This window comes from Streptopelia decaocto (assembly GCF_964273445.1).
Source record: "Streptopelia decaocto genome assembly, chromosome: 7".
NCBI classification, from domain to species: domain Eukaryota; kingdom Metazoa; phylum Chordata; class Aves; order Columbiformes; family Columbidae; genus Streptopelia; species Streptopelia decaocto.
In genome coordinates, this window is record NC_138661.1 from 3,515,202 (window position 1) to 3,587,290 (window position 72,089).

General features: G+C 46.3%; 1 protein-coding gene across 2 annotated transcripts; it reads left to right on the forward strand.

Annotated features, from left to right (window-relative positions):
- Positions 1-23,020: 23,020 nt before the first annotated feature.
- OTX2 (orthodenticle homeobox 2) lies at positions 23,021-25,651 on the forward strand (the record flags this gene model as incomplete). Of its 2 annotated transcripts, none has more annotated exons than XM_082058576.1 (3): positions 23,021-23,117; positions 23,522-23,694; positions 25,031-25,651. In XM_082058576.1, 3 exons carry the CDS (start codon positions 23,021-23,023, stop codon positions 25,649-25,651), a joined length of 891 nt encoding a protein of 296 aa, XP_081914702.1. The 2 variants fall into 2 exon arrangements, with proteins under 2 accessions (XP_081914702.1, XP_081914703.1); XM_082058577.1 differs by having other exon boundaries at positions 23,543-23,694.
- Between the last annotated feature and the right edge of the window lie 46,438 nt (positions 25,652-72,089).

A 72,089-nucleotide genomic window follows, 5' to 3' on the forward strand; every position in this document is an offset into this window, starting at 1 on the left:
TAAGTCATGGATAACATGGGAATCAACTGTTCCCCGTTGTCTTGATAACGTGCAGCTATGTTAATCCTAGGTGTGGGTACCCATGGGGGTACCTGAGCCCAGGTCTAAAGGATTTGCTCAGGACTCAGAGTCCAGGGTAGACCCAGGAACAGAATCCAGGAGCCTCAACTCTGAAGTAGAAGGTAAATGTGCAAGTTAGACACGTCAACATCTCTCTCAAAGCCTGTGTGGGATGGAAATCCTCACAGGAAGCAAGGAGGTCCCTGCACGGTGTCCTAGAAGAGGTGAGAGTTTGTAAATTTATAAGCTGAGCACAAACTGAAGAACAGTCAGTAGAAACATGGTTTTCTCTTTTCTAGTCTCTTATGACTCCTTTTACATTGGTTGCAAACCTCCTTGCCATTATTCTGGTTTTCTGATTTCCATAAATCTCCCTTTGTGGGCCCAAGACACAAAGGTTGCGATGGGGGAAAGCTTTAGGTGGGGAAGCTACTGCAGCTCCAGTGCTTTCAGTGGAAGAGTTTGCATACAGCCTCTGAAGTTTGTCTATGCAAACTTTAGGGGTTCAAAATAAACATAAGCGGGCAGTCCTATGGCATGGCCATACACTCATAGAACTGCAGGCTTTGCTGCAAGTTCTTAGATGTATTCTACCCACCACAATGATATGTTTTCTTCTCATCCAAAAGTCCCCTGTATCTCCTGAAAACAACAAAAGATGAACGAGAAGGAAGCCAGCACAGCAAAATAATGACCTGCCTTCAGGGTGCCAACAAGGTTCCTTCCTAGCACTGGCATAAGCACACCCAGTACAATACCATAGAGTTAAGATTCACCCCAATATTAACTTCCTCACATTTCCTCCTGAGCATTCCTGCATCTGAAGCCTGTAAAATGTCACTGTTCTGAGAGGTAAAGCAAAGAATTATGACTTATCGTGAACACTGCGTGCAGAACATTGCTCTCTTTTTTTCCCTTTTGTTCCTACCTAATTCTATTTTTTAGAAAAATTATTAAAACTAATTGCATTATTTAATCCCATCACATAAAATCCTCCAGTGTTTCATTAATCAATGTAATCAAGCCAATCAAAATAGATAAAGGAGATCTTTTAGCAGGCTTTGATGAGATTTTATCAGAATCTCAGTGCATATTGTAAAGCCTTAGCATCCTCAGAAGCAAACTAACTGTAGGATGTGGAAGCTTTATCAAGCAGGCACTAATAAAGCAGATGATGCTTGGACCATTTTAAGAGGCTCTCCATATTAAACTAATAACAGCAATGTTTTTTTTATTATATGTGAAAAATATAAAAGCTAATGGAAATAGCATTCATTTTGTATACATAGATCACTATAAAGCAATCACTTTTTTTTAAGTAATGAAGAAGATACATGTCTGTGAGTCAGCAGACCATAAAGCCAGAATATTGTAAGGAAAATGCAGTGCGTAAAGCAAAGGTTATATCAGAACAGCTGTAAGTGAAGAGCCTTATTAAAAGCACAAACCATTTTCTTTTAAATGTAACACTCTTACCCCACATCTGAGTCATAAATAAATATGAACAAACAAGCTGTGCCTTGTGCAACATCAGTGTTTGCATCCCTCCTTCCCCCTTCAGGTCATATCTCACATTCTTCACACTTTTGCGCTGATTAATCAGGAGTATGAGCTATTGAAATACTACCACAAGAATGGAAATTAAAGGGGTCTTGATGAAATACAGCACCATAAAACCAAGAAATGTGTATAGTCGGTAGATGCTACACTAGACACACAGACTGGTATCAGCTTGTATGAACAACTTACCAAATACTTTGGCCAGAAGAGATATACCCACCTAACAGACTTTATGAACATAGTATAAAATGCCATTAGTATTTCCCTTTAGCTTCTGTCCCTTCCAATTAGTTTGGCTTCTCAGATATGACAATTGCAGAATTACTAATCCACAAATGCAAAGAGTTGCCAACACAGAAAGTCCTAAACTCTTGGATTAAACAGTCACTGTCTGATCTAGATCTATGAACTGATGCAAGGCCACTGCCCCTAAAGGGAGGTCTAGCAGTAGCAGCAGAGATTATGTTAACAGACTGTCTTGGGCATCTTGTGAGCAGAAATAGCTTTTACTTGTCCAGAGTCCTCCAACTTACTACAGGTCATCCATGAAATCCACTGACCACATGGTACACTACAAATAACATGCCAATCCCCAGCCATTGTCCTGCCTTCTTCATTTTCATGTGCATCTGGAGCAGCTGTGGGGTCACCAGCACAGCTGGGATGAGGAAACACTGTGCAACACCCAGTAGTTGGGTGCAATACTCCTTAGGATTTAATATCTCAGGGAACCTCAGGCAGTAACTCCATTGGCTCAGCCCAGCCTGGCTTAGGAGACCCCCCCCAAAAAAAAAAAAAATCACATCCCAGTAAACAGACCTTGAAGCACCAAAGAAATCAGCTTGACAATTAGCACTCATTGCCTACAAAGCAGAGAGAGTTGAATAATGAACACTCTTAGAGCTACCTCTACTTTTTCCAGCTAAAAACAATGGAAGTTTCACCACTTTCTTTCATTTAAAGAGTCTTTGGGCCAAATCCTCTTACCCCAGCTGGAGCTGTATTGTCCCCCCTTTTTTCTCTTAGGCTACAACATGGAGATAGGCAACAGGTAGAGCTCAACGTTGGCCATTTTCACAATGACTTCAGCACTTCAAAAGGCACTGCTAGAGCTGAACAATGACAGGGAGAAAATCCAGCGGAAATAATGAAGGAGGAGGATCTTGGTTTTTATTTAACATCAAGCAACATGGCACCACTTGATTGCTTAGAAAGCTGCTGGACTGAGTGTGTAGGTAGCAGCCCAACAACAGCAAAATCTAATGAATGCTGTAATTTTGCCTTATGCTGTGCTTTCGTTTCAATGCTGTGTTGCAAATGGTTTAAAATGGAATTAAGCTGGTCTCCCTCACTAGCAGACTTTGCTTTCTTTCCTTCTGTTCCTTTATCCAAGCACCCAACAAATACAGCTCAATTTAAAAGTAAAACCAGAACTGAGCAAAAGAGAATGTGTTAGTCACAGGAGTAGCTGAGCTCTCCGTAGTCTGTAAAAACAGCGTGAGGGCCCATAGATGAGCAATTGTGGGCATCTTGAGCCTGATCCACCTGTCTGGGCTGGGTTTCAAAGGTGCATCCCTGCTCTACATGTGCTGCAAAATCGGACCCGATATGCCTAATGCAATCCCTTCAAAACGGAATGAGAGTTTTGCTTTGAAAGAGTCGTTATACTTACTCTCAAATTCAACTTTGTGTTACCAGACCTCATCCATAATCCCTGCGGTGCCAAAAAGTCACTTCACATTAGCTGAAATCAGAGCTTTCTAGTTACGGACACACAAGGTCAAACTAGTCTCAAAACGTTTACCAGCAAGTTAAAACACTGAAAATATTCTCTGGAAAAATCAGTACAGTTCCATTGAAGGGAGTGGAGTGTAATCAGCAGAGGCTATCGCTCATTCGCTATAGCCATTACAATCAAAAGGTGAGTTTATTACAGTAACTGGTTAATTAACCAATAGAGTTAGTCACGTCCTAACTACTGTCATCAGAAGGAAAAGAGTTGCTTCATCTCAATATTCAGCCATTAGAGGAATAAAACCAGAGATCTGGGGCGTGGGAAGGTGTTCCCACTGTCGTAATCTTGTAATAATTTTCCGTTCCGTTGGAATATCTTTCACTGTTCTTCTAAGATGTTTTATTACAGCAAGGGGAAGTATAATTTTATTATCATCATTATTATTATTTTAACATCTTTAATTTTAAATAACATTATCAAAAGGCAGAGGGGAGAAATTGCAGTGGGATGCTGGGATCCCAGTCATCCCAGCACGCCACATTGCTGCTCTTTGGCCAGCAACCACGGGAGCCCGGCAGCAAGCTGTGAATGAGGTTCTTCCAAGCAGCAGCATCTGGGTCCCTGGCAAGGGGAACAGGCAGCCACACCAGCCATGATGGAGTTGCCCTTGGGTGGGGAAGCTGCTTATGGACTGTGTGGGTTGCCCCGTCCTTGTCTCAATTGAGTTTGCTTTGGACGCACAGCTCGGAGGATGCATAAATCTCAACATCAAACCCCACTGCTGGTTGTCTCCGCTTGCTCATGCTCCTCAATGTGTTATGGACAAACAAGCATATTCTGCTGTGCCCACCCTCAAAGTGTCCCATGACCCACAGCTCACACCCATGCGGAAGGATGATCAAAAATCACTTTCCTATGAGTTTAAGGCTGTCTGTATTAGCAAAAACCTGCCTGATGCTTAACATAGTCGCATTTTTATGAATCGCTGGTCAACTGAGAGATTTTTCGGATTATTTTTCATTTTGCAAAAGCTTTACCTGTTCACACCGGGGAAGGTAAATGGGTCCCTTCTTGCACTGTCAGCAACACAACTGCAGGTGGTGGTGATTTCTAAAGCCAGACACCAGCATCAAAACTACACTCTGGGCAGGGGATACGGGGTTCTGCACACACCTGTTCCCTCCCTTCTTCACCCACCTCCCACTAGTGAAACAATGACAGCAGACTCATACAACAACGCAACCCAAACCTGCTCATATGCAAGCAATTAAGGAATTAAAGGATGTCACAGCATGTGGGGAGAACCAAACTATTATTTTATTTCTTGATAGACAGCAAGTTCACTGAAAATTTGAGTATCGTGCCATCCAAAATTATTTGTGAATGTGGGCGAAATTTGTAAAGTAAAAAAGTCTTAATTAATTTGGGTGTTCTTTTAAGGCTTTATTCTTAAAATGCCAGTGTTCTTTTTCTTTTTTTCCCTTTTTCTAAATTAAACTTTCATTTTGCTTTTAAAATAGCATTTTTCTATCAAAAAATAGTCTACGGAAAGGAATTAAACACCCTAAAAATAAAATCTTTTATGTCAGTTAAGCACAATGTCTGTAATTGATTCAAAAGCACATTTCCAAGGGTTTCTAAATTATCTGTAAAATCTGAATAAAATCTGTTTTCAGTTGCAGATAGTCCACTTTTATCCTGTTTTGTGCTTCAGTCACAAAAAAAAAAATAAGAAAAAAGCATTATTCACCCAGATCCATACATAAGGTGCTCAAAATACTACTGAATGATATAAGATTAATGCACCAACCTTTCCATCAGCCCTTCCGCTCCTTTCTGTGACAGCTCCAGAGAAGAAAAAGTTGGAAGCTCCAGTCCAGAGCAGATGAATGTCTTGGTACCAGGTGAGTTTTCTAAGAAATATCCTAACAAGAGTCAGTTTGGGATGAAAGTTCAGGCTCAGGCTTGTCTGTGGTGTTGCAGAAAAAGGGGAAATCTCAGCTGTGGACCAGGTGATCACTTAGGGAAATCACAGGAGGAGGATCTGGGGAGGGAGAACCATTCCCAGGTGGTTTAAGGCCTTTTAATGATTCAGCATGAAGGGCTTAAAGGGGAAAAAAAGGAAAAGAGAGATAAGTGAGTTTGAAGACTAGAAACTATAGGAAATCAAGTGTAAAACCTGATTTTACCAAAACAGTGAGGAAACACAGAATAATTGATGTACAACCTGGCTTTTGATGGATTTATAAATATTTCTTCGGGACAAGCCCTTGAAAGTATTTGATCCATGCTGCAATATTTCTGTTGATTTTAATAAATCTAGTTTCTCCTTTCCCCTCCCAAGCCACACATACAGGCAAAAAATGGATTTAAGAGGAGAGCACGTCCAGTGCCATTTCCACATCCTCAGCTGCCATATTCCCTGAGATACCATGGCCTGGCTCTTTTTCCATTTCAACATAAAGATGCTGGTAATGTTAGTGCATAAAGAGAAGAAGAAAATATTTCAGTGAAAGGAGGAAACTCCTAAGGCTATTCATAGAATTATTTTGGTTGGAAAAGACCTTTAAGGTCATTGATTCCAACCGTTCACTGCCCAGTCCAGCTCCAAACCATGTCCCTAAGAACCTCATCTACGCATCTTTTCAACACCTCCAGGGATGGTGACTCCACCGCTTCTCCATGCAGCCTGTTCAATTAATTCTTATATTAATCCTTATATTTTTAATTAATTATATTAATAATATTAATTATTATATTAATTCTGTTAATTCTGATATCCTATGTACTGGGGATGAGAACTTTCCAGAGTATAAATTTGCAATTCTTTGGCTCCCAGCAAGGGAACTGGCTCATCTAAATACAGCTGGTTCTAATTAAGACAAGAAGCCAAATTAAGCTGGATGGTCTTGTGTAATACTTGCAACAGAGCTCCCTGGAAGTCCAGCACCATGAGGAGAGCAGAGAGTAAGAGCAACTCTTTGCAAATGTTGGTGATGCTCACTATTGCAATGAGCACCTTGCACTCTTGCTCTGCCTCAGATGTGTAGCCACATGAGTTTTTACACATCCTTTAGTTCAACCTGAGCAAAATTTAACACTCTGGGACATCATGTGGAGTTGTCCATTTGCCCATTTCTCCATGGGTCTCTAAACCATGTAAACGGTGCTTCATCAAGGACTGCGGAAGTGTCATTTAAAATTCCTTCTCTAGAAGACACTGTGAGTGTTATTTCCTTGGATTTTTGAAGACAGCAATAAGAAGCCTGAAAAAAAGGGATGTCAGTGCGTGTGTGAAAAGCAGTTGAGGCACCAGACCACAAGATTTTTGCTTGACCTTCATTTATCGGACAGTTTCTCCCATGCAAACTGGAGATAAAACATCCCTATATCATCAGGTGTGGTGTGAATTAATTCATTAGCACTGCCAAGGTAGTCAAATGATAGACAATTTCATAACTAATGAAAATTGGAGCATTTAGTAATATCCAGAGTAATAACTAGAGTTTAATTCTGCATGAAGTTCTTTTACCAGCTCACCCATAAATACCTGATTACAGAATCCCAGAATCCCAGAATGTCAGGGATTGGAAGGGACCTGGAAAGCTCATCCAGTGCAATCCCCCCATGGAGCAGGAACACCCAGATGAGGTTACACAGGAAGGTGTCCAGGCGGGTTGGAATGTCTGCACAGAAGGAGACTCCACAACCTCCCTGGGCAGCCTGGGCCAGGCTCTGCCACCCTCACCGGGAACAAGTTTCTGCTCAGATTTAAGTGGAACCTCCTGTGTTCCAGTTTGTACCCATTGCCCCTTGTCCTACCATTGGTTGTCACCGAGAAGAGCCTGGCTCCATCCTCCTGACACTCACCCTTTATATATCTGTAAACATTAATGAGGTCACCCCTCAGTCTCCTCTTCTCCAAGCTAAAGAGACCCAGCTCCCTCAGCCTTTCCTCATAAGGAAGATTATTGATCAGACTTTTTTTTTTACAATCCATAAAATCCTTGTCCACATTTTTTTATCCTCCCCGATTGCATTTCCCAAAACTATTTTGTCATTTCCATTCCAGGTTGATTTTTTCCTTCAAGTTTTTGAGTTATGCATAAGTTTGACAAAATGGTCACCTTCGAAGCAAAAATGTACAAACTTCCCAGGCTCAGGGCTGCAATGTGAAAACCATCTTTATGGAAACACAGAGAGACCTATTTCTGTCAGGAATATGTTTCCTTGAAACAAAGGCCCACTTGGGCTGCAAAATCAGCTCATCCACCTGAGAAACTGCCTGTACACCTATTTACTTTAGTAAATGGACTTGGATTTGTGATTTCAGTACATGCAAAAAAGCTGGATTGTTAAAAGTCTTGTGTTTCATCAATAATAATTTGTACATCTCACACTAGAAAGCTTTTCTGAATGACTAGCACAGGGTAAAATACAGCCAGTGGTGTTTATATTAGTTCTTTATTTTTTATCTAATAGGCTTTAGACAATAACTCCTGTAACAATTAATCCAAGCACAGAGGCTGAAACTACCTACAGTACAAGAGGATAGCATGGAAATAAAGTATTTTATATTAAATGTGCTCTGGTTTAAAAATTCTTAGTTATGTGAAAGGATTGACTTTCCTCTTTTTGTAGTGTTTCTTTAATAAAGAAATGCAGTAAGTTGAGTTGAGCAATTATGATATTATACTATAATTTGCATTTCTTGGTAATGCTTACATCAAAAATGTTGAAAAGTTGCATTTCAGTAAAATAAATTGTGGATGTACCCTGTGACTCTACTACATAGGACAAGAAGAAACAGCCTCAGGTTGCATCAGGGGAGGTTGAGGTTGGATCTGGGGAACAATTTCTTCCCCAAAGGGCTGTTGGGCATTGGAACAGGCTGCCCAGCGCAGTGCTGGAGTCACCATCCCTGGAAGGGTTTGAAAGTCATGTAGATGGGATTCTTAGGGACATGGTTTATTGGTGGGCTTTGCAGTGTTAGGTTGGCAGTTGGACTCAATGATTTTAAAGGTCTTTTCCAACCTAAAATATTCTGTGATTCTACAGACTAAAGAAAAGATTGCAACTCATTCTGATACATGAACTGTATAGACTAAATCACAGCAAATGCCATAAATATGGAGCTATAGAAACCTACTCCCAGCTCCAAGCTCAGGTGGGAATCTGACACCTGTGAATAGCCCAAAATCAAAGCACAACACAAGAAAAATATGCTGCGGCTAAAAGTAAAATATTACCAGGGGCAAAATGGGGCTGAAGTTACTGCTTTCCTAGATGTTTCACTGAAGATAAGAGCATGAGCTGATGTGAAAATATGTACTCTGCTTTTCCTCAAAAGCATTGCAAGGAAGAGACTTGTGGCTTAGCAAGTCCCAGCTGGATGCTGCTCCAGCCAACTCCACCTTCCTGCACACACAGGCACCAGCCCCAAGGATTCTCCTCACATGCAGAACTCATGAGTGCCGTGTTGATCACCATCTCTGCTCCATCCTTCTCCTCCCAGCCACAGGCAGAGCTGCTTTCTGCCCTGTCACCACTGCCTTTGCACCAGCCCTTGTCCCAGCACTGCCCAGAGAACCAGAGCAGAAGCACAAGCCAAAGCACTGGCCACAGCTCTCCTCAAATGAACTCCTGCAGCCAGCCCCACTCGCACCTGTTCTTCAAATAACTACCAAAATATTGTATCTATGATCTCACCTATACCTCCTCCTGAATAGTTCTGCGTCTACATGTAGGAAGAGAAGAACTTTAAGGCTTGGAGAATATTCTCCAACCACAGACTCTGCACAAAATACTCTCCGAGACAGACACCAACAAGCAAGATCGGTGGCCAAACCAAAACACCTGAGAAGGATTCTGCTCTCACTAACTGGGTTATCCGCACGTCCTGAACTCAACCCCCTCTTGGTGTTCAATGTTGACGTGCCAAACAAGATGCTGCATTGTGGCAGCCGTGTCACTGGTCCATCTAAACGAAGCACCAAGAAATGCTCACAGTGAGTGGGAAAATATGTGGGCAGAGTCGTGTTGTTTACAGGCTCCTGCATTTCAGCTGTGGATGAAAAAAGCTCTAATGAAGGCACCATTATGTACCAGGAAGCAGCTGAAGAACTGACTGTCACAGGTTAGAGCAGCTCAGACTGCAAATGTGGCTTTGTTGCCTAAATACAAGTGTCCAGTGTCACCTGAGATGTCCCCTGGTGTCCCAACTGGCCTCCAGCTGCTGAGCCCGGGGGACACAGATCTCCTGCAAGTCCTCTGCCAGACCCACCAAGGCTGCATGGGTGTCTCAGGGACTCGAGGGCATCTCAGATGGTCCTGATAACCACATTCAGGCAGCTGATTTGAACCCTGTGCCACAGCATCATGTGGGGACAGGACACGGCTAAGAAATGACAAGAAATCCACCCAGAAGGCATTTCTTTTTCCAGGTAAACCTCTTGCCAAAGGGTCTCATTGCAGTGTTTATCAGTGAGTACACACAAAAAGGAGGGGTTTTTTTCCTATTCAACAACCTGTTGATGTCAGATTTACCTACACCATCAGCATGAAAATAAACACAGAAGGCAGGCACACTTCCACGGAAAATCCTGATGAGTCTGGTTCGAGCTCTGCTTCTTAGACACAGGCAATCAGCGTGTCATCAACGTTCCCGGCACAGGGACAGACTTCAGAGAAATAAGGAGACAGCTCCTAGCACGGCTGTCTCCGGACAGGTAAATAAAAGCTCCAGAAACTCCTCTCCTCCCATCAAAAATCCCTTTGCCATCTGAGTAGGCGCAGGAGAGAGGGGAAGAGCAGTGCTCCGGCGAGCCAAGATGAGAAAGAGGAGGTGGGCACAGACCATCCCAGGGGACTCGCATCCTCCTGTCCCATTAAGCCCGCGGGCAGATCAGCCGGGGCTCTGGGAACAGGCAGGGGAGGGAGATGAAAGGCTCCTGGAAGGAATCAGGTGCAGAGGGTGGACAGATGCTGCTAAAGAGCAAAGAGACCCGGCCAGGCTCATTTGTCTGGAAGGGAACCAGCAGGAACTTCCTTTTATCTGTGACTGCGAATGTTAGGGTAGTTCCTAAAGGCCACAGCCGGCTTGGACCCCAGCGCTTTGCCTCTCCCTGCCTGCACAGGGAAGGAAATTGGAACGTGTTTGGGTTTTTTTCCGCAGGTAAGAAAATCCCCCACTGTGATGGCCACAGACCCATTAACTCCTCTTTTCCTGTGAGACCCGGTCAGGCTCTGCCTCTCCCAGCAGAATCCCAGCAGGGTGATGTTTGGTCTGTTTGTCCAACAACCAGCTGAACGTGACCGGGTGTTCCTGGTCCAACCCGCGGCTCTGTGAAAGCCAGCCCTGCCTGCCTGCACCAGCCGCTGCCCGTCTCTGCCTAAGGATTAGCCATGCTCCACCTGGTCTGCCTGGGATTTAGGAGGGCACCCCCTTGCCAGGTGGAGTGAGCAGGGCATGGCCCCGTCTGTCTGTCTGTCTGGGGATTAGCCTGGCCCCACTTGCTCTTGTCCCCAGCCCTGCTCACCAGGGTGGACTCAACCCAAGCAGCTCTCATCTGCGTGGGCTGGTGGGCCACAGCTGTCTGTCCGTCTGTCTGTCTGGAAGAGATGGATGGACACTGCTCTGCCCATCCTAACATCATGTAGGGAGAGCTCGTCATGGTCTAGTTTTCTCACAAGGGGAGGAGGAATGGTAGGCACTGATCTCTCCGGCGACCAGTGACAGAACCTGAGGGAATGGCAGGAAGATGTTCCAGGGGAGGGTCAGCTGGACACGAGGAAAAGGTTCTTCACCCAGGGGGTGCTGGACACTGGAACGGGCTCCCCAGGGAGGTGTCACGGCCCCAAGCCTGACAGCGTTCAAGAAGAGACTGGACAACATCCTCAGACACACGGTGTGAACTGTGGGGTGTCCTGTGCAGGGACAGGAGTTGGACTCGATGATCCTTATGGGTTCCTTCCAGCTCAGGATGTTCTATGATTCTATGATGTCTGTCTGTCTGAGAGGGGAGACTCAACGTCTGTCTGTCGGGGAAGGCAGCCACGCTCTACCACGTCTGCCTGTCCATGAGGGGATGCTGGGCACAGCCTTGTCCATCTGTCCGTCCGTGAGAGTGGCCGGGCACTACTCAACCATCCACCCCCCGTATCCCGCACGGGGCCGCCCGACACCCCCACCTCTCCCGTCCCCGGGGGGCGGCGGGGGCGGCAGCTGCGGGGGCGGGCGGGGCGGGGAGGGGCGGCCGCCCGGCGGGGCCGAGCCCGGGGCGGGCAGCCTGCGCCGCTGGGCACCGGCACCGGGGCTGCCACCCCCCTGCTCCTTCCTCTCCTCCCCCCGGCGGAGATTAAAAGCGGCTGGAGGGGGAATAGCCGGGATTAGGCCCGGGGGCCACTGGGGTGGGGGGCGCGGGAGCCGGGCAGCGAGCGGCCGCATTGTCTCCCGGTGCCAGCACCGGGCGGGACCGCGGGCAGGGCAGGCACAAAACACCAACAAAACCAACAAAACCCCCTCAAAAAAAGCCTATTTTCCTCCATTGGAGGCAGCTGAGCGGGACTCACCCCCCTGCACTGGCCCGGCGGGGCGGGGATGAGGAACCTCGGCTGGCAATCATGCCCTCCACACCCCCCTCCCCCCCAAAAAATAAAACCAAGCGGGAAAGCCCCCCGGGTTACCGGCTCTGCTTTTCCAGGCTTGGGGGTGGCCCCCTCTCGGTGCAGGACAAAGATCTGCAGAAAGTTGCCCACGGTGGGGGAAAACGGTTTGCCGCGGGGGGGGTGGGGATCGATTATCGGTTGTAGGTTTTTAATTTAGGGTTTTTTTTTTTTTTTTTTCGGGAGAAATCGCGCTGCTCTGATTTAATTATTTTATTTGTAATTATCAAATCAACTTCGCTTCCCAGGGAGGGGGTTTGAGCGGGACTTTGTTTAAGTCGGTGAAGGACGCGCAGCGCCCAGCACCGCTCCGCGCCTCCCACCCCGGCTCGCTCCGCAGCCGCGGAAACACCGCCCGGCTCCGGGTGAACGGGGCTTGACCGAGCGGTCCCTCCTAGGGAAAGAAAATACAGGAAAAATACAAAGCAGACCCTCCACCGCCAACTCTCGGCATAAATGCACCTTATCAGCAAATCGAGCAAATGAAAGTTTATTTATTCTTTTTTTTTAAGCCCAAAGAAATGCCTTAAGCGAAGGCGTCGCTCAGGCGAACGCTGGCGCTTGGCAGCGCTGGAAAGGAGCAGGGGGAGAAAGGACTTTTCCCTTGGCTGTGGGGCACGGATTCGTTTGCAAACTGCAGCTTAAGCGCTACCACCACTCCGCATTGTCACGCTTTTAAACAGCCTGAATTAGACAGCTCTTAAAAAATCCCTTTAAAGCAGGCGGCGGGGGCGAACCTTATTCGCACAACTTCTTGGGGTTGTGCTGCCACGAGAAAAAATAAAATTAAATATATATATATATACACACCTATATCTACATATATATGTATATAATGGGGGGGTGGGGGAAACCATGGGGATGATTCTGCTGGGCTTATCGGTGGGAAAAGCGGCGGTGCCGGGTGTTGCTGGAGCCCGAGCGGGGCTGAGCTGTGGCCGGGCGGGGCGGAGGGGCCGCGGGGCGCAGCCCCTTCCCCGTTCAGGTACGAACAACTTCCATTGACATTGATGTAACTGCATTAGAGTTAATGGCAGCAGCCTGGTCCTCATTATTAATTGTCTTTGTGTTTGGATAAAGTATGTAATCTTCTCCTCAACCACACCATTAAAATAGGTTGCCTTTTCAATTAAGGACTGTCTTGAGCACAGCAGTCAATTTTCCTAATGAAGATGCATTATATTTTCACTTTTTTTTTTTTTTTTAATAATGGGAAAATCCCACGTTTTCATTAGGCGTGATTACGGAGAAAGTACAAGAGGGGGTTTGTCTAAACTAAATATGGCCCGTGTAGTGTATTAAATACCAGGCTTTTAAATAAATTGAAATTTCATACAGATAAGACGCGAGGTTGGGTACAAATACGGCCAGATTCCCTTCCTTCAGATTAAAAAAATGCAGAGTCCATTCTTTAAAACGCACTTATCAGATAGAAAATAATGATTAAAACAACTACGGTCGACTCTTAGCTGCAATTACTACGGTAAACTTTTCACTCAGCCGAGTTTGCTTACATTAAACCTGAGGATGATGCTTTAAAATAGACTTGCACTTTCTGCTAATGTGCAGCTTTGGGGAACAAATAGCGCAGTTTAATCATGCAGAAACACACAGGAGCCAGAATAGTCTCACAATTAATTTACCAAAATAAACCCGAAGCTGCTTGCATTGTTTCATATTTAGCTTCCACTCCCCTCCTTCCCCTGGAGAAAAACAGCCCTAGTTCTTTAGAAAGGAGGAAGGTTGGGGGAGCACTGGGGGAGTTGGGATTTTTCCTCCTTTCTTTTTACATTGAAAAAGAAATATGCCATCGCGTGAAAGCAAAGAGTTAAATTTTACATAATGTAAAACACTTAAAAAAAAGGGGAGGGGGGGGAAGAAAGAAAGAACAAAAAAAGAACGAGAAAGCGAGAGGAAAAAAAAATGTGCGATATTTGTGAGCCTGAGAAGCTGCGAGAGGACGGTGTCTGGATTTCAGCGCAGTGTTGCACTTGTGGGATCTTTGTTACCGGACAGACAGACAGACAAACACTCGCGGGCGCACAGACCGGACCCTTCCCGCACGGAAAATACCATTCCCATATACAAATGAAGAAAGGAAATAAAAATAGCTGTAATATTGGGTGCTAGTTTTAAAGTTTCCAATGTGAAAATTAACTGCCTGCAAGGGAGAATGAAGTTAAGCATAGGAGTAATTTCTTATCTGACATAGTAACAACAGTTGGTTTCTGAGCTTTTGCAAGCTTCCTGCATTGTGGGTTTGTTTGCTTGGGGGGGCTGCTTTGGAGGTTTCGGGGGGTATTTTTTTAATGAACATTTGTTTCTCCACCAGCCAGCGGCTAAAGAAGATCTGCAAAGAACGGCAAAGAAGATTTTCGATTAAAACCTTAGCCCATCTCCACGGATTACTTTATATCGATTCCTATATATATGGCTGCAATTGATGGGCTCTAATTAAAAATCCAAGTGGGGGGGGGGGTAAAAAAAAAAAGTTCTTTATGGGTCTCAATAAAAGGAGCTTTTCATATACGGGAAATAAAGGTTGTAAAAGGTTACAAACGAAAGACTAGTTTAAAGCTTCTCTGCGGTTTTCTTTTCTTCTTTCTTACAAAACCCTTTTTCTGGTTCTTTCTCTCCCTCCCCCTTCATCCCCCGACCCCTTCATTTCTCCCAAGTTTGCCAACACGCAAGATATGGGACTGTAACCGTTATTTTAATATCTGGGTTGGGAGCTATAATCTGATTGCTGTAGAAAGCTGCTCATCAAGGTAACTTCACGGCCTGGAGAGAAAAATTATGTAAACTGGCAGTATTAGCGCCTTTCATCAGCACGGACACACACACACACACGGACACAGGGACACACGGACACACAGACACACGCCCCTTCCCCAGCCTCCCGCACCGGCCCCCGGGGGACGCCCCGCACCGGCCCCCACGCGTGGATCCCCCCACGCACCCCCCTCGCACCGCATTCCCAAGGACCTTTTTTTAATTATTCTTTAATGCTGTTTGATTTAATGCTCGGGGGGGGGGTTGTTTGCTTTTTGTTGTTGTTGTTTTTGTTGGGTTTTTGGGTTTGTTTTGTTTTGTTTATTACGATTCCCGCCCCGGTGCACATGAGACCTTCCCTCAGGTACAAGCCTTGACCTCACTTTGTCTGCTCTCGGGGGCATCATTTTTAGGACTTGTCCAGCCCCGAAATGAGCTGGGCACATCCCCCCTAAATGCTTCCACCATCCTCTCCTCCCCCGAGACCCTCTTACCCCAATTATGAAACTTGATTTCATATAGGCGAAGATGCTGTCTTTATATATATGTATATATATTTCAAAACAAACAAACCAAAACACCCCCCTTCCCCAAAGGAGGTGACGGCTCTGCCAAACCTCTCCCAGACGCTTGGAAAAAAGACGTTTTGGCTTCCCCCCCCCCACTATTTAATCATTCCAGCATTTTAAAACGAATCCGACCCTTTCTCGAAGTGCCACAGCTTTGCCAATCCCTCTGGGTTTGCACCCCGAAAAGGGACATTGCGAGGGTGGGGGGAGAGATTGTGTCAAACTCAGGAAAAATAAAATAAGAAGTAAAGAAACACCAAACCGCAATTGACTTGCAGATAAACTTCAAGGAAAGTCTGGAATATTTTAACTAGACACAAATCCGATGAGGGAAAAGCTTAAAAGTGCGTAGCATGCATCGCTTTCCGGAGCCGATCAGAGATACAAAGGTGACAAATAATAAAACGGTTCGTTTTGGGGGGAGGTGTTGCTTCCTTCCTTAACTTCCACCCGACCTTAATAAATAATCTTTTCATTTTGTTTTTACTTGGTCATAACACACAAGGGCAGCAGCTCAGCGCGATCAGCCTGGCGAGCGACACACACGGCGACAAAACCACTCGCGAAACGGTTGCGTTAGTAAAGTAGAGTCGGAAATTAAAATCAAAGGAAAAGAGAAGTAAAGAAGGAGAAAGAGAAGAAACACAGCTATGCAGAGAGAGAAAATGGCTCTGTAACACGATTGGCATCGGAAAGTTGGAGAACTTACTGAGAAGCAGAAGTTACAGTTTCTTTTCATCCCAGAAGCAGATTTTGGTTCTCTGAGCACAAAGTTCTTAGAGAGAGGCAAAAAAATCACACATCTCCACTCACTCCCCGTTATCCCCAGCTAGTCTGGCACTGTACCTGCTCTGAAACGTTTTCCAAATGGACCAGAAGAGATTGGGAAGTTTAAAAAAAAAAAATCATTTAAAAAAAAATAAATAAAGCCCCAAGTTCCTGCAGCTGCAACAATTATTAATATTGTTTTTGGCAACTTTTCCCTGAGCTGCAGAAGTCTGAAGGCAGAGGCAGCTGCACAGTGTGTGCAGGATTGCTCCAGGAAAGAAGGTTCCCCCTTTTCCCCCCTCTCAGATCCAATCTTTGCAAGAGCCATTCCGACACATTGCTAAGCTAAAGGGAAATTCTCTTTGATAAAGCGGTGTTCCCAGCTTCTGGGTTTTAAAACCTAAATCTATATTCAAATCTGGCTGAAGGTGTGTTCTGGGATTTATGAAAGCCTCTTAAAGGGGTAAATTTACCAAACCGTGACAAAATCATCACAATCTTACTTTAGACATCTGAAGTGGATGGGAATTTTAAAGAGACCCTTGTTTATTTAAGTAACACTGTCCAGCTCTGCCACTTGTTTTATTGGCCGCGTGAATTATTCCCAACTTCTCAGGCTGGGGAGCGGAGGGCGGTGGGGGGGGACAGAGGGAAAGGCTGGGATGGCAGCAGCTCTGCTCACCGCCCCACGGCCGGGCTGCAGGCAGGGATGTCAGCCCGGCTTCCAAACCTGCTCTCCCAGCCACTTTCTGCAAGCACTGAATTTTATTTCAGCCCTCCTCTGCCATAACCCGGCTGCCTCCAGCCCTCAAACAACCCCCCCTTTTTTTTTTTTTTTCTTCTTTTTATTTTTTCTTTTTCCTCCCCCTTTTATTTTTAATCGATTTCGAAAATATCCTCCTGGTCAGGATACACGGGAACGAATTATCTCTCTCATTCTTCCAAGGTGGATTAAGGTTATTAAATAATATGTGGGGGCGGGAGACGATGGCAAAAGGCGGAGGAGGAGGGGGGCGAGGGGGGGAAAGGGTTCAATCGGGATATTTATTCCTGGTGCTCTGCTAAAGGAGAGGCTGAGGGGTGGCGTGGCCGTGCCGACATGCGGGGAGGTGAGAGGGAAGGATTTGCCCGACGCGGATCTCTGTGCAAGGGTTGCGGAGGGGGGGAGATGCTGCAAAGGGACTCGGGGGGGGGAGTCTGCAGCCACCTCTCGCTACCCACGAAAACAAAACAAAACCCAAACAAACAAAACCACAAAAAGTCGCCCCCCAAAAAGTCTCACAGGTATAAGGAGGGAACTAAAAAAAAATAAAGCCAAAACAAACCACAACTCCAAGGAAGGCAAAGGCCGGGGGTTCCGGGGGGGAGAGGGGGAAACCAACCGGGGGTACCCCGGCTACCAACTTTCCGCGAAGACGCCTCGCAAAAAAAGGATAAAAAACAACAACAAAAGTGGGAGCGGCTCCGGCGGGCAGGGCTGCGGCTGCTTTTGTGCTGATTTTGTTTGTTTGTTTGTTTATTTGTTTAATTTTCCCTCCTGTCCCCTCCCTCCTTCTTTTCTCCCCCCTTCTTCCTCCTCCGCTCGGGGAGGAAAGACAACAAAAACAAAAAAACAAACCCCACAACCCCCAGCCCCCGCCCCTCCAGCGCAACCCCGAGCATCCCAAACCTGCTCCTGAAAACCGGCTGCACCGACAGCGCTCGGGATTGCGCTAAAGTCCAAGGACAACCACGCTGGATTGCACGCAGCCAGGCTCAGAGAGAGCCACAAAGAGGCGAATTAATTGCTATAACTTCATTAACATAGGTCACCCCATTAAAATGATCGAGCCGCTGCATTTCTCCCCCCCCCCCGCTATTGTTAGAAGTGAGGAAAGTGTGTGAGCGCTCCCTCCCTCCGACCTGAGCTACCTCCGTCCTCCTGCCTTTCGCCAAAGCTTTTATTTTCGGGTTTCTTGGAGCCGGGAGAAGTTGAGGGGGACGGGAGGTGCGAGAGGCGCGTCCCGATGCCTGTCCCGGGTGCTCTGTGGCGGGGACCCCCCCCGCGGCCCTCCTCACTCCCCCCTCCTTTGCCGCACAGAGTTTCTTCCGATTAAAATACGTGCACGTCCGTATTCGCAAATTCAACGCAGCGCCGCTGCCTGTGTCCCATTCTACACCATCATCGGTATATATCTTTAGAAAAATTAAAATGGGTTTATATCCCCCTCCAGGTGACTCGATTCCCCTCGTCCCGGGGACATTTGGCCCCTGAACCCCCTGAACGGGGGGTGCGGGCCGTTCCGCGGGTGCGGTAGGGGGGAGCCGGGGCTGAGGGAAGCCTGGAACCCCACTCTCCTCTGTCCCGGGGGGGTGTCTCCCCTTTGCTCCCGCGGGTTTCCTCTCTCCCAGCTCCGCGCTGGTTAGCCAAGGGCCCCTGGCAGGCTCCATGTCCCCCCTTCCCAAATATTTACTTATTTATTTTAATATCTTTTGATGTTATTATCATTATACTTCCCCCAGCTTTTTACTGTCCCTCCCTTCCTCTCCTTCCCCGGGCAACACGCTAACGCCATCGCTGCTGTCCATCCCATTAATTCGTACAATGACTTCACACGCTCCGCTCCATAATGTATATTTTTAAACCGAGCAGGTTCTTTTAATGTATATTCTCGTGTCATTTCGGTGGCTGTTATTTCTCGCTTGATTGTCCCCCCGGTACAGCAGCGGCCTGTTTTTTCCTCCCCCTGTTGTGTGTTTTTATTATTTTCCCCCTGGCTTAGATGTGTCAATCACTCTCTCCCTGCCATTGGTTGGAGAGTTTGCGTCAAAAAGTTGCCAGAGAGGCGCTTTCTCAGCAAAGCTCCCCGAGAGAGGTAGAGACCTCAGCTCCAACGCACCCTGCCACTATTATTAAAAATAAAATCATTTGACCAGCTCCGGCACCGGCTAGATCTGTATGTACCGAGCCCAGACCCCGAGCATCCCTGCATCCCTCTCCTGCACCGTCCCCTCCCCTTTCTTCCCCATTTATTCTTCTTTTTCAAACATTTTTTTCCTTTCCCCCCCGGCCCCCCCCAAACCCGATGTCGTGGGCATGTGCATGCGGCGAGCTCTCTAACCTCCTGCTTTGTGCTTTCTTTCCCAGCTCAACCCGACCCCTGAATTTGGCGAGGATCCGGGCGGCAGGTTTCACCCCTCGCCCCCCAGCCCTGCCCGAGGTTCGCAGGTAAGTCCGACCCTTCCTCGGGGCTATTTCTCGGCGGGCAGAAACATAGACGAAGGAAAATTTAAAATTATTATTATTATTTGTAAAAGATTATGTGTACGGTGGGGGGGTCAGTGTGTCGGTAGCGGTGAGCAGGCGGCTCCCCGGAGGAGATGCGGGGCTGCCCGGGGGAGGCCGGGCCAGGCCGGGCGGAGGAGGGAAGCGGCTCCGGGTCGGGGCAACCGGAGGCGGCGGCGACCGCTCGGCCCTCGGCGAGGACCAGGAGCTGCTGGATGAAAAGGAGAAAGGCCAAATCCGAGAAGCGGGGAGGCGATGCCCACCGCCTCCCCGTCCCCCCGACGCCTCGGCCGGGCAGAGGTCGGGCGCGGAGCCGCTCGCTCCTCCGCGGGCAGGCGCGGTTCTTCACCGCGAGTTCCTTAGTTAGGTACATATTGGTTTTATTTTTTTTTTTCCCCCAGTCTTATCCTTTCGACTTTGGTTCTTGTCTAGCCCCAAAATGGACTTTTAAGTTTAAAATTAGAAATAACCGGGGAGGAATTTATCCCCTCTCTCAGCTCCTGCCTGAGACACCCCCTTCCCCCCCCCCCCCTCTTTCTTGCGATGCGGACGCTCAGCAAAGTAATTTTGAGAAGGTGTCTTTGAGCACTCGCGGCGGTCGGAGAATCGGGCTGCAAATAGCAGGGAGAAAAATCTTCAAGGCTTTTGAGGACGGAGCTTCATGGCTCGGTGTTGGCGAAAAGGATGGAGAGAATGGCATCCGGGTGGGAGGGGGATGGAGATGTTTTCCACCTCCCTTATTTTGATTTTATTACATTTTTTAAGCCGTGGGAAAGCGCTTCGCAAAGACACTGATCGGGTATAACGCGCGCTGCTCCCGACCCGGCCTCTCTCCTCCGAATTAGACCGCGTTGACAAAGAGAAAGTCGGGAAAGTCCTTGTGCACCGGCACAAGTTTCTTTAGAGCTGGAAAAGCTCGTTCGCTGTAGAGATTTCTTTAGATTTCAGGTCCTCCGAGAAGTTGAATTTTATTATTTGTTTCTTTCGAAAAGATGTAACTCCAGTTAAAAACAACAACAACAACAACAAAACAAACAGATAAACCCCAAAGCAATAACAAAAACAGGGCAGTTAAAAAATGCGAACGAGTGGCGGTTGGGGAGGCAGAGATGGGTCAAACGGCTCCGCGGCGGAGGTCGCTGCCCGCCGAGCCCGGTTCCATCGCTCCCGACCGGCCCTTTCGTTTGCGCGGCCCAGAAAGGACTCGGCGGCCGCGGGGCTGCGCGCAGGTCCTGGGGGGGCGAAACGCGGGGAGCTGCGCAGCAGAGTCAATAGCGGGTCCATCCCCGCCGCCTTCGCACCGGGGGAAAATCCCCGTGTTAAGAAATATCAAACCAAACCTTCCCACCGGATTAGGGGTGTGGGGGGGGGAAGAATAAAAAATATTTAAGAAATGCGGTGGAGCGCCGTACGGGCAGGGAACCGAGCTCCCGTTTGCGAAACAAACCAAAACAAATTCCCTTTTCTCTCTCGCACCTCCGTGGGAGCCTCTCCGCGCTGCTCCGCGGCCCGGCGAACCCCCCCGGACCGTCCACGTCCCCCCGCAGCGCGGCCAAGGGCAGAGGCGCAGCCTGCGCGCCCGGCCGCGGATCGCTGCCTTGCATTAATCAACCCGGGCGATCAGCGGAGCTGGGGCCGGTGGCCCGTAATTAGGGAGCGTGTGCCGCCCGGATTATCTCGTTAGTTTATCAAGAAAACATTTATTATAATTAATTCTCGGACGGGGTAATTATTATTGAGCGAGGGCAGAGCAACTGGTAGCCGGGCTCTTTGCGGAGCGGGGAGGCGGGGGAGGAGGGGGAAAGGTGACAGATTGCGGAGCGGAGCCGTTGCTCCGCGGGCTGCGGGGCGGCCCCGGGATGCGCGGCCGAGCGGCTCCGCGGGCGGCCGCGCTGGGCTGGTGCCTCGGCGTGATGTCGCCGAGTTCAACAGAATGGAGGTTTAGGGTTCGTTTTGGTGTTTGCTTCTTTTTTTTTAATTTTATTTTATTTGTGGCTTTGTTGTCTTTTTTTTCCGGGGTTTTTGTTTGTTTTTTTTTTTATTCGTTTTTAGGCTGGTAGCAAAACCAATTTCGCTCTCCCGCGTATTCTGCGCCGGCGAAAACGAATTGGCGGCCGAAGCCGCCCGGACACCGGCGCGGTGCGCGGGGTTCCCTCCTCGGCAAAGCTGCTTCTCTTCAGCCTCCCCCGCGGGGGGCTGTTAAAAAAAGGGCCCGACCCTGCGCTTTATGCGCGCCCACTCCGCCGCTCAGCGCATCTGAGGGCGGCAGAGCCCGCGGGGAGAAGGGCAAACTCCGAACCGCGGATAACCGGCACTAACGGGGCTGGTGGGGCCGGGCGGGGGGGCATCGGAGCCCGAGGATCTTACAGGAGCCCCCCCAGCAGCTCGCAGTCCTCTCGGGTAGGCGGCTTTGCTCCCTTGTGTTCTTGCTAGCTGAAAACACGGAGTTTGGGGTGTTTGAGGAAGAAAGTTGTGCGGGAGTTCGTTTTTCCGACGGCCACCGGCAATGGAGGGGAGGGCGAGACTTCACCCAAAAAGACAAAACAAAAAAGATTTTTTCTCCACGGGAAAACAATCTTAACCCTTTCAAGAACGCTGGGCTGGCCCTTGTCGGCCATTTTTTGGCGGAGTGTGTGTTTGTGTCCCCCCAGTCTTCGCTGCAGAGCGCCCGGCCCCGCCGGGGCAGCGAGCGGGGACCCGGAGGAGCCGGAGCCGGGGGGAGCCGCTCGCTCTCCCGCCCGCCGGGGCCGTCCCGGGGCCGGTCACCACCGAGGTGTTTGTTTAGCTTCAGCTCCGTCATCAAGAGTTTCTTGAAAGCCTAATAAATCTGTTACTTGCCTCCAAATCTAATTACCCGGAGTACTAATTAGGTGCAAATGGCCGGTGGAAATTACTGCAGACGTGGACTGATGGTGGTAGAGCAGAAAAGTTTGTCTCTTCCCGAGCGGGATGCCCGAGCGGGCATTCGAGCTCTGAAATGCAGCAACGTCGAGGGGAAGGGAAAGGGGGGGAGGAGGTTTGAATGTTGCCCAAACCTGGGGTAATTAAAGTCCTTGCAAGAGACTAGGGGAGAGATAGGTTTCTTGAATTGTTTCTTTGTTTCTCACCCTTGGGCTTTGTTATCTGCATTATTTATTTAGCCGAGGGGTTCTTTGTGTCTGCCAATGGCCCCAATCAAGTTTTGCTTGAGACAATTAGCCGGTGCCCGGCCGGGAATCCTATGCAAATGCCCCGGGCTGCTGTACAATGCGGGCAGTTGAAGGCATGGGGGGGTTTTGTTCGGACAGTAATTACTGGCTGGGATGTGCCCCCCCGCCCCCTTTCCTCCTCGACCTTTTTTTTTTTTTTGGGAGGGGGGAGAGATGCGTTTATCTAGTCAGTCTTTCCCAGCTTCCAAATCCGGCTGGGGTCCGGCTTTACGAGCTGGAGGATTGACGGGGAAAGGCAGCGGGGATAAAAGCTGGGGGGGCAGCGAGCTGGCCTGACCTCCCCCTCTCTCCTCTCTGGCCTCCGCAGGCACCTGGCGGCCCCCCCCGCCCGACGGCACCCCCCGGGGCAGGCAGGGCTCTCGGGCGGCTCCCCCTCGCCCGGATTTCGGCCAACTCTCCACCCCGCCACAACTTTAGCATGATGTCTTATCTTAAGCAACCACCTTATGCAGTCAATGGCCTGAGTCTCACAACCTCGGGCATGGATTTGCTGCATCCGTCCGTCGGTTATCCCGGTAAGCCACGTTTTTCTTTCTCCGAACTCCCCCTTTTTTTTTTCCCCCACGGAGTAGAAGCCGCCGGGCTTTTGGAAGCACAACAAGCCCGAGGATCGTGATGGCTGGAGCGGGTGGGAGGTGTGGGGGGTCCCCACCTTTGTTCCTTCTTCCTCAACCTCAACTTTTTATCCGGGGAAGGGTCTGCAAAGAGGGGACACCCTCCTGTTGGAGTTGGGGGGTCAGAACCTCCGGATCCTTCCAGGGAAGATGGGGAGGGGGCAACGGAGGTGGGATTGTTGCACGGTGGCGCCTGAGAACTGGGGTGCGAGTCGTTTAGGAGAAGGGGGGAAAATAGGGGTGTCCCCCTGGGGAGCGGGCTGGAGCGGACACAGGGGGGTGAGAAGCTGCTGACTGACAGCCAGGGCCTCTGGCTCCTTTCGCAGCCACCCCCCGAAAGCAGCGGCGGGAGCGCACGACCTTCACCCGGGCGCAGCTGGACGTGCTGGAGGCCCTTTTTGCCAAGACCCGCTACCCTGACATCTTCATGCGGGAGGAGGTGGCGTTGAAAATCAACCTGCCCGAGTCCAGAGTGCAGGTAGGAAGCGGGGTGGCCCCAGAAACCTGTCCCCCACCTCCATCCTGGCGTGTGGGGTTTGGGCTGGTCCGTGGCTGGAAGGGAGGAGAGGGGGGTGGTTTCGAGGATGGGGTCAGTCGTGGAGCCAAATCAAGCCCCTGTGGAGTGAAAGAGGCTCATAGGTGGGTGAGGGTGCAGGGGGGATGGAGTGGCAATTTGCCTCCCCAGGGCCTCCCTTCCTCCCTGTGCAATGGCGGGGGTTGTGCAGTTCTCAGGTCCCAGCTCTTGAGCCTTCCGCATCCCTCCCCAGACTCCTCAGCCTCTCTGATCCCGAGGGGGGCTCCCTAGCACCCCCAGGCTCTGCACCCTGCCTTGCCCTGGCTACTGAATCCCAGAAGATCCTTCAGGTGTTTGGTCCTCTTGCGGCACCCACAAAGGATCCCCCCTTCTCCAGGGATCCCTGCATCCTTGGAGCAGGGCCAGACTGGGATCCCATTTCACACCAGTACACACTGGGGGCTGCTTCTCCCTTTGAAGGGACTTTGATGAGAGAGGGGATGCCTTGGTGGAGGAGCCCCCTCTCCTGGGGCTGGGCTGTGTCTCCTCTGTGGGCAGAGCGTTTGGAGGTGCTGCTGGCAGCGCAGGAGGATCCTGCACCCAGCACGGATCCAGGACATTCCTGCAGCTGGGCCAGGGCAGCTCCAAAGCCATCCCTCCCCCTCTCCTCCATGCGAGGCTTCCCGAGGCGGCGTGATGTCGTGTCCCAGGGAAGCTGGGGACAGGGATCCCCTACGCTGCACCCCAGCGTTCTCCCCACAAAACTCCCCAGCAGTTGGTCCCTGCTGAAAAAAAGATGAGAGGGGTTGGAAGGGCTGGTCCTGGCTGGGGGTGAGAGCAGAGAGTCTATTTAGAGGGTAAATGAGGCATCTTTACCCCCTACCCCCCAAATCCTGCCTCTGTTTCCCTAATTGTTCCCTCCTTTTCTGATGCTCTATTGTTTCTAATTAAGGGCTTGACTTCAATAGGCCTTAAACGGTGATTCCTGGGGGTCCCCGGCTGGCAAACAGTAAAGAGGCAGCACTTCCCCCACCCCTTCCCCCCCAAAAGTGACCTTATTAAGCAGTTTGATTTGCCTATTTCCACTTGTTATTACTGCTAATGATCTCAGGGAGGGGGAGCCCCGGAGCTTTTCTTTGCAGCAACCTGCAACCCTCTGCTCGCTGGGGAGTGCTTTTAGTGTCCCCTCCCCCCTCCCCGGGGAATTCTCCCCATCACCATCTCTTTCCCCCCTTGGTTTTGCCTGTGCATCCCTAACACCAGGTTTTTTCTCTCTCCTTCCCCATCTCTCCATCTCCAGGTGTGGTTTAAAAACCGCCGGGCCAAGTGCCGGCAGCAACAGCAGCAGCAGCAGAACGGGGGCCAGAACAAGGTACGGCCAGCTAAAAAGAAGAATTCACCGGCTCGGGAAGTGAGTTCGGAAAGCGGGACCAGTGGGCAGTTCACTCCCCCCTCCAGCACCTCAGTCCCCACCATTTCCAGCAGCAGTGCCCCCGTATCCATCTGGAGCCCAGCGTCCATCTCCCCGCTCTCAGACCCCTTGTCCACCTCGTCCTCCTGCATGCAGAGGTCCTACCCCATGACCTACACCCAGGCATCAGGCTACAGCCAAGGATACGCTGGCTCGACCTCTTATTTTGGAGGGATGGACTGTGGATCTTACTTGACCCCTATGCACCACCAGCTTCCAGGACCGGGGGCCACCCTGAGTCCCATGGGTGCCAACGCGGTCACCAGCCACCTCAACCAGTCTCCAGCCTCCCTCTCCACCCAGGGCTATGGAGCCTCCAGTTTGGGCTTTAACTCCACCACCGATTGCTTGGATTATAAAGACCAAACCACCTCCTGGAAGTTAAACTTCAATGCTGACTGCTTGGATTATAAGGACCAGACATCGTCATGGAAGTTCCAGGTTTTGTGAAGAACCTTTGTGATAACGAGAAAAAATAAAATCGTGATGAGAACGAACAGGCTGGGCTGAACGCTCCAGTTTTAGTCAGGTCTTGGTTAAATTAAAGAGAAAAATAACTCAACGGACAAACAAATGAACAAAAAACACAACAGCAACAAGAGGGGGACAGTGTTGTGATCCCGTTCAGACTCATCTCCTGCTCAGATGCTCTGGAAAAGGAATAATAAAGAGGAAAAACAGAGGAGGAAGGCCTTAAACGGACAGATCATTTAGTGAGCAGAAAGCAGACAGACCCATCTGTGTTCTTTCTAGTTTTAGGCAATTGTTGGGTTTCTTTGTTTGGAAGAGGTGGGAGATTCCCACCTATGGGCCAGTTTAAAAAAAAAAAAAAGAAAAAAAAAGTAAAAAAAAAAAAAAAGTCTAGGTTTTTATTTCTTTTTTTGTGTGTGCGTGGAAAGATCCTTCACCCAGAGGTTTCCAATGTGTTAGCCAACCCTCGGTTAAAATATTCGCAATGGACAACATTTCTCTTTATCTCCCTCTTTTTCTCCCTCCCTCTTTCTTTTTCTCTCGAGCTCATCCAACTGTTTGACGCCCAACTTGCTCAAGTTGGCACCCGGAGAACTTGGTTCAGGGCTGTGTGGGTTGTGTGACTGATTGTCCTAGCTGCACTACTTTATTTAAAGATTAAAAACAAAAAAAAAGATAATGTTCATAAGGAGTCAATATGTAGTTTTTAAGAGACAATCAGTGTGTGTCTTATATAAATGGTACATCTGTGGTTTTTAATCTGTGCTAGACTTCAAAACTGTGATCTCCTGTATTGTATGCAACTATGAACTCCGCACCAGCGGGAGTTCTGCTGTGATTTAAATAGGTTATAATTATAAGTGAAATTCAGAGCAACTGAGTTACCTATTATCATATTTTAAAAAATAATAAAAAATATATATTAAAAGAAAAAAAAAAAAGAAATACACAAAAACACAATCGCCTTTCACCCGAGGTGAACTGCACTGAAACTTTTTACCACAAACTCTCAATGAAAGAGAAAAGACCGAAAAAAAACCCCACCCGAGGACATTAAACTCCTCTGGGGCTCACTTACTGCCGGCCACGCCGGCGGTAACTGTCAAATCCAACAGGACTTTGGGCAGTTGCTCTGACCAGGATGAATTTAAACCGAGAAATTCATTGTCGTTTATGCTTGCAGATGTTAACTGAAAAAAAAAAATATATATATATGCATAAACCTTTTTTTTTTCTTTTTTTTTTCTTTTTTTTTTTTTTTTCCTGTGTATAATTATATTAAAATGGTTCTAGCACACTTGATGGTTGTCTTCCATTTTAATCGCATCCGGCGAGTGACGGCGAGGGGCGATGCCGGCTGCCGCAGGGATTTGTCGGTCGCAGGCTGGCACGGGGGACCAGGAGGGTCCGGCTGCTTCTGCGGGGCCGAGACAAAGGGGGTTTGCCGGTGGCTCCCTGAGGTGCAGGAAGCAAAACGAAGGGAGGATTTTTTAATTATTATTTATTTTTGAAAGCAAAAAAACATTTGTTACAATCAGACCTTGGATAATATGATCTCCCCACAAGCTTTTCCAAATCTCAACGTGGGGAGGGACGTGTTTGCTCTGTGCCCTCCTGGGAGGTGCGAGGTTCCCCGGTTGCGTTTGGGGAGAACCCTAAACTTTCCAGGCTGATGCAGGGAGTGGAAGGGGGAATCTGGGAGCGATCAGGCAGGATCATCTGAGCAGAAGTGTTGGGGAAGTGGGGGGATCAGTTTTTAAGCTGCAATTCCATGGGCTGAAGCCACAACGCCCTGTGATGCAGGATCAGGCTCTTCCTGAGCATCCCCATTCTTGGTGGCTTTTTCTCTGTCCTTCTCCCCCTGACCCCTTCCCATGGGCATCGCCGGGGTTGCCTGAGCCCTGAACTCAGTTTGGATTAAACGCAGCAAATAAATGAACCTCTGGAAAGAAAAAGAGAGGCTGAAAAAAGCACCCGCCACCATCCTGCTCCCTGTCACTGGCTGCCCCCCATGGCTTGTCACCAGCACCCTCCTGCCTGCGTCTCACCTGGGGCCACCGTCACCCCACTGCGGTGCCCAGGACCAGGGAGCACCGATGCCACCGCTGCCGGCCACCCCTCGACTTCGCATCCCCACGTTCCAAACAGACTGTCCCCCTCCTCGGGCACCGGCAATCCCTCTCCTTCCCAGGGTGGCATTTATGTCCCCCGCCACCACAAGCAGAGATCAGCCTTTAAAATAAACACATCGGCCGGCTTTGCACAATGGCGAGTTTTTACGCCGCTTTTTGTCGGACGGTGATTTTCTCTTTATTTAATTTTTAAAAAAATTTTTTTAATATATATTTTTTAATAGGAGGATATATGCAGGAGGGTTTTGGAAGCACGAAGCAGCACAAACACTGGGGTTACTGGGGACAGTTCAGCCGGGTCCCCATCACCGGCTGCTCGTAGGCGGCAGCACCGAAAGTTTCATTTCTCCACTGATTTAGCTCAAACCAACAAAGTTTACCTCCCCTTAAAAACTATTCAAGCAAATTAACGTTTGGAAAAAGCAAGACCAGGGCACAGCATCCCACCTGCCTGGAAAAGCTCTTTGTTTCCTGCGCTTTTGATTATTATTTTTTAAAGCCTCTTTAAAACCTCTTTTTCCCATTTTGCTTTTTCCATCTTATCTTTTGCTTTTCTTCCCCGAGTGGTCCCCTGTCTGTTAGGGATGAGCTCCTCTGGCTACGGTTCATTTTTATCAGAAAAAGCCAATTCATGGCAGGAATTTCTCTGAATATTACCTGGCTTTTTGCACTTCCCACATTTTCTCTACTTGTTTGTTTCTGATTTTAATTTAAATAGGCATTCGCCTGGGCAAAGGGCAAAATCCCAAGGTGAGCTGGCAAACACCAAATATTATATAAAGAGTGTTTTAGCTCCTTTTTCATTTTTAATGTTTTAGGTCTCCCAGCTGAATTCATTTCCTCTGAACTCAGGCTGCGTGAGGCAATTCTGGATCCAATAAAATCAGGGGAAAAGCTGGAGGGACCACATCGGTTTAGTGTTGGAAAGCCGGATTTAGGGGCAAAGAGCTGATTAGAAGGGTATTTGATTTGAGTTGTCCCCCTCCAAATATACATGTAAGTGAATCTTCTCCCTGTTCTGCAGGGTGACATTTCCCACTGCAGGAAAAATAATAATAATAATAATAATAATAATTTTTAAAAATTAAGAAGTAGAAAACCAGGAGGGAAGTTGTGACACCAAGCAGAGTTGAGCTGCCTCCAATGCTGGCTCCATCTCTGCCCGCTCCTCACCAGCACCAGCCCACAGTGTCCAATCTCTCCCCAATAACCAGCCCTTGCCCAGGGAGCCCCAAAACAGGGACAAGTTTTGGGGTGGCAGCATTTCCAGGAGGAGCTGGGGCTGGGGAGTGCTGACAGTTTCCAAGGAGACAGGGGAGAGTTGCTGAAAAAAGATGGATTTAGGGATTTCCAGCAGAACTTCTCCACCTGGTGCTGAGGGGGCACAGGGACCTGCAAAAATCCCACTCACAGCCCTGGCAGTGCCCTGACCTGGGGTTTTGGGGGGTGGTGGGATAAGGCTGGGTTTGGGTTTGGGAAAGCTGAGTTTGGGTCTGGTAGGATTTGGGAGCGTTGGGTATGGATATGGTGTTGGGGTTGGGTTGGGAAGGGCTGTTGGGAAGGGCTGGGTATGGTTTAGGCTTGGGTTTAGGCTTGGTTTGTGTCTTGAGTTCATCCAGTTTTGAGGACCAAAAGGGGAGTGGGGATACTAGAAGGGTCCCCAACCTTCCATCCCCTATTTTCCAAAGAAAAAGGGAGGAAAGGTTCCCCCTGTTCCTTGGGCCATGTAGGGCTGGGGCAGCAAACCCCAGAGGGCAGCCCCCATGGTCATGGGGGGTCATGACCTCCCGCACCCCCAGTCCATGCTGGGGACTGTTACACCTCTGCTGCCCACTCCCAGCCCTGCAGGGCGCAGAGACCAAGGGGGGAACAGGGCTCACAGCCCCCAGACTGCACCCCCTCTGCACAGAGCAAAATCGTGCGTGTGTATAAATGCGTATAGCATGGATGTTTATGTCAATGCGTGTGCATGGATGGATCTAGCATACAAACGCATGTCTATGAGTGCATATAGCATAAATGCACATATTGGTGCATATAGTGGGAAAGGGAAGGAAAGGAAAAGGAGAGGAGGAAGGAAGGAAGGAAGGAAGGAAGGAAGGAAGGAAGGAAGGAAGGAAGGAAGGAAGGAAGGAAGGGAAGGGAAGGGAAGGGAAGGGAAGGGAAGGGAAGGGAAGGGAAGGGAAGGGAAGGGAAGGGAAGGGAAGGAAGGGAAGGGAAGGGAAGGGAAGGGAAAGGAAGGGAAGGGAAGGGAAGGGAAGGGAAGGGAAGGGAAGGGAAGGGAAGGGAAGGGAAGGGAAGGGAAGGGAAGGGAAGGGAAGGGAAGGGAAGGGAAGAAGGAAAGGAAAGAAGGAAGGAAGGAAAGGAAAGGAAAGGAAAGGAAAGGAAAGGAAAGGAAAGGAAAGGAAAGGAAAGGAAAGGAAGGAAAGGAAAGGAAAGGGAAAGGAAAGGAAAGGAAAGGAAAGGAAAGGAAAGGAAAGGAAGGAAAGGAAAGGAAAGGAAGGAAGGAAAGGAAAGGAAAGGAAAGGAAAGGAAAGGAAAGGAAAGGAAGGAAAGGAAAGGAAAGGAAAGGAAAGGAAAGGAAAGGAAAGGAAAGGAAAGGAAAGGAAAGGAAAGGAAAGGCATTTGGCAGACCTAGCTGCTGGGGCTGCTCGATGTCTCCCAGCTGCTGTTATCACTGTTGCACCTCAGTGCTGGGGCAGAGCAGAGGGAGATGATGGGGGGTGGGGAGAAGAGGTGGGTGAAGACATATATAAATATATAAATGCCCCATAAACTGTTAAAATCTGCTCTGAGAGTCAATTTTGACTTCTAGGCTCATGAACCATTAATAAAAATCTCCTTATACTCAAATGGCTCTCAAATGCCGTGATAGCGGATTACAAACTCCTAATGGAGATACTGTATGATCAAATATTCTCTAAGCAGCAAGGTCTAACATACCAGGGGTGGCCGGGCCACCTGATTATCAGCTTATCGGCAAATACTTCTTAGCGCAGGATGTGCCAAAAAGAAAGCGTTTTCCTCGACATGGTCCCTCTCCCGTTCTACATTTAAACAGATTTGGGAATGTCATTGTGTGGTCTGGGGAGCATAGGACAACCCGTGACAATGACGTGCCCATGCACAGGGTCACACACTGTATGATCGTAGGGCAAGACCCTCATTTTGGGTTTTCCCTGTTAGAAGTGCAGAGTTGGAGGCAGTGGTGGGGACTCCCTTTCAGTGCACAGAGAAAACACCTTCCTTGGTCCCAGATACCTCCTGGTGACACTCAGCCCTCGCCAGGACCAAACCACTGTGTGGGATGCATAATTAGGTGGTAATTAAATTTGGAAGGCTGAGGTAGCATCATTATAGGGTGAGCGAGAGGAAAGGAGATACCTCTGTGAGACCAGAGACCTCCTTACAGAGATCCCCACGGAGCTAATTGCTGGAAAAAACAGGCTGTGTTTCTGTTGTTTTCTGTTTTCAAGGAGGAGCTGGTTCTCTCCCTGCCTCTCCTCACATGCTTACAGGTAGGCACCCTGATATTTATTCTCGTGTAGATGCTGGTAACAGGGGATGCAATATTTCTATGAGAGCTCCTGTTGCTTGGAAAATGCATTGTTTGACCCTCCATGGGGTTAACTGGCCCCACAGAGCCCTGTGCTCTGGGAGGGTCTAGGACCAGAGAGGGCATGAGGGAGCAGAGAGGGCAACTTACCTCCTTTATGCCTCAGAAAACATATTTTAAAAGTTATTTCTGGTCTGTAACCTTTCCAACAGGGACTGCAGGTGCTTCCACCTTCCATCGCCGTTAATAGCAGCTCACAGCCTGCTGGGAGGTGATTTAACTCTCACTTTGCTAAAATAATGACAGAGGAGAGTTTTCAAGACTTGGAGCATTTTTGGTTATCACAATGGAGTTTCTTTTGAGGTTGGGATGTCAATGCCAAGAAGAAGAAATTTTCTGCTGACCTGCTTTAATTCACCTGTGACTCTTTGGTAAGGCTTGCCACGTGCCTTGTGTCTGTGCTTTCCCACGTGCATGGAAGAGGAACAAGAGCATTTTTTCACTGCTAGTGTGACACTGGGATCCCTAAGGTTACCCAGTCTTGGGAAATGGGGGATGAAGGGACTGAGAGCATCCCTGAGGAGAAGGACTTGGGGGTTGTGGTGGATGAAAGGTGGAACATGACCAGACAGCGTGTGCTTGCAGCCCACAAGGCCAATAGTATCTTGGGCTGCCTCACCAGCAGCATGGGTGACAGGTGGAGGGAGGTGATTCTGTCCCTCTGCCCCGCTCTGGTGAGACCCCCCTGCAGTGCTGGTCCAGCTCTGGGTCCTCAGCACAGGACACACATGGACCTGCTGGAGAGGGGCCAGAGGAGCCACAGAAATGACCCAAGGCTGGAACAGCTCTGCTGGGGACAGGCTGAGAGAGTTGGGGTGTTCAGCTGGAGAAGAGAAGCTCCGGGGAGACCTTATTGTGGCCTTTCTGTGTTTGAAAGGGGCCGATAAGAAATGGGGGACAGACTTTTGAACAGGGCCTGTTGTGATAGGACAAGGGGTGATGGTTCTAAATTAAAGGAGGGAGATTCAGGCCGGACATGAGGAAGAAATTGTTGGTCCTGAGGGTGGTGAGAGCCTGTCCCAGGTTGGCCAGAGAGGTGGTGGATGAACCACCCCTGGGGACATCCCAGGCCAGGCTGGACGGGGCTCTGAGCAACCTGAGCTGGTGAAGATGTCCCTGCTCATGGCAGGGGTGGCACTGGATGAGCTTTGAAGGTCTCTTCCAACCCAGACTGTTCTATGTTTCTATGATAAGGCTTGCGAGAATTTCCCGGAGCACTTTGGGTCAGCCCTGCTGCACCACTGCTCTCTCTCTTTTACTTTGGCCGCTTGCTCTCCCACTGCCGCCCCAGCGCAGGGACCAGGGACACAGTGCCAACCTCTCCAGGTGTGCAAACTATCCGTCTCCTTTGGCAGGTACTGACAGGGGCAAATTGAACTACTAAAGGCTGCCAAAGCTCAATTCTGACTCATGGTCTGCCATATCAACAGGGGGAGAGGTGACTGCAGAAGGGGTCACAGCAGGGACATCTGAGACTCTTTCCCTAGGTTTTGGGGGATGCCTGCAGCATATTGTGGGGTGTCAGTGCTTTAATGGATCATCTGGATCTGCTGTAAGTCTGTGATTTTGCAAGGAATGATGGTGGATTGATTGCAAATTAGTAAAAAACCAGCGTGCTGGAGCTATTTGGCGTTTGGTGGGAACAACTGTGCAGATGCAGAGGTCACCCTGTGGCGTTAGACTGGTCTCTATATAACTGAGACCAAAATTAGAGTCTCACTATGTGCCTTTAATTACTTGTATTGATGCAACCGCACTAAAATACTTCCTGTATGTCTAATTTCCCAGGGGAAGTCCTGGTCTCCACCATTTCATTTTCTACTTTGATGGCATCAAGGCTGAGGAGCCATCTACGTGGCTTTTATGCTTCTGTCTGTAGTACCTCAACTGCCTCAACCTTTGCATAGATACTGCAGCAAACATTTGTTATTACTTGGCCACAGCCTTTAATATTTTCTGCAAGAAGATGCCTGGTCCTTTCTAAGGTAGCTGGGAGGCTGAGATTTTCCAAAGCCAGGAGCTGAGCCTTGTGGATGGTATCCTTAGCCCAGATGGGAAGAGGACAAGAGGACCCAGAGACAAGGGCAGTACTTACTGCTTGTAGGCACAGAACAAATTGCTTTGCCGTCTGCGTTGATCTGAGTATTAGCTTTGTCTGTGCTATGTTTGTGAGCAATTTTGATGTCAGGACGATAAGATGCTTGGCAATGGAGCCTGAAAAAGACTTTGGCCATGGGTGTTATGCTTGTTGGACCAGACATGGCAGCAGGGTCAAAGAAGGGGCCTTCCCCCAGCCCATCTGGGTGACACCACACATAGTCATATGTAGGATGAGATGAACCTCAAGGTTGGCATTCCCGTGTCAGACACAGCCCCTCGATGGAGCGGGGGGCAAATCAACCAGTTGCGTCTGACACTCGCGCACAGAGGAGTTGAGGTGTTGCAAATGCAGGAGATGGGCTGAGCTGCATGGGGAGGGGGAGTGAGAGACACAAATCAGCTGCCCGACACCCCGGCAGTGCTGAAAACCTGTAGGTCTCTTGATAATCAGAGAATCCAGTGATGCTCATGGGCTAATACTGGGAATCTGTGACTATAACTGTCCCATCAGTATTAATACACAGCCTCCTTACTCCGCAGTTTAATCGACAGTGATTAGATATTATACAGAGTCAAATGACTCACGGAGACTGAGCATGATGTGCTTATTTTTTATTTGCCTTCAAATCACGGAAATCCACAAGCAGCATTAATTCTAGACCCACCCATACCAGCCTGCTCTGGGAGCTTTCAAATTAAAGCAATCACAAGGCTGCCCTTAGGTTTCCAGTGACTTATGCAAGAAACCAAACACATGAGAACAAAAGGACAAATGTAAAAAAAGAAAAGAGGTTTCAGGCTGGAATTCAGCCTGGTCTTGGTTTGTACTGAGAGCAATGCGATCTCGGAGTCAACTTTCCTGTGTCAGGAGAGGGGAGGGAGGGGGTTGTCCTGATTAGATCTAATTTCCTACCTGTTTACTGTAGGCATTTGCATAATGATCACCCTGCTAAGAGTGGTTAGCATATGCTAACACTGATTCTTCAACACAAAACCCGGGCAGACTGCTGCTGTTTGCAGCACATCCCTTCCTCCTGATTGTATCCCCATGGACGGGGCCGGTGGGTGCCGGTGAGTGCCCCCCACTACCCGAGATGGCTGGAAACCTCCTCCAGATGTCATCAGGATGAGATGTAGAGAGATAAACACAAACGGTTCTATTTTCATCCATAAGGAAAAATCAGAGGGCGGGAAAGAGATCTGAAAGTCTTTTAGGGGTCATTTTCCATTTTAGTTTCTTGTTCAGTGCTGGAAGGAAGGGATTTCTCCGATACCCCATATTCCTGGCACAAGCTCTAGCATGGTGACAGCAGCTGACAGATTTTGAAGCAGTGCGAATCAAAAGAGAGGCACAGAGAGCAGTTCAGTCCTCCCCAGTATTTGAATCCAAGGAGGTTATGTGCTTCACCAGAACATTCACCAAAGCAAACCTTTACATGTAGAGTGATGATCTACAGACTCTCACCCTAACTGGTGGGAAGTTGAGCTTATTTACAAATCATTTATTTCTGTGAGGACAGACATTGTTTCGGAAGGGTTTCTTGTTCATTGAATTAAAAACCAGAAAAGATAAAGGAGAGGGATGCAAGGCAGACACCACGGTGCTGTTTCCAAAGGGTGGCAGGGGATTGCAAGTTTTGAGTATCTGAGCAGCAAGGTGTCAGCAAACAAACTCAAGCTGGTTCACTTTTCAGCGGATCTGTCCATCTCTGCTTTGACAAACAGGGTCACAACGTTCTTCCCCACATCCTCCTTTTCAGTGTTTCCCATGTGTTTTCACAGGTTGGCAGCTCCCCTAGCTACTGTGAGCTAGAGTTGTGCCCCCTCCACATGCATGTCTTTTTAATGGAAGTATTTTAATGCCCTTGGATGACTCTGGTAGCTTAGAGATCAGTTGTGTGTGGAGTTGTGCCAGCAGATCTCTGAGGGGATGAGAATATCCAGGGAAGGGCACAGGGAGCAGGTGAGAGGCAGCAACATCTCCTCTGTGATGGGGCAGCCCAGCACATTGCAGTTGCTCCCTGCTCTGGGTAGACTTGTTCTCAACAAATTCATGTGGGCTGCTTCTTGTTAGACAATATTCTGCATAAACTGGATTGTCATAGGAATGAAAAGTCATAGAACTGAAAAGTCATACAACAATTAGAGTTTGAAGTAACCTCTGAAGGTCTCCAGTCCTAGATCCTGCTCAAGGCAGAGCTAACTTCAAAGTTAAATCATGTTACTTCGGTCAAATTTGAAATATCTCCAAGGGTGGAAATTCCTCTCAGCTTCTCTGGTCTCTGCCCCAGGGCTTAATTGCTCTCATGGAGGAGAGTTGTTTCCCATCTGTCCCTAGTTGCAACCTGTGCCTGTGACCGAAAAGGGAACCTGGGGGATCACTGTCACCTCCCGCACAAGCCCAGACCTCCAGCAGAGTGACAGATCACTTGCCCCGGCTCCCGTGAGCACTGGTCTCCTGCTTTGTGTCCACAACACATAAATATATCTTCCAGAAACAGGGATTACTTGAAGTTGGTCTCTGGCTTGATTTGGAGGATAAGGGGTTATACCTAACAGCCAGTCGCATGCAGGGGGAGGACCAGATAGTCTTTTGCTCTGTTCTGTTTTGTGAAGCTCTGAAGCCCCCTAGAGCAATCCCATAGTGTGTTATAGAGTCATAGAACAGTTTGGGTTGAAGGGATGTTCCCAGCTCCCCCAGTGCCCCCCCTGCCATGAGCAGGGACATCTTCACCAGCTCAGGTTGCTCAGAGCCCCGTCCAGCCTGGCCTGGGATGTCTCCAGGGATGGTTCAGCCACCACCTCTCTGGCCAACCTGGGCCAGGCTCTCATCACCCTCAGGGCCAACAATTTCTTCCTCATGTCTGACCTGTCCCCTAGTGGAGAAAACCATGGGCCTTGACCTCCAGCCAACTCCTTTGATAGCTGCTGCAGCTGGGCATTTTCCTCTTGGACCCACCTCTCTTCCACACCAAACATGTCCTGATGACCCTTCATGGTGTCTGGAAGTCCTGTGGGACAATTGCGAGGGTGTCCCAGGGCTTCCCATTGCACCACACTGGCCCAAGGACAGCGGAGGTGGTCTCAGTGTGTGTTGTATGTTGGAGTGGCAGTGTGCCTCATTGAGATTTGCCTCTTCTCTGTGTCCTCAGTTCACATTTCCCAGCAGCGGTGACACTGAGGCATTAAGTGACCCTGTTTCCCATCACTCCTGTGGAGCATTTTTGCTTTCTGCTCTCTGTGTCATAAACAGGACCTTGATACTGCCCTTCCTAATTGGAGTCATTGCCATGGGGTTTATTCTATGGCTCAGCACCCTGTCCCAAGCCTGTCCATGATTAGGGAGTCAGTGGTGTCTGCAAGGCAACATCGTGATGCCAGAGTTCCCACCTCTGTCATACAAGTACCTCTTACCTTCCTTCTTGATTTTGTGTAACAAACAGTATCTCACTCTGCTGGGGTTCCCAGAGCTCATCAAATACCTTTATCAGCTGCTGCAGGATCCATGGCAGGATTCCTGGTGATGATGTTTCACTAACTTCTCTTCCCTTTTCCCCATGAGACTGATGGTCAGCTACCTATGCAGAAGCTCCCGTGCTTGTACGAGAGTCTTTGTCTAGAAATTCAGCATTTCCAGTGGTCTGAGACCTGCCTATTTTCTTTCTTCTCTAATTGCTTAGTGTTGTCCAGTCTGCCTTTATCCTGAGCTTGCTGTAACTCACACGAGATGGTGACACCCATCACATTTCTTATGCCCTGTGCTGGGTGGGAACAAAACAGGAGATCACATTTTGGAAACCTGAGCAGTTTTTAATTAATTGACTGATTTCTCATGACACTGCTGCAGTGGCCGTCCCTGCGGGGTGTTCCCAGGGCTGCTTCCAAACACCTCCTTCCTACATCTCCAAGCCACCATGGAGGCTGACATGGGTTGCCCCATTCTACGTATTTTTTGGTTTCCCAATAGCATTTTGATACACTTCTTCTATGAGAACAGGCTGAGAGAGTTGGGCATGTTCAGTCTGGGGAAGAGAGGGCTCCTGGGAGACCTTTTTGTGGCCTTTCTGTACTTAAAAGGGGCCAATAAGAAAGATGGGGACAGACTTTTGAACAGGGCCTGTTGCGATAGGACAAGGGGTGAAGGTTTTAAACTAAAGGAGGGAGATTCAGGCTGGACATGAGGAAGAAATTGTTGGCCCTGAGGGTGGTGAGAGCCTGGCCCAGGTTGGCCAGAGAGGTGGTGGCTGAACCATCCCTGGAGACATCCCAGGCCAGGCTGGACGGGGCTCTGAGCAACCTGAGCTGCTGAAGATGTCCCTGCTCGTGGCAGGGGGGGCACTGGGGGAGCTTTGAAGGTCTTCAACCCAAATTATTCTGTGAGTCTATGATTATATGACAATGTATATGGCTATAGCAGCTCCGACTCCCTCGGGCAGCATGGTACAAGAAGAGAAGTTACAAAACAGCTACGTGCTCCTGGCAGAAAGGGAAATCTCACCATCCCTGTTTTACCAACAAGGCATGGAGACACCATAGGTAGGATGGACCTCCTGTGGGATCCATTTGGCACCAAACAGATGTCTCAGGCACACCTCAAGCCTCCAAAGGTGAGTTACTGCTGATACCTCTAACCTGTGCTTTCCTGCTGTCAGTCGGACCTGGAGGTTCACAGCCCTACACCCAAGAAAAGGGGCAGCCCGGGGAAGCTGTTGGTTTTCTGCTGTCGCTCCATCGCTGCAGTGCCTGGCGCAAGAGCCCAGCTCTCATGCTGGAACCGCACGTTGCTTTCTCATTATGCAACTGCTGCATTTTAATAGAAACCTCTTTTTAGGCAGTCTCAAAAACAGTTGGATTTTTTCTTTTTTTCCTCCTTCTGTCAAATGACCAACTTAATAATTCACTAGTTGTGCTGGGATTAGGCACTTTGGGCCACACTCTGGATTTCTTATCTTTAATGTAGTTCTCGACGACATCTTCTGCACTTAATCCCCTGACAAAACTCCCTTTGATTCCCACGACAGTCGCTCACAGAGATCAAACGCAGAACGCTGCTCTGTCAGGTAGAGCTGGGTGAATAATTTGTGACAAATAATTTACCCACAGACTTTCCTCCTCATTTTCTGCGCACAAATTGTCCATTTGGTTGAGGTTTGGGACTGCAGACGGATTTGTTTCTGGCTGCACGAGTCTGAGTTCAATGACTTGCTCACAAGAAAGAGCCTGCAAGTATATTTAAAGAGCTTCAGCATTCAGGATGCTTTGGCCTCGTTCAGCACCAGCTTTGGTTGAGCCCATCTCACCCCACAAGTGACATCAACGCGCACCCCGATGTGCTCAGCGCTCGTGAGTCATCACACCGTATTTCTGTGCCAGATGGGAAGAGCGTGACGCTCCAAGCCCAGAGTCGCAGTGCAAATAATCTCTCATATCAACTTAAAATTTCCTGTTCGGGGGATGTGCTGTAATGTATGCGCCTGATATGAGTTTTATCGCTTTCCCTTGCAAAGAATAGTCTCTGAAAAAAACAAGCAGAGGCGAGACGGGGATGTGCAGAGATAAAGGGAGCTGGTTTCCACATGGAATCAGCTCAAGCAGGAGCAAGGGGCACCCACCCGGCTGGCAGAATGGTCTGCAGCCCACATTGAACAACTGGAGACTGAACATGCACCCCGTTTTCACCTTCGCATTGCTGTGGTCTCCATGCCGGTTTAACCATTTAACTGAGCATGAATGGCATCTCTGTGTGTGTTATATTAATGCAATCCGGGTGTTTCAAGTAGAGAAAAAAATAGGAATTAGTATTAATTAGGAAATAACCATAAGAAAGTTCTGATATTGACTGATTTGAGCGATATTTATGACTGCAATTTTACAGACGGGAATGTTTTTATCTTGCAGTTTGTGTCAACTTTAGATCTTTTTCTTCCTTTTCTTTTCTAATTAAATGTCCTCAACTCTCAAAAAGCACAAAGGTGGGAACTTTAAGGTCTCCATCTATTTTCCAAACAGCCCTGGTAACGCCTGCAGGGAGCAGAGAGCAGTGCTGTCTTACCAGGGCCCACAGAGACGCTTCATTAACCCAATTAAGCAGGTGGATGGAGAGGGTCTCTCTGATAATTTACACCTTACTAATGAAGTGTGTGACTCTTAATCTCCTCCAAACAAGATACACTCATGAAACACTGGTGCAAGGAAAGGGGAAATTAATTAGGTGAAAAAACTATGAGATTATAGCAGAGGGATTCCAACGAGGCAACTGTAACATGGCTGGTGATTCATTTGTGCCTGTCTTAAATTAATGTCTGAGCTGTCAAGTAAATAAGACCCAGCATTATTTTGGCTTAAAAGACATTCTCACCAGGCCTGGCGAGAGGAACCTTATTTTACTGCATGACACACCATTTTCCATGCCCCAGCTGCCTGAATGGTCCTGGGATGAAACAAACCCAGTCTGAGCAAAGCCTGGCCTTCTTCTAAGCTGTCTAGTGAAGGGTTAGAAGAAGATACTTATTTGATGCAAATATTTTCAACGTCGTATTAACTTTCTGTCCCATAAGTGACTGCCTGGCTGCCAAGCCTACACTTGGGTTGCAATGGGATGATGGGGAGGTGATGTCTCATCGCAGAGCAGCCATCCCATCAAGTGAACCAGCTCTACTAAATGCTTAATGTTTGCTTCAGCCCAGCGGTGGGTAAGATGAAAGGATGGTTTGGATGATCCTGAGTGAAAGCCTGGAGTCGAGTTCCGGTGAGGTGCTGGAGTGAGTTCAGAGAAGGGCAATAAAGCTGTCAAAGCGTCTGGAACACAAGTGTGATGGGGAGCAGCTGAGGGAATGGGGGCTGTTTAGCCTGGAGAACAGGAGCTGAGGGGAGACCTTCTCGCTCTCTGCAACTGCCTGACAGGAGGTTGGAGTGTGGAGGGTTTTGGTCTCTTTTCCCAGGTAATAAGTGACAGGACAAGAGAAAATGGCCTCAAGTTGCGCCAGGGGAGGTTCAGATTGGATATTTGGAAAAATTTCTTCCCCAAAGGGCTGTCGGGCATTGGAACAGGCTGCCCAGGGCAGTGCTGGAGTCACCATCCCCGGAGGGGTGGACAGATGCAGAAATGATGTTCTTAGGGATATGGGTTAGTGCCAGAGTTGGGTTAATGGTTGGACTCAATGATCTTGAGGGCTTCTTCCAACCAAAACGATTCTATGATTCTGTGATTCTCGGGGTTGAATCCTTTATTTGGGTGCAGTGCCATAGAGTGATACTGCCCATCAGCATTTGTGAGAGAGCAGTCTGGTTCAAATCATGGTCAGAAGAGACCTTCGGCAGCATGAGAGCTGGCTGCTCAAAAGAGCATGACTTCTCCTAGCCTCCAATGGCATTGGAAGACCCTTGCCTGCGTTCCTGTCCCTCTTGGGTGCTGGTGGGTGATCCTCCAAATATTTGGTATGAACATGACTTATAGATTGTCTAGTTTTGTACCCGAGAGTCCATTAGAAAGACACTGTTCATCTTGTGGTCATGTCTGGTAACTCTACCTTCAGGTAATGGGGTCTTCAAAGTTTCCTCAGTGTGAATGCATTTTACCAGCTAAATTGAGCTTCTGGCTACTGAAAGATTCCCAGAGTAGCGAATCTGAGGAGATTCGACATTGGAAATTGTATTTTGTCCTAAAAGGAGCTCAATGAATCCAAGGATTTCAAAGCTTTTGGCAAACATGAATTAAATCAGCAATTAATTAAGCTCTGCGGCACTCCTGTTTGATAAACAAGAGATACATTATGATCAGTCAGTATTGCCAACTGCAAGCATTCACAAAATGTGAGTCCAGCTCCCCAAAATTATGAGATTGGCTTAAAAAATCATGAGATTAAAACCCCAAATTGTTGCATTTTCTTTATCCACCATCTGGCTTCTCAGCCTCTAGGGTAAACATGCCTTGTGTTTTCAACTCCAAGGGCTAGCCACTTACTTAAAAACATGAAAACTGAGATCCTTGTGCTTCATAATAACTCCAACAGCTGAAGCTTTAGGAAAAATACTAAAAATCTTAAGACCCATCATAAAATCAGAAGAATTTGCAATACCGATCACTTATAACTGAAATGTTTTTTGGCTCAGCAGCTATTTCTGAATGCAGCAAAGCAGTGCACGACCTGCTAGACAAGGAATAATGAAGACTACCCTTCCCGATCGAGTTTGCAGGAGAATTGGGGTGGGTGCAATACAATACGCAGGATGTCATGTAGTCCTTGGTGGAATTTAGCCAGGATGTGACAAGTGAACACATCAATTCCCACGAGAACTCTTACGGGATTGTTAATTATTACAAATGATTGTTCCTGTCTCTGAAATATGATTGAAAGGCAATACCACAGCATCAAGCACTTGGGCGGGGGGCAATAGCTTCGCACCAAACCACAGATGTGAATGTCACCCCTGAAAACCCCGTCCCCCCTGGTTCTGCAGCCCTGACAGACAGTTTGTGTCAGGAAAATCCTGTCTCCGGCTGATCCGACTTAACTTGTGAGACGGGGCCATTTTGGTGGCAGGGCTGGCAGCCACCGCATTACTGTCTGGAGAAGAGTTTACGCTGCAGTGGGAATGGGAAATTATCTGGAGGGGAAAGTAGCTGCAGAAGGGCCACGGCTGGCCGAAACCAGGAAAACAGATTTCAAACTAATGTAAACAGCTTGGGTTTATCACTGGTTTTGCAGGTTCAAAAATAAATATCACAATTTTTGAGGTTTGAAAGTTGGTTATTTTCTACTGACACTTCAAAAATGTAGTTTTCCAGTGACCTTCGAAACCATTTTAAATATATTTTTCAGTAATTTAAAAACCTGAGGTTAATAAAAGAGAAGCAGAAAAAGAAAGAAAGTTTCAATTCTTTAAGCGGGTCTATTTGTCAAGGAAGAGAAGATGAACTTGCAGCCACCTGAGCATCCAAGCATATGTATTTTAGAGAAAACTAGCTCTAATGTCTTCACCGTAGCAGGATCCTTAGGGGCATCAAGAGCTGTTTTATTCAAGGAAGAACATTATGGCTGTGCTTAGGATAGACTCTGATCTTTGCACCTAAACCTATTTAAAGTGACACCAGGGGCTTTTGTACTGCTGTGAAATTACCTTGGGCCAACGAGACCAGTTGCTGGCTGTGTCCTCCCCTCTCCTCTGTGGAAATCAGAGTACAAACAGTTTGAGCTATAGACAAATTCATGCAGTGAGCACCAGCCAGGGCTATTTTAGCAAAAACCATATAGCCTCTGACTCAGGAAGCTCAGTGGTGCAGGGAATGGGGGTGATGGGGGAGGGTTGGCCTTTTTTTTATGGTTTTTCTCTAAACGTCTCTACTACATGGACCTTCAGGCCAACCCACGCATGGTCACTTGTGTCCTCCTGTCCCCCAGGATTCCACCCCCCACCCCAGCCCAGAGAAGCATCACCAGGAGGAGCTCCCACACAGCTGGGGCTGTGGGCAGGATAAGCAACTCAAGTGCAGAAGAACCTTGGTTAACATGGGAGCCATGGACCTCATGATGCTGCACTCCATTTGGACCTGTCTCCCCGCTTTTCAAGTTACGTTTGCATATTGGATAAAGCATTTCCAAGGGTTATGCTAAATAGGTATCTGGGGCTCAGTAATTAATGTCAACATCCACAAATGCTGTGTTTCTTACTCTGATAGTGCCCATGCCCTGACGACAGAACCAAGTACCTTATCAAGTTGCTTGCATTCTCCAAAAGATGTACCAGCAGGTCGTGTGTAGGTTAAATATGGCAGCTCTCAGGAGCTATTTTATCCTGTGTGCAAACCTGGTTTATAAAGCTTATCAAGAAGAGAGGCTTGGTATCACAGTCTAGTACTCATAATTAATCCTGGAGACAGCACGGATTTAGGTTCATTGGGGCTGACTTCAAATTAAAAAGTCACTATTAGCATGTGAAACAGACACCATATGTTATGTATTAACACTGTAGATGTTACAGAATGTTGTGTATTTTTTGTTTCAAGTAAGATAGCTATAGATACATGCTTTTCAATAGACAGTTCTTTGGTTATCTATCTATATTTCTCTTACATAGAGTAGTCTCCATTATGGATGGTGGCAGATGTCTTTACAGAGATCACCACACTCAGACCTATGTAGATGTCCTTGTTTATGTGGTCATTTGTATTTGTATACATAAAATGATACCTGTATGTGTATTTTATATGTTATTGTTACATTTAAAATACAATACTGATCAGTACACACACACAAACCAGTCAAAGAGAAATAGCATGTACATATCAAAAGATAAAATTTATTTACACGTACAAATAACTGAAAATATAGAGGGAAGTGCTGTCTAAGGATGTATTTTGCAGCATCCTGTAAAACCTCATTGTACTGGGAGTTAATACACTGTTCAGTCATCTGAAATTTGAGTTTAAAGTTTTTGCACAATCACAGTCAACATAAAATGCAGCAGGAAATCGCCATTAGTCAAATGTGTTCATCTAATCCCACTGCAAAATGGAGCTTTTTCATTTTTATCCTGCCACGGGTTAGTTTGTGATTTCGTATGTCAGATACATCAATTCTGCCAAGAAGAGAAGATGGGCAAGAACAAATTAAAAATATAGACTCCTTTGCCTCGGGGGAAGAAGAGAGGGCAGGTCTTTGTAGAGAACAGTAATAATGATCTAATTTAAGAGAGTTTCTGGGTTTGATTCTTTGCTGCCCTTCCTCACAGTTAATTACTCCCTGGCAAATTGAGGGCCGAAGCAGAAAATCCGAATGAATATGTGTTCACTCTGCTGAAATTGCAGAGGGAGAGGGCAAGGAGGGAGACATCAGCCCACGTCCCCTGAAACCTTCATGCCAGGGAAGAGAGCAACAACTGGTCGCCGATGGGAAAACCTGCCATTTCTTTCTCTCATTCTTTCTGTCTTTATCTCATTCTGTTTCTCACTCTCTCCCACTTTCTTCTTTCTAATTCTCTCCCTTCATTCTCTCGACCACTGGGATAAATACAGCAACAGCCCCTCTCTTCCCAGAGACTCGTGCTCGGGAGGATATTGGTGTGTGCCCACACTCCGCTTGCCTATTTGTCTTAAGGTAATTATTTCTAATGGCTGTTGTTGTTTTTTCCTGCAGAAACTGTAATGTAGCCCCTTTTGTATCATTGGCTGAAGCCTGTTGTTTCTGTAAGAAAAACAATAGGCCCGCAGATTAGGACTGCATATTATGGCTCTGCTAGCACAGCAGGCTTCTGGTATTGGTACCAATCCTATCAATTCCTGGCATCCTTCCCCCTTTACTCCTGGTAATTAATCTTTTCATGAATGCTGTCACATTTAGAGCCATTTCATTAAGTTTCTGGTTCCTGCATTTATGTAACTCACCGCATCTCTCATCTGCTCCATCAGCTGGAGGGATGCAGAGCGGCGATGCGGGCGGTGGGTTGGCTCTCCCCGTCGTTCCTCCTCTCCGCGGAACACGCTGTCCCAGAAATGAAGTCACACGCAGATGACAGACAAGCAGCCACACACTTCAGACAGCCTGAAAGGGGCAAAATTGAGCCATCAAAAAGTAGGAAAAGCCTCTATGAATGAAGTCCGTGGAACGTGATGCCCGTTTCCTATATGTATGTATATGATAGGAAAGGGCTTAGAGACTTTGTGCAATATAAAACATTTTTCATGTGTAACATTGCAGATTTCTTAAAGCAAGGACAGAGTTTGGCACAACCAGCTCCTCTCGACCTATGCCAGTGTTTTATTTCCTTCTCCTCAACAAATCTCCAACCCACCTCCCATGAAATTCCCTGACCTCAAATCGTTCCTATAAAGCAAGAGGCTTTCTGGGTAGGGAAAGGAGAAGGGAGGTTTAAAGGCAATTTTGCTGATATTGCTCAAGACTGTTTTGAAAAGGAGTCAGGCCCAATGGTCACAGACAGCACACGTATTCGTAGGGTGCAGCAGTGGGGTGAGAGACAAAAGCTGCCCTGCCCAGCCCTGCCTCTAGTGACCTTGTGCAACCTCTTAATTACTGCAATTACTTGCCTCCTGAGATGACATTATTAGGCCGTGCTTGGTAATAAGGGCTGTGAAGTTCACAGAATTATTCGTGCCGGTTGGTGAAAGAGTAGCGAGTAAAACACCCAGCCATCTTCTGGCTTCCAAACGGGCTCGGGGTCAAAAGGGGATGGTCACTGGCTCTTCTCGGATATTCGGAGTTGGGGGTGTCTGGCATTTTTACGTTTGGGGCTGGGATTTTTGCTGCATGGCATCTGCGCTGTTTCACCCAGGGTGTGCAAAGAGCAATGCTGCAATGTGGCTGCACCTAAATACATTTTAGGGGGAACAAAGAACAGTAACTGTCCCCTTGCAGTACTGTCCGTCTGCCAAATTCCATGTTTCTCCCCCAAATAAAGAAAGAACACTCCTAGATGGCAAAATACTAAATATAAAATATGAAAGGGTTAAAACTGACAGCTGCTGGAGCCAATTTTTAGCATTAGCGACACTAATTCAAAACTCCAAAAGGCTGGGGCATTCTGCTCTCCTTGGGAAAAAAATTAAAAACAAGAAAACAAACAAACACCCCAAAACCAAATGACAAAAACCAGAAAGAACTGCAGAATTCACCCTAAGGCAGAAAATAAACATCAAGGATCTCAAGTGAAGTATTTAGTTATTGAGAAGCAACAGAAACTGAAATCAGGATACTAAATGCAGAAAATTAAACAGCCTTGACTGTAATAATTGCTACTGACGATGACAGATGCAACTGCATTTGCCTTTAGCTGGGATGCAGCAACAGCCCTCCGGCCTTGATGTCTGCGCCATGTGTGAGAATGTGGCTGTCACCGAACACCTTCTGCTTCTGCTGTGGTCAGTTTTGACCTGCAGGTCCCCCGCTTGGCTGGAACAACACACAAGGACGCCAACCCCCCTCGCTACCGGCCGTGATCCAAGCCCTGATTTCCCAGTCCCAGGGGAGGGCTGTGTCCTCCAGCCCAGGCTGAGCTGTGTGGGGCTGGAGAGTTGTTCTTGCTCCTGCTGCTCCACCTGCCCAGCTGCACCCCTGTGCAGGGACCCGCTGGGGACATGGGGACCCCTCCGGGGCAGCTCCTCTGCTGAGGTTCCACCACCAAGCACTGCTGCAGAGTCATAGAATGTCCTGAGCTGGAAGGGACCCACCAGGATCATCAAGTCCAACTCCTGTCCCTGCACAGGACACCCCACAGGTCACACTATGTGTCTGAGGATGTTGTCCAGTCTCTTCTTGAACACTGTCAGGCTTGGGGCTGTGACACCTCCCTAGGGAGCCTGTTCAGTGTTCAGCACCTCTGGGTGAAGAACCTTTTCCTCATATCCAACCTAAATCTCCCCTGGCCCATCTTCCTGCCAGAATTAACAACTGGTGCTGAATGTCCTGTTCTGGAAAGGGGTAGCAGGAAGGGTGGAGGTCAAAAGAGCTACATGGAGGAGAAGGATGTATTTGGCTTAGGTCTGTGGGCAGGGATGTCAATATGTCCTCTGTAGTACCTTTGGATATGGAGAGACCATGGAAAAACATGTCTCCGTAATTTCAAAGTGGAAGGAGGTGCCATGCCAAGCAAGGAAAAGAGGAGGGGAAAAGTACAAGGCACTTGCTGTGGGCTGTAGGGAATGGGGTTTGGACCTGTTATTCCCTCGTGAATAATTCAGCTCCTCTGTATGAGCATTTGGTTGAGCTCTTCTCTACCACCGCAGTCCTAGAGAGGAACCTTGCCCACTCTCCAACATCTGCTTCGCAGTTGCTTTATGCCACATCGTTGTTTTTCTTCTGTCTGGGCTTTTTTTTTGTCCACTGACACCTCTGTAATAGAAGAGGTAAAATATTTTCATTATCCTCTCCCCAGAATGTGGAAATCTTCAAAGAGGAGGTAGGAGGGAGGTTAGCTCCTCCAGCCTCATTTCCCTACTGCTGCTGGTCCTTGGCTGTTCATCACAAAATGAGTCCACATGCCCATTGCATCGTGGCATTGAGCCCGTTGTATGTTTTGCCTTTTTTTTTTTCCCCCTAAAATTATTTCACATTGCAAACCTGGCGATTATTTCATGCTGTTTAAACTATATTTCTAGTCTTTGATCATACATAAGTAGACTGAAGTAAACTGCTGATAGAGTGAAGATATTGTTCTCGGTGTTTCTCCTCTCACTTTGTTCATTACATTATGCCTATAAGCTTGCATAAAATGTTCATTGTGGCAATGCGCCTTTGTTATTAATTCTTGCCGTGCTATGTATTTTCATGAAACATAGTTCATTCAGAAATTGAGTGATTAGGTAATCTATGCCAGTGTGTATGGGTGTATTTTACACACATCATGGACACATGCAACACAAAATTACATGCACCCCAAACACATACTTATCCATATAAACAGAGGGACCAAACCATCATGTCCTCTTTATGTTCAGAAAAATACTTATAATCCAGTTTTCAAAGTGCATTTTCAAACTAAAATCTTGTTGACTATGGACATTTTATGATACTTTGCTGCCTTGAGACCTGGCCCAACAGCAAAGAGACTCAATACCATGTAGTAATATCCAGCCCAGAATTTCAAGACAAGACACATACAGCAGCCCAGGATTTCAAGACACCACACATACAACAGCCCAGGATATTGCACGTGACACCTGTGTGACTCCTTATCATCAGTATCATTATTTACAAGGAGACAGGGGAGTTAAATAATGCATTATGCGGCAGGGAGCCGGGAGGTGGGAACCCCAGCCTGGCTCTGGCTTCACTTATGCAACCATGTGCACTAGGACATGGTCATGCTAGAGGGTTGGGCTCCTTTTCAAATAGAACAGGTACCTAACCCCATAGATTGCTCTCATTTAGTGGGAAACAGATGTCTCATTCCCAGGTTTCTCTGCAAATCACTGCTAGTCACTCCATCAACTAATTAAAAAACTGCCCATGTGCTAATCTTCTCACCAGCCTTGACTCTTTTCCATGCATTTATGTCTATTGTGTGCAGTATATAAAGATGTGATTTGTGTATGATTCTTCCATCACTCCAATATATCTTCATTCTATTTTTTTTTCCTTTATAATCTATATTATTATAGTTACTATAAAAGAGAAAGAACTGCAACAGCATCCCTCCCTCTGCAGCTTGAGCTGCCCCAGATGAATGGGGCAGGTGAAATAGGAAAACAGATACGATGTGGGATGATAAGAAGTCTGCTGACCTACATCCCTCTGAATGGGGTGACTGGGGGAGACCCCAGAGCCATGAATCACAGAATGTCAGGGATTGGAAGGGACCTGGAAAGCTCATCCAGTGCAATCCCCCCATGGAGCAGGAACACCCAGATGAGGTTACACAGGAAGGTGTCCAGGCGGGTTGGAATGTCTGCAGAGAAGGAGACTCCACAACCTCCCTGGGCAGCCTGGGCCAGGCTCTGCCACCCTCACTGGGAAGACATTTCTTCTCATGCTTGAGATGCAGATCAGGTGGTTCCTTCCAACCTATGAAGGAAATAATTGATGGTAATATCAGAGAGTGTCATGAGAAGAGCAGCACCATGTGAGCATCTCAGCTGAAACCAAGAAGGCTTTCAGAAGTGAGACCCTCAAGAAATTTTTGGGCAACTCAGCACTCAAAGCCCCTGGTCCTATGGTAGCCACCATCCCTACTGGGGACATCATCTGAATGACCTGCGCTATCAGCAAGGATCTCTTCAGCTGTCAGAGGAGGAGGAGAAACCCATGGAGATGGGTACATGACGATGCTGTACCACATCTGAAATGATGACCACTGGGCAACATATTGCCCTCACCAGAATATGCTGGGATCTGGACAGGACCTCTGTGAGAAGATGAGATAAGAAGGTGAAGCTGTGGGAGCACCTGAGCTGGTGAAGGCCCAGCAGAGACAGGCAGGTAAGAATGTCCTATCCTTCCTGCAACATGCAGCCAGCTACCATGAGAAGTCCAATGACCTGCATTGCAGGGCTGGCCAGAGCACCTCCAGCCCATCCAGCCCTGATGGCTCCATTCCTTCAGGTACATGTACAGGATCTGCACAGCCAAGGTCTGGGAATGGGTACTCCAAGGGATTTCCCTTCATCATCTTCTTCCTCAGGGAGATGGGCCCATGTTCTTGCAGGTGTTCCCAATAGCTGCTCCTTTTGCCACTTCTAAGGGGCCTTTTTACCCCTAAATGGTTTAACTTCGATGTGCAGGGCAACCAATGCTCTGTGATGGGTTTCAGTAATGCAGCTTGCACCCCATGAGTTGTGTTTTAAAGCCCTAAACTCTTCCTTGGAAAGCATCTTCTCCTCTAGCCTTGGTAAATACAGTGTCCAATTGCAAAATGCTGATATTGTGCAGCATGGAAAAGGCTTTTTCCCCCTGAGTTTTATTATGTACAATTGATTATACACCATTTTTCTCTCCTTCTGAAACCTGCACAATTGGACTCGTGTTGCCAGAAGAACCTGCTGTTACCCAGCCCCAGGGAGAAGAAACAGAGAACAGGGAGAAAGCCATGTTTTAAAGCTCTTTAAAGTTTTTTTTTTAAAAACATTTCTCTATAAAACATCTAGCTGCTGCATGTACCAGGGGCCTCGTGATTGTCACACACTACAGGAAAGACATTGCAGTGCTGGAGAGAGTTCAGAGAAGGGCAATGAAGATGGTGAAGGGTCTGGAGCACAAGTCTTATGGGAAGCAGATGAGGGACCTGGGGGGTTCAGCTGGAGAACAGGAGCTGAGGGGAGACCTTCTGATCTCTGAACTGCCTGAAAGGAGGTTTTAGAGAGGTGGGTGTTGGTCTCTTCTCCCAAATAACAAGCGATGAGAGGAAATGGCCTCAGGTTGTGTCAGGGCAGGTTTAGGTTGGGTATTAGGAAAAATTTCTTCCTGGAAAGGATTGTCAGGCATTGGAACAGGCTGCCCAGGGCAGTGGTGGAGTCACCATCCCTGGAGGAGTTTAGAAGATGCAGAGATGAGGTTCTTAGGGATGTGGTTTAGTGCCAGTGTTGGGTTAATGGTTGGGCTCGATGATCTTGAGGGTTTCTTCCAACCAAAATGGTTCTGTGAGTCTGTGATTCTGTGAATGGGTTTGCTGAATCTTGTCTTCATGCAGGGTTTGACTCCTGGTCTGGAGGCTGTGGAAGAACAGAGAAAGTCTGACAGCAGAGACATGGCAGAAGAGAGAAAATCAAGCCAGAGACACGCCCCAGAGGTTACATTTTTAGCCATGGTGGTTCAAAGAGCACAACTTGAGGCCATTCCCTCTCATCCTATCGCTTGTTACTTGGGAGAACAACACCCTCTATGCTCCGAGCTCCTTTCAGGCAGTTCAGAGATCAGAAGGTCTACCCCTCAGCTCCTCCAGCTGAACCCCCCAGGTCCCTCAGTCGCTCCCATCACACTTGTGCTCCAGCCTCTTCCCCAGATTCATTGTCCTTCTCTGAACTTATGCCAGCACCTCAAGGCTTTTGTTGTAGCTCCCAGTTGTGCCACCAGCAGTAGCTGGGACCAGCACTGCTCCTTGGCTCTGCACAGGGAACATATAGCACATAGCATATACACACATAAGTGGCCACTTGCAGCTCCGCTCCTAGATGGGCTGAGTTGGAGCCACCTCACCATACGGGCCCTGTCTGCATCCTGCTGATGCAAAGCTGTCAGGTGAATAATCCTTCCTGAGCATCAGGTGAGCTGAGTTTAACCACGGAGCATTACAGCTGCAAATGCTGTGAGCCCCCAAATACTTCTGAGAGGAAACGGGAGGATGCTGAAAATATATATAAAAATAAATATAACCTTCCTCTCACTGGCCTTATTAACATAAAAATAAGAGTATATAGAACAGGAGCCATAATGTTTTGTATGGAGGTTCAAAGACTGGATCAGCATTTGGGTGGCTATTGCGGATTATTCCTTTACATATACGAAAAAGGAGCCTAACGGAGACACAGTTTGTAAGACTCAAACTTGCCTTCCTAACTGTGAGCATTTCCCTGGCCAGAAGCTCTTAAACTATCCTCGAATCACAATGATATATAAATATATATCCACATACACTGTCCTTCCTAGCTGTGAAGATTTGCATGGCGAGGAGCCCCCAAACCATCCTCTAGTCATGATTGTGTTTAAACACACACAAATAAATAAACAAACATTTTTCTCAAGGGAAAAAAAGCTGAAGATTTTCTCCATTTTTTTTCAGACTATTACAGCTGATAAATCATTATGATTTCCTGAATTATTGCTGGGTAGATCAGCATTACAACACTCAGTCTCCCTAACCAAGAATGTAGAAACACTTCATGTGCCTTAGTTATTTTTTTCAGGGACTGAGAATTGCTAAGCGATTGGGAAGGAGCAATAAATACACGCTGCTGGTATATGGGGTAGCCTTCCAAAAAGGATTTCAGGGTCGAATCCTGTCTTTGTTTACACAGCGTAAATCAGGTGTAACTCCAGTAAAGCTAAAGGAAGCAGTCTGGTGTCAAACCCAGGCGGATAAGAGGATCAGGCCCTCTAAGCTTTAAAGTTATGAGTCTTTTCAAACTGCAGATCTACTGTCAACATTTCAGTGATTACTTCTCTTTTTTTTTTCCAACACACAAACATAAAATAGTAACAAGATTATCAGATTAAAGAGCCAAAGAACAGCCAGTTTATTATACTCTTGCGTCTAAAACACTCAAATCTTATAGGTTTCCTTCCCAGCCTGCATCTTGAGGGGAGAGATCGGTTTGTTTGCTTGTTTTTATTTGGTTTTAATTTTTTTAATGGCAGTCTTGTATAGCTATGTAGGAAAACAAAATAGACATAATATTATGAATAGCATGGTGCAGTCAGCAAGAAAAAATATACTCTTGGATCCCCAAAACCAACCCTTCCGAACATTTCAACTTAAAAATCTTTGCTTTCGTTCTGTCAGTCCCCATGGAGAAGAAATGACGGGACAAACAGAATGAAAAGGACAGAGCCGTTTAAAGCTAAAAATGTGCAAATGCTGCATTCCTTCTGGGAGAGGGAAAAAAAAATACAAGCCACCACCTTTGCATCAGTATAAATTATTTAAATCAGAGATGGTTTGTGTTAAGGGTCTTGAACAGATTGCATAACTGTTGCACAACTAATGTGTACAAGTGTGTCACTAATTTAATTTTAATTTTACTGTATGAGTTTGTATAAGATCCCCCAGCTGTCATGTGCTCATCATCTGTCACAGAACTATCACTAAGCCATGCTGGGCTAAGACAGGATTATAAACGATGAACTGCCATGTGCTCTAAATCTTCTTATTTGCCTAGCCTGGAAGGTATGCCCTGTAAAATTTGATTGGCAGCGTGCTCTATTCTGTCAATTGACTTTGAAGGCCCTTTTCTATTGGCGCTTGGAGGGGATCTCAGTAGCTGTATTGACTGTCACCTGCTGACACCAGCACGTGCCTGACCCCAGCCCCGCGCCCGGGCTCCGTCCCGCTCGCGCTGGTCGCACTGGTCGCACTGGTGGCACGTGCGGCGCAGAAAAGGGCATATGGGCTGCCTGGTTGTGTGCAGAATAGAATAACTGAAGCCAAGCAGCCCCGCACTGTTATTACGGCAGATGGGGGAAGCGTGGCATTCAATATTAAGACAGATGCCACCTCCTTATTCCACCTGTCTGGAACTTGGACATGGGACAGAATGAACTGTCTGCCTAATAATTAAGGAAACAAAGACTGCATTTATGAAGCTCAGCAGAGCACCGTATCTGCGAAGCATGCACAGATATAATTGTCGACTATAACAATGAGGAAATGTAGACTACTGCTCATCAGATGTTCAGATACGTATACACAATTACAGTAGGAAACTGTACTGTTCCCAGCTGCTTTTGTAGTCTTTTATTTAGGCTGGTGGTGTATTAAATTAAAAGGGAGGAACAAGTTGGCTGGCTTTATTACTATTATAAATAACGCTTTAAAATTATAGTGAAGTTCCTTAAATAACAAAGCGCCTACCGTTCCCCCTAACAGTCGCTGCTGCTATTGTGCTGTGCCCTTTCTTGCAAATTTGCTCTTTGCTTCTCAGTAGTCAACTGTTTTTGTAACAGCCAGAGAGAAGAAAAACATTCTTTCCAGGACCACTATTATTTCCACGTATTTTTACACAACAATTTGCCTCTTTCTTTGGCGTTGTTAAAAAAAATGATAACTGTGTAAAAAAGAAGGCCTGGCTTCTTGGCATTTATGCTATGTTACGTTTCTGTTATTTAATCCTACTTAATTTGGGACCAATTATTGTCGAACCCGCCGTGCTTTGTGATGGGAATGATTGTGCTGGAGAGAGGGCCCGATCCTGCCTGGGATTGAGCCTTGGCTTGATGGGCTGGCAGCAGGGCTGGGTTAGTGGCCACAGGGTTGGGTTGGTGGCCACAGGGCTGGGCTGGTGGCCATGGGTCTGGACTGGTGGCCATGAGGTTGGGTTGGTGGCCATGGGGCTGGGCTGGTGGCCATGGGGCTGGGTTGGTGGGCATAGCGTTGGGTTGATGGCCACGGGTTTGGGCTGGTGGCCATGGGTCTGGGTCGGTGGCCACGGGGCTGGGCTGGTGGCCATGGGGCTGGGTCGGTGGCCGTGGTCACCTGGTGCACCAGGCCTCTGGACCTTGTGCAGGCTCCACAGAGGCTGATGCCAGGGGCTTCAACTGTTGTGTAGGCTCAGTAGCACCTATACGTTGTCCGGGTTTGGGTCTCAGCCCCCCTGAACAATGGATGCCTCACCCTTATGTATCTGCACACACCTACGGGTTCACTGGAATTAGGCGCCTGGATATAAAATTGAGCAGGTGTGGGTGTGTTGGCTGGGCAAAGATATTTCTCTCTAGAAGCAATATGCAATTAATACCTATGATTGAGAACCTAATGTGATCCAGGAGATATTTTTAGTATCTACTTACCTACCTCCAGCCCTCTTTTAAATGGCATGTGCTGATGTGATCACGCCCATCCTTAAATCTTTCTAATTAATTTTATTCTCTTTTGACTGAATGAATTCAAAGGCAGCTTAAAGAAATCATCTGTGTGTCTGTCCTGGGATTTATCTGTAGATGGCAATTGGAATAAAGACAAATAAGTTGCAGAGAATGAAAATGCAGGAGCAAGTGTTAAGGGCATGTGTACTGTGTATACATTATATAGAAGATTAAGGACACACAGAGTGCCTTTTGTCTCAGCAAGCCATGAAAGTGGGCTTTTATTTTCATATACCTGTGTTTGTATGTAGCAACTGGCATATATATGTATATAATCTCTATAAATAGAAATGAATAATTGGATTTTTAAAGGTAGAAAGATCACATGCAACACAAAAAGCAAAGCTTGCTTTTCACATTTATGTGCATATATAAATATACATACCCATTTAGAAATATATACATTTAAATATTTACAGTATAACATAATTAATTAGACATACATATGTGTGTATTTAAATATATACACATAGACAAGGCATATGGAACCTACTGTAGCTCTGTAATAATACTCATAGAGTGTTCTATACTAATTTGTAGCAGGGGTATTTAAACCAGGCAGCTTGTCCTTGGAAAAACAAACTACTAACTATATTAGATTTTCCAAAGCACAGAAATCACATCCAAAAAATTGAAAAAAATAATCAAAGCCTGAACTTTTAATTTATTTTTAGTAGAAAAGACAGCATTAAAAAGACACAGATACATATTACAAGATGAGGATCAATTTGAAAAGATCCCACAATATCTGTTACCAAGAGCTTTGTTAATCTTTAAAAACCTAGAATGATTTTTTATACGGAAGCTGTGAATTAACTAGGCTTTAATAAATAGCTCACAGGCACATGTGTCAAGATTGTGCTTTTTGTTTTTATATGTGTCTGTATCTGGAAAAAGAAAGAAAAAAAGGAAGCTATTATTTGTTATTTTTTTCTGCAACAATTATTTCAAATTAAAAGCCCATCTGACGAAAGGCATATGGATGGAGAGGGGGTTCAGTCCTAATTGAACAGCCCAGGACTCGTGAGGTTAATTACAGATATTAACGCTGTTGTTCTTCAGCTTCTTGCCCTCACGAAGGCTCCAGCTTCCAAATGACCTGGCTCCAACAATAAGACTCTCTTTAGCCCATTAACTAATTGATAAAAATGTGAGTGTTTAGAATGAGTCTAATTAAATCACCGAGCCTTACAATTACGAGTCCATTTGGTAGCTGTCGGGAGATGGGTAACCTCAGCTGGCATTGTAGGCGAATAAAAGATAAAAATAAAAGGGAGCTTAACCAAAGATCATTTTGAAAGCTGTTCATTTGAAGACAAAGTACACATTTGCCTGAAATGTATACATACACCACTTCAGACTAGCACAGTGTCTTGAAAAGAAAATGGAGCGTTTAGCAATCATAATTTTTTTTTTCCAGCGCATGCATGAAATTCTCTCCAGCCTGTGTGATGGAATGAGACACTTTGATAACAATTTCTGACTTACAGCGAATACCTAGATTCTTCAAGAGCACCCGAATGGCTGATATGAGGTATTTCTATGTTTTTAACATATTTTTTTCTTGCTCTTTCACAACTGCCAACTCCCTGCAGACTGACATCCCTAAGACCCCATTCTGTTTGTGGCTGCTGCTGTAGGGACAGCCACTTGTTCTCAGGTGTTTGAGGTTGGCTTGCTAGAGCAGGGCAGATTTTCTCCTGGACATCACAGATCCCATAGGCAAGGGAGCTGGAAAATATCTTGCTTGTAAAGACTCCCGTTGAAGATGTGCCTGATGTCCTAAGCATCACATGCAATTCCCATTTCACCATGCCAGGCAGAGATAGAGATCTAGAAAAGGATGAAGAGGTGGGTGACACCATTCACTGAAGAAATGGCTTCCATGGAATAAATCCTAAACCGACAAAGTTTCACAGGTCAAAAAGAAGAGATTGAATTTGGATATAAGAGTCTATAATAGCAAAAGACGGATGGAGAAGGTGACCAGAAACGAGTATGCACTGTCTCATGGAAATATCAACCAAAATGATCATTTGATAGATTAAAAAAAAAAGAGATGAACAGAATAACTGTTTCACTGTTAAGCTGCTGAACTCATTGCCAAAGGAAGTTTGGGATGCTAAAAGTTTAAACCAGAAAGCTTCTAAACAAATCAATGGAAGAAACTTATAAAGACACTGTCTCTGTCTTGAGAGGTCTTAAAGCTGCAGAAATCTGGAAATTTGAACAATATACAGATGAATTTTCACTCTGTGTCTGCCCTGCACTTATAGTCTATAGCCATTACCAGTAAGAAGATACTGAGCTAAACTGTTTTTTTTTGTTTACCCCAGGAATGCAGTTTGTACAGTCTCAAAGTGCTTCTTTGATGAGCGGACTGTAGAGAACGTGTCCATGGTGGTGTCACAGGCACTCAGGGAGACTGGAAGGAGCTTTGCACAGCCTGTGCATAGCAAGAGTGAGAAGACAAAGCTCATCAGGTCACTGAACCATGGAGACTCTGCTTTGGCCTCTGAAATATGGCCAGGGAGTGAACTGCACTTACGGCATTTCTCAGCTCCCTGCATCTCCCAAGGCATGTGGCTGGAGTCCACCAAGATTTGTCTCTGCCCAGTGATGAAACGGTCAGCAAAGTGATTTGCACATAGTCATATGTGGACTGGGAGTCCCTTCCCTTAGGGGATGTCCTCCCATTATTTCTCAGGATGGAAATCTTAAAAAGCCAAAGCACAGTAAGACAAAAAATTCCCCAACACCTTTTGGTGCCACTACAAAGAAATAATACTTTTTGCTGCCTGGCATGCCTTTTGCTGACTGTTAAAACATACTTATGGGGATATTGGGGGATCTTGGAGGATGAACAAGTTAATGTGCGTGGTTTGATCACAGAGGGTGTTTCTCATCAGCATTAGGACCAAATACACTAAGTCACAGCTCTCATAGAATTGTAGAAACATTTTGTTTGGAAGAGACCCTCAAGATCGTCGGGTCCAACCATTAACTCAACACTGTCACTGCCCCATGTCCCTGAGAACCTCATCACTGTGTCTGTTCAACCCTCCAGGGATGGTGACTCCACCACTGCCCTGGGCAGCCTGTTCCAATGCCCAACAACCCTTTCCATGAAGAATTTTTTTCTAATATCCACCCCATGCCTGCCCTGGCACAACCTGAAGCCACTTCATCTCATCTTCTATCACAAGTGCTTTTTGCACAAGCAGGGAAAATATCTGTCCTATGTTAGCATAACAAGAGAAGACATCTCCTCATCTTCCATTTTCACAGCCTCTCAAATCTTTCTCTTTCTTCCTTTGGTGGGAAAGCCTAGCTCAAAGATGAGTATTCATCTTTCTCTTTGCTTTTCTGCTCCTGCTTCCTCCTCTCTCAAGATAATATTCTTGTGGTTAATGGTCCCCACTTTGCTTGTTGCAAAACTTACCTTGATTTCATGAGCTTTGGGTTCAGGCCCCACAAAACAATGGGCTGTTAATGAGAATCCTCAGCCAAGCAGGGCATGAGCCATGAGGATATGGACCTGGGCTCAGATGGTATTTCAGGTGTTGTGCAACTAGGCAGGGCAGAAATACAGAATTGGACCTAGTCAGAGCTTAGTTCATTTCCGCCTTTATCGATATTTAACCAGTCTTGGATGCTACCCAGGAGTGACTTGGCAGCCGGTTCAGAGCACGGAGCACAGGTGTGATGTGCTCCTGCCAGTTTGCCTTGCTCAGGAGATGGGCAGCTGTACCCTGCACTAGATGATGCTTCCAAGCAGCCTTCCAGGGTAGCCCAAGGTAGGGCCTGCATCCTTAGATTAGCCTTGAAATGGCAGAGACAAAGATAACCACGTGAAGGTCCTCGAGAAAAGAGGTGATCTCTAGGGCAGACCAAAATGAAAGAGAGCATTTCCAGACATTGCTGCCATTGGGTTGTCCAGGACTGGGGGTACATCAGCTCATAAACGCCTTGGAGAAAAAAGGACAGAAGTCTTTTAATAGATGGAGCAGGCACTGTCTTCCAGCTCTTCAAGACTTTCTCTCTCTGCCAAGCAGCATGGTTTCTGCCTTATCTGGATTGACCTTCGGCCAAATGGCTCCGGTCCACAGCTCCGTCTCAGCCAGACTTTGCAAGAGGAGGGAAATGGCACATTCAGGCAGGGGTAACAGAGCTGGGTGCTGCCAGTCTATGGCACAGAGCGCTTCATCGCCCCTTTTCAGGGAATTCACACATCTTTTGAGGAATATAAATTGCACGAGTAAGCTTGGTGGGATGGGACAAGCTGGAAATGGAGGAGGTTCTGGTCTAGCTTCTGACAGAATGGGGAGGTTGAGTCAAAGCCCCTTGAGCTCTGCTCCAGATGTCTGCATATGCACTGACACCAAGATAAAAATCTCCATGAAACTTGATTAATTAGTGAAGAGATTAAGAGTTAAAAAACCAACCAACCAAAAAAACAACAAGTATTGGAGCAAGTTGAAATTTTCTGTATTTTCCATATTTTACATCCTGAAATTATTTCACAGCAGAAATTCAACTTTCAATAAAAAAGAAAAAATAACATTTTTTGGAATGAGATTTTGTGCATGGATTATGAGGGCCAGCAGAGGGAAGAGAGGGTCTGTCAGCCCATGGCACACCGGCTGATATTTTCCAGTCATTCACGTTTTCCTCCGGTAGTGAAGGTTATTTTCAAAGGGAAAGAGGACCCTTACAAAAATTCAACTTGTTGTTAATGGGCTCTCGTGAAAAGCCTTGCAAGAAAGTGGAAAATAGATGCATATATTTTATAAAAATAAGACATACTCTAAGAGATTGTCAGAGTTAGGTAGTGGACTGCTGCAAGAATTGGTGCCTGAGCTACCCTCCTTTTTCCCTTTTCCTATCTCAGGAATAACCCCCCGCCTTAACCATCTCATGTCCCTTCCTGGAGCCCCCTCTATACACTTTTTCCTATATAAAGCAATTGTATAACAGCTCCTACCTGGCTCCTTCTCTGCCAAATCACTCCTATCACCAAAGAATCACAGGTTTTGTACCTGAAATAACAGCATTGCTGGGCAGAGGGTTGGGGTGAAGGTTGCCCACTTGGCAACCTGTCTTGTCCAATGGTACTTGCAGAGTTGCAGCTTGATTGGATTTAATTGCCTAGGATCACAGACGGTATTATCTTGCAGGTGTGAATGGAAAATTATTAAAACATAGAAAGAAACGTAATTCAGCTCAGCCACAGATTCAGAGCTGCTAAGAAGACACCTTCTGCATAGAAAAACAGGGAGATTTTTACATGTAATCAACCAAGAAAAGGGGGTGCGAGACAGAAGACTGAAGAACATGTGTGTGTGCAAGGGGGAGAAAAATAATTTAGAAATGCCTGCAGTAATATATGAATTGAAGTGTTACCCTGCAAGTCACTTTTTTAAAGACAAAGAAACTACTTACAAATATAAAGTTCCAGACCTGGGCACATATGGCATAACTGCAGGGTAATAAAGAAATGGCCCATTAAGGAATGAAATGCTTGTTTAGCATCTACCATGCCCGCTTTATCTTAGGACTTATCATAATAATTGCTTGGTAACATACTAAAAGTATTAGTTTGTATTCCACAATAGGCCCAGGAGAATGAAGAGAACAGGTTTTAATTTTAGACATAACATCACATCCTTAGTGAACAGTGGTTGTGAGCCAGTAACATTTTAAAGTTTTTGAAGTTTATGATTTAAGGCCACAGATCAGAGAGTTACATATTTATATTCTAGGGATTCTTAAAGCCCGTTATCCTGACAGAACTAATTAAGATGAGAAAATATCAAATGCAATGTTTAGATACATTTAAAACCAGTTTCCCACTAACCATCAGCCAAAACTTACTTGTTTCTGAGTTAACTTTCAAGATAATCAGCAAGTTTCAGAACGTTAGGTGAGATTTGCAAAAAGACTTTTAGCAAACCTCATTTTGAACCTGTTAAAGTCAAGGAAACATTGAGAAAATGTTATTCATAGGTAGCTGTAAAATGATATGGCTATGGAGAGCAAATGAGCATATTCTGTATGTGTAGACATACCCACTTTTGTGTGTATAGATTTGGAAGGTATAAAATATTCTCTCAGCAAGTCCAAAACACTTTCTCCTGCTCTGTGCAACAGATGAGAAGATCCAACCAGCTATTTCTACCAAACACCACAAAGAAACTCTGCAGGTATCTGCTCAGGCTTTAAGAAAATCACTCCCCCCATTTCATCTTTCCCCCTTATGACAAAACCCCATCCCAATGCACTGTTGCAGTGGGTCACTGCAGAAGCTCTTTATTCCCCTGCAGACCAGCCCATTTGCCTCCAAGAATCTAGACTTGATCACAAATGTATTTTTAATGCACTAGTGAAAAGCATTTACTCAAAATTATCTCATTTTCCCTCAGGGAAGTTTCAATTAAACAAACACATAATAATTATTTCCTTTAATTACTCATCTCTGCTTACCTGGAGCTAGGGCACCTTTGCCCTGTTACTCATCTGAAAGCTGTCAGATTGATTCATTAGTATTTATTTGTTTCTTATTTTCAAAACATATCAATGTACTAGGGACATTTAATGAAATGCTGCCGATGTCAAAGCGGATTTTTTCCCTAGATGTTGACAGCATAGGCTCAGTACTTGGCAGCCTTTTCTAATGCAGAAAACAAGCCAGCTGGAGCAGTTATGGGGAGCTACCAGGACCTAGAGGTGGTGCTTTGTCTCCAAGGTTTTCCTTCATTGTACCACACTTAGCAAATATCAAACCCACCCTTGTACTGTGTGTCTGCGAGGCTTGCCCCAGCTGGGGGATATGGAAGATGGGGTGATGTCATTTTTTAGAATCATAGAATCATGTAATAGAATCATAGAATCATTTTGATTGGGAGACATCCTCAAGATCATAGAGTCCAACCATCGACCTAAATCTGGCACTAAACCAGGCCCCTGAGAACATCATCTATGTGTCTTCTAAAAACTTCCAGGGATGGTGACTTCACCACTGCCCTGGGCAGCCTGTTCCAATGTCTGACAACCTTTTCCATGAAGAAACTTTTCCTATTATTCAATCTAAACCTCCCCTGGCACAACTCGAGGCCATTTCATCTCATCCTATTGCTTGTTTCTTGGGAGAAGAGACCAACACCCTCCATGCTACAACTCCACTCCTCAAAACAACCCAGTAGCAATTCTCATTCACATCTATCCTGCTCAGTGTCTCTGCTGAGCCCACCTCCAGCAATGGGATGGAAGAATACCTTTCTCTTGAGCATCCAGCACTAGAGACATGCAATTCTGCTCTCAGGCTCTACAGCCAGCTGTCCCCATGCCTCTGCCAACCTGTAGAGTTCTCATTAGTGCAGGAGCTCTTACAAATACCTCTGTGCCTGAACAGTCTAGTGGTAGAGCCTCTGCATTGTCTCATCTCAAAATACTGATGGCAGAGACAAGCGCAGCAAGGATTATGAGAGAAAAAAGGAGGAAGAATGTGGTCCTGAACGCACCACCTGAAGCATCTGTCAGCCCAGGACCCTGCAAGCAACAGTCACACCCAGCCCTGTCAAAACATGACTGAAGTTTTGGTGTTTTTATCCTTGTTCACATCCCCACAAAGCTTCCTACAGTGCCTGAAACCTGCTGGTTTTGCCTTAGAGAGCAGCACACAGACAGTCAGCTGGGATGCAAACAAGAAAGGGCTGGACGATACCTCTTAAGGCAGTATTAACTTGATGGATAAATTAAATTAGTTTTAATGAAACCATGAATTTCAAACTGGATCTCCCACTCCCAGCCCTACCCACTGTCCCTTCAAGCCTTGCCAGGTCTCACCTGCATCTTTCCAAGCTCCCACCCAGACCCTGTTATGCTCTTCTTGTAAAATTGCATATTGATGCCCTAAGGAGCAGGGCAAATAAAATCGATCTTCCTTACACTGCTGAGCAGCCTCAGGCACTGGTGAATCACGGCAAGACTCTGTGGCTTTTACCTCCCACAGAATCCCCTTGGGCAGGAAGACGTCCAGGTTGGGTTGTTTGTTCTTTAAATCTCGGTTTCATGCGGTGCAGTCATGTTGAGAGAGCTTTCTTGTACCAAAGGAAACAGAAAATATTTTACATCTCCTAAATATTTCCAGGCCTTCAATCATGTCCTAAAATACTCCATATTTGCTTCCTGGGAAATGCAGCCCTGAAACAATTTTTCTGAGGCACCCAGATGACCTGGTAAAGGAGCTGTAATGTCACCATGGGACAAAAAGCACCTTCCCATACCACTATAGTAGCTGAGAACTTTCTAGAGATGTCTTGTTAGAATTCAGTCCCAATTTAGGTTTGCAGAAGTGTGACTTTTACAAAAAACCAACCTTTTAAAAACAATCCCACCACCGAAAAGGATCAAAATCAGTCTCTGCAGAAAGTTTAGTGAGTTTATTTTTTTTTCCAAGATACTTGGGTGTCTTCTCTTTAAAACAATATCCTCCATTAATGTTCCTGAAGACATTCTTCCAGTGGAAGGCATCATGCAAGTCTGTATGTGAACAGAAAATACTGGCAAAGGACAGAAAAAGATCAGCAACATCTGGAACAACCAGCCATCACTTTGCAAGTGTTCTTCTAAGAAAAAGGAAATATGCCATGAACACAGGATTTTGAAGGTTTTACATGTCATTCTTCGGTAACCATGTCCGAACTGCTCACATGTGTGCAGCCAGTCATGTACACATGCATTTGCAGGATCAGGGCTTACAGAACCAGGACACAGGGGGAGTTAGAAGATAATTATCCAGAGAGACCTACAATAAATATCTGTGGGCCAAACAGCACCATATGTACTGTATATTGATTTGCTAGTAAAGGGATTACTTGAGTGATAGTGTCTATTCTGTATATTATTCAAATACAACAGATGGGAAATTGGCATGCCCTGTAAAATACAAAATTCAATATTCACCCAAGTGGGCTGATAAATTATCATAAACCATTTATGAATATCCCTCAACCATGAAGCCTAATAATAAACTAAAATTTAAAAAATGGATCTCTCAGCCCTGCTTTCTCAAATGGCAGACATGGAGGCATACTCTGGAATAATGGCCTTGTTCTACTATCCAAACTGATCCTAGGCTGTGTCATCTTCTGCAGACAGTCCCATCAGACCCAAGAGAAGGTACTTTACTACTGATGACAGAAAGAGGAGGCTTGATTCCACCTTGAAGAGGAATATTCATCATGAGAGAGGTTGGCAAGAACTGGGAGGTTTAAAAGAAATAAAGCTGAAGGTATGTATGTGACAGTAGTACGTAGTTTATTACACTGTTTTTCCTGAGCAGTGAGTAAAATAGGAAAACCAGAACCGTTTGATTTAATGAGAGTGGGAAGAAGATTCAATAGTCCTAGACAAAGACATCAGCATATTGAAAGCACCATGACTACAGGATTCATGCAGAATATTTCACCTAAGGCAGCCAACACAACACAGTGCTCTCTGATCACTCCTCAGCCTGTTGAAAAGACTACTAAACAGAGACTTCAAAAAATAATCTCTAGCAGGGGACAGCATCAGCTTTAACCATCTTTCCAAGTAGACCGCTGTTTTACATTGGCTATGAAGTGGACAACAGCAGTCGCCGAGGTGTCTGGACATTGAGTATATTGTGAATATCAGAAGCAAAAGTCAGATTAGAAACAAGTCTCCAGTCCCCAGTGACCCACCGGGTTTTTCACATTCCTACAGACAAGGGGGATTCCTGACCCTCCCAGAAACCAGTTGTGGCCCAGTTTGAGCCCCACAAGCATGCATCATACAAGTAGTAATAATTCAAGGCGACAAAAATATTTGAAAGCCCTAAAGAGGTTTTTTTCTGATCAAAGAAAAATTTGGTCTGGACTGCATGGGGATGTTTTTTCCTCGAAGAGGATAAATTTGGGATTGGGGGCACTGATGGGGAGAGAAGGGAGGCTTGAGGGTTGCAGTTTCATTTCTGCACGAATCAACCTCAGCAATTTTGGCTGGAAAATAGGGGGAAACAAAGTCTCTACACAGAGGGTAGAGTTCAGCATAGTCTAATAATAAGCAATAAGTCTCACAGCAAACAGCTCATACCAGGTCTTAAGTGCGCAGCCAAACTGACACATGAAAATTAAGAATATCCTCTGTCTTCCTTCTGTTAGTTTAGATACTTGATAGACTCTTTTGTCTAGACTGAGTTATTGCATGTTCCTGATAAACCTATCTGTAAGCTGTTAAGAGTATTGACAGGAAGTTAGCCAACGTGGTACCATCTGGACCAGGTCTAGCCAGTCTCCATGACCATGGCTAGTGGTGACCGTGTCTGTCATTTTCAGGCTTATTAATTAGAAAAGGAAAAATCACCCCCTAGACACACTTTTTTTTTTATCAATGAGTCATTCTAGAAATGATAATAAAACTGCAGATTTCTAAAGATCTCGTTCTCCAGAAGATAAGTCCTTCAGAAATGCTGCATGTTTATTCTGCAGCATGTATAGTTGTACCAAAAAAAATGTATCTAGACAAAAGAATCCTTATTGCGAGTAGGTCTGCTGAGAAAAAAATTAAAGGTTTGCTTTCACCTGTAGACAAGATTTTCAGAATGAAGCGGAAATAATTCAGAAGGAATTTATACTTAGGGGATTAATTTTCAAACGACACACAAAAATAAATTACCTGATTTTTAGTATTTTTTAGCATCCAACAGCCTCGTTCAGCTTTCTCCTTGAAAGAAAGGCCACCTGTTAGAGCACCACAATATGGATTTATCTCCCGGTCTTTGGAAAAAAACCCACAACGCTCTTTTCTGCTCTCCAGAGATCAATTCAATGTTGTACGTCTTTCATTTAACTCTGCTCTATCTGTAAACTGGCACATCTAGAAAGAGTCTCACTTGCATGAATATTGTTCCTCTGCTAAACTCACTGTATTCCTATGGTATAAACACCTTTGTTAATTAATTCCAATAAATTAGGTGATGACTAAACTAGGAATCTAGAATTGCCTCCCTGGTTTTATCACTCACCTGCTCTGTTAGCTGGGACACTTCATCTCTCAGGCTTTCTATTTAATTCCCTATACTTTGTCTTGCCTATGAAGACCACATAGTCCTTGAGGATCTCTGTGCCCCAGGCTTCACTGAGGCCAAAAGTCGCTGTTCATGAGATAAACAGTAATTGCACAGCTCATTATCAGTACCTGTGCTAGCTCCTGCAGAGGAGAGACAGGAAAGGAAGAGAAAGAAAGGTGCATACGTTCTTCTGTGGTTGTGTACAAGGAAATGGGTGAAAAGATATCCAGAGTCATCTCTTGAATCCAGCCCTCGGGACAATAGAGCTGGACAGACCAGTGATTTGGAGCATTTCATTTGAACTCAGATACTTTACAGACATGAACTAGCCTTCACAGCACCTTCTCGCAATGGTCAGTCTTGGGGAGGAGATCTGATTCATGTCGACAAAACATTTTCTCTAGCAATCACATACAGCAATTCTTTGGGATTTCATCCTTTTCAAGCCATTGACATCTCTTTCCTCCTTCGACTTTTCTTCTTTGCCCAGCACATAAGAATCACCAGATTATCAACACAGAACACCTCAAGAGACCCTCTTAAATCGTGGTGAATTAGTGTCCTGACTTTCAAGACCCTGCAGCTGTCCCTGTTGATCCTGCTTAGTCTAAGGCAAAGAGGTCCATGAAGCTCCTCTGCTCCCCTTTTTATACATTGTCTTGAACTTTGGGACCATTGGGCCATAGGCTGACAATATGTCTTTGTTTTTGGCAGTGTGGTCATGGTGTGCAGACAAGAGTAGCTGCTGGTACACTGCTACTAATCTCAGTTTCACATCTTGTGCCTGTGAGAAAGAGAACCCGGCCCATTCTCTGTCTTTTTTGAGATAATGCCATCTCAAAGCCATGCTTTGGCTACTGGTTCCCCTGATATACTTTTTTTTTTACAAATAAAGATTTCAGGCTGTGATCTTCTACAATCTTAGTTTCCATGCAAACTGGGTCCTTTTCATCCTCCCAAGAACAGTAACTCCTACCTGTAGCATTCAATTTGCATTCAGATGTCTGATCACATAAATACAGGCTTTTTTTTACATCCCTATTACTTTAACATTTGATTTACAAGTGACAAGTAACATCACTTTTGTAGTTGTGTAGGTTTTTGCACCCCAAGGTAGCAGTACACTAATGTGTCATTACTATAATTAAGAAATATAGGACGATTCAGTAGCAAAGAGATAAAAAAGAAAGAAAGAGAAGCCCCCTGCAACATAATTGGTCACTGCTATGAATCTTTACTCAGGGGACAGATAGCACGACCAGAGGTAATAGCTTACACACGTATTCTTGAGCTGTGCAATAGATGGAAAAGTGTCCCAGATGGATTGGGCAGGGGCTTAGTTCCGGGATTATGATGAGACAGTGGGTAATTATTGAGTGGCATTGCCTCAGCGCTGATTATATCTGCAAGCTTGTTCCTTTCCTTCAGAGGAAAGCATTGATAAAGATAAACCATGCTGCTCTATGTCCTTCATGTAGCACAAAACAACACATTTCAATCTAACAGGATCAGGTCTCCACTTTGATCACAATCTGTTACCTAGATGTCTTTGCAAATTAATCAGCCCTGCTTGTTTAGCTCCAGTCAGTTTGTACTGCTAAATTAATAAATGTACTAGGAGCAACAGAATACATAATTAAATTCTACAGTTTAATCTCCACATAATAATTTTGACCTTAGTCTGGGGCCTCTGTTATAGCCAGCAACACGTTGAATAGACACAGACCTTGCAATGCAGCTTACACTAACAATTTACCTTGAACGATTACTCAGGGGCACCATAATCACAAGCTACTAAAATCAGAGAAAGCTGGATGCACAATTAGGAAAATAAAATCGTAGCCACAGCTTCTGGCTATATAAAATAGAAGGGAGCTAATGCAGCATAGACGTACATCTACCTCAAAAACTATAGAAAGTTACTCTGCCTTGGTTCAGGCAGAGTCATTTTGTATTTCCAATATCTGTATCAAATGCAACCCAGAAGAGTGGGGGGCAGCTAATGTTCCCAGCAACACTTTGGAGAGAATGGGCCATGCCATAAAAGAATTTTCTGTGCCAGCCTTGTCAAAGGCAATACCATTGAATTATTATAGCTGTTTCATATATTTGTATATAATGGATGCTTTTTTCCTATATTACATGCAACTAACATCCAAATCTGTTACCTTCCCAACAGCAAATAAATGCCTTCCCCTGTGGAAATTCAGTATCTTGTTGCAGGAGCTGTCAAGGGCTTTTTTTCATGCATTTACACACCTGCATCAGCTGCAGATTACCCAAAAAAGATTGAAGATGTCTAGTGTTGCAGTAATGCGAAGGGAGAGGTAATTCGAACATGCTTCTCACAGAACTCCATGAGAAGGGGTAAGGTGACCATAGGGAGCTTTTACATTTAACTTGCAGTCTGCAGAGGATATATCCTAGGAGACTCACAGAACCACCCCAAAAAAAAGGGACCCAAAGGCTAAATGTCAGTGTTTAAGGCTCTGCACCTCCACTGCACCTTTGTGGGATTCCACACTCACTGATTGAGCAGATAAGAGAAAGACAAGAAGGTAAAGTCTCCTCCAGAGTTTCCATGCACCTCTGACTTCTCTATAGACATGGCAGTTCATGGGTACATGTGCATCCTCACTTCTGACAGCCAGCACATCTGGACAGAAATCCCAGATACTTGGTTCATCTGTGAACCTAGGACATTTCTGTGAGGGTTCTGACCTCCCCAAAAGTCTGTGTCTTATTAATATACAAGGAGGTACAGATCTACAAAGACAATTTGGAACAGAAGCCTTACTTTGTTGCACAAACACCGGTTTAGATCTTAGCTTTGTATTGTCGTGCTTTGCCATGAGTGTTCTTTAGTTGCAGAACTGTTGGTTTAACTCCAGGCTCTTTGCGGCAGGAATGGCATCTTCTTGCCTTTGACAAGTCTCTGCCAAATAGCTCTCTGGACTCCAGCTAAGGGCTCTCATCACTGTTTTAGTAAAACAACAATAATAAATGTATGATGAGGCTACTCTCTAACCCTCCCCCCAGATGTTTTGTTGCAGAACACATGAAACACCTTGGTGGCCACTAAACAGGAGACAGAGCAAGTAAGACAGACTTTCAAAGCTTACCGGTGATTTCAGTGCTCAGCTTGATATACCTCCCTGAACACTCGGTGAGACCTGACAGCTTGCTGTAGGCAGTCTCTGAAGCTGTTTCTACATAGGAATGTACGATACAAAGCTACCAGGTGTTCTGAGAACCCTGAACTCAATTCTCATTTTACAGACATCAGGTATCTAGATTCTCCTGTATCCACACACCAAAACCTAGCTGATTATTTCCAAAGAGATTACCTACTACGAATCTCTTCTTTCCACTTGCATCTTTGGGAGGTTTCTTAACTAAATAATTAAATGAGTCCCAGACAATGTCTCAGTGTGTTGATAGGATCAGCTCAGATATTTCGTTGACTTTTTGTTTTGTGCACTAAGGCTGCAACATGCAGCACAGTTGCCTGGGGGATATCCATAGAACAATAGTGAGACACACTGGATTAAGGTCCAAGATGAACCCCCCATCCCCATGCTTAACTTCACCCTTGCTTGCCTTGAGGAGAAAGCTCAGGGTCCCCATGGTAAAGAGGAATTGCTGGCTGCCACATGTCCAACATTATTAGGTTCTAACATAAAAAGGCAGTGGTGAAGAACGCTGTAACTTGTTTCAAAACTAGCCTAATTCATCTGGACCAATTGGTTTTGACTGGTTGTTTTGAGGTCAGCAGACGGAAGAAACCAATGATGCCATGCTACTGTGGTTAAGCCAGATCTTCGATCGGTACATAATGGATTACTAGAACTTGTTCTGCTGTAAGCAGCCCTGTTGTAAATAATAAACTGAAATACTTGCTTTAAAAATCAACACATTTGAAGAAATAAAAGCAGAACAACAATGAAAATATCTGGCAATAATCATATTTATGCATTTCCTTTAAAATATTTAGATTAAAAACCAGCTAGCTGTCTTAATGCTTTGTGATTTGAGATAGTATCACAAGCTTAAAAACAGTTTGGCAGCCAACATTTGGTAGACCACATAGGCAGTAAAACATACTGATGGAGCTTGGCCTCGTTGTCTAAGACCTCAACTGTTGTAGCCGGCACTGGAACCCTCTAAAGAACAGAAGGTAAATTGTAATACTATTCACATATCTATAAACTAATTCAGTGTTACTGGTCGGAGTGTGAGCAACACTTGAAGAATTCAAAATAATTTAGCATCTGTGGTCAAACCCTCAAACTATGCGCAGTAATGGCACAGGATGGCATAGAATTACAGCTGGCAGTGCATGCTTAGACTTTCAAGTTCTCTCACCTCTTCTGTCAAGGTATAAAGTCTCTGTGAGCTCACAGTAAAAAAGCCTTTGGCCAAAGACCATGTATTACAGGCACATATTTTGATTCACAGTCTATGGTGCAGGCTTGTTTGCTATTTACCTCATTGTTCTTCTCCATTACTTACCAAGGTTTAGGTGCAGCTCACTGCAGAATGGGGTAAATGGGTGAACCGGAAACTTACTGAATCAGATAAAATGTGTCTAGAAGCAGTTCCCAGCCCATAACAATGTCTTGATCTGATAGGAACACAGCAGAGATGCAGTAGCAAGTGTAGGGGGCAGATTCTTGACGCTAATCATCTAGAAAAGCAAAGGCATCACAATGCGTGAGAGATGGCAACACAACCTGCTGAAAGGTAACTCAATACCAGAGCAAATCACGACCACTGGCATCTATGGCAAAGCTTGCCCACATCTGTGTAGGATAGAGGGAACAATCAGCCAGCCCTGCAGTTCTTGAGAAGTGTTTTGGGTGGATAGATGGATGGACAAGTGGATGGACCAAGTTCTGGCATAGCACAATGGGACTCATGAGGAAACACATGTTCAACATGGAGTAGTCTCTCTCTGAGCTATTCGTCTGCAACTCCTGTTAACAAATGAACTGGAACTGGGACTTCTAGTCTCTGATTCTTCTGATGTCTATCTTGATCACCTAGGCTTAGATGATTTTAATGTTTTGGGGCTGAGCTGTGTTCTGCTTGCCTGCCAAATACACGCTCTTCCTTGTGACAACTCTCCCAGGCCACTGTCCCCAGGTGCCGCATGCTGGGTAGATAGCAAAGAAGGACTCCATGTTTGGAGAACCAAACCGATCCTCTGCACAGAGAACCATTCACAGCAGAGTTGTGTGGTGGCTCATGCGCTCACCCTGGTCACACAGACTACCCCCCCCAACATCTCTTCGAAAACTTCCCTCCTGCACTCTGTTTCTTCTACATCCATCAAGGCTGAGCATTGGGAGTGATAAATGAGGCCTAAAGTGGTATCACAGAATCCCAGGATGCCAGGGGTTGGAAGAGCCCTGGAAAGCTCATCCAGTGCAATCCCCCCATGGAGCAGGAACACCCAGATGAGGTTACACAGGAAGGTGTCCAGGCGGGTTGGAATGTCTGCACAGAAGGAGACTCCACAACCGCCCTGGGCAGCCTGGGCCAGTCGCCCTCATTGGGAAGAAACTTCTTCTCATATTTAAGTGGAACCTCCTGTGTTCCAGTTCGAACCCGCTACCCCTTGTCCTACCATTGGTTGTCACCGAGAAGAGCCTGGCTCCATCCTCCTGACACTCACCCTTTCCATATTGATCCCCATGAATGAGTCCCCCCTCAGTCTCCTCTTGTCCAGCTCCAGAGCCCCAGCTCCCTCAGCCTTTCCTCACACGGGAGATGCTCCACTCCCTGCAGCATCTTGGTGGCTGCGCTGGACTCTCTCCAGCAGTTCCCTGTCCTGCTGGAACTGAGGGGCCACAACTGGACACAAGATTCCAGGTGTGGTCTCCCCAGGGCAGAGCAGAGGGGCAGGAGAACCTCTCTGACCTACTGACCACCCCCTTCTAGCCCACACCAGGTACCATTGGCTTCCTGGCCACAAGGGCCCAGTGCTGGCTCATGGTCACCCTGCTGTTCCCCAGGACCCCCAGGTTCCTTTCCATTACACTGTTCTCCATACTAAATTAATATGTCTTACAGCCTCTCATACTACAGAGAAGTGTAGAGCACCTTACCGCATCCAAGGCTCAGGTCTTTTGGCAGATGCTTGTATCACAATCAAGTACAGTACTTAATATACTTGTGCTACTTTTCATATGTGCTCCATGTAAAATGATCCAAATCACCTTCCTCTTTACCCTGTGTGCATGCAATATTTATTTTCTTTACTAAAACAACATTATACATTATGGAAGAGCAACCAGACATTCTTTGTTTTAAACATTTATAAAAATGACATTCTTATAATTAATTTATTAATAATTTGTTGTATCAGTGGTTTATATTAACTATTATTATTATTATTACTAATAGCAAGACACAACCAATTTAAATTTACATATTTATAAAAAAAGGGAGA